This window comes from Somniosus microcephalus, chromosome 4, assembly GCF_052327205.1.
Source record: "Somniosus microcephalus isolate GS21.2 chromosome 4, FLI_Smic_1.0, whole genome shotgun sequence".
Classification (NCBI taxonomy): domain Eukaryota; kingdom Metazoa; phylum Chordata; class Chondrichthyes; order Squaliformes; family Somniosidae; genus Somniosus; species Somniosus microcephalus.
In genome coordinates this window covers 243,644,797-243,716,885 of record NC_140990.1, presented here as the reverse complement: position 1 = coordinate 243,716,885, position 72,089 = coordinate 243,644,797, and positions in this window count along the sequence as shown.

Sequence of the window (72,089 nt, the reverse complement as noted above, 5' to 3'; positions counted from 1 at the left end):
ACAGAACCCTGAAGGTCCTTTCGGGACTTAGTATATTGTGGCCCAGAATTTCCTGGAAGGTTTCGGTGTAACTCTGGTATAAGAGCGGAGTTGCACCATTTGAAATTTGCATGTAGATGACTCTCACCTGTTTTACACCAAAACATCACTACGTGCAAATTAGTGCTGCTCCTGAGTTCCATATGCCAAACCCTAGTTAACTGATTGATATAGCTCCGCCCCCATCTAAAAGATCAAAGAGCACGAGGTTTCTGCATTTCCATCAGTTCTGAATGGGGGTAAATTTAAGGCCAAAATTTAAGGAACTGCACGGCCCGAAGTCACTATTTCTGATGTTTTAAAACTTTTTTTTAAATTTCCCCTTATTGAGACCGGCATTGTATTTTTTTTATATCTTTAAATGCTTTTTTATAGCATCAGAATCTGTTACATTAAAACAAGAAAAGCTTTCACAATTGCATTTTCTTAAATATGCTTTGCTTAAAGTACAATGGTTTGGTGGCTTCAAACTAGGGCTGTTAATTAATTGCAGTTAACTTCTGCGATTAATGCGCTAGATTTTTTGTTGATTCATTTTTAAAACGAGCTTTAATCGCAGAAGTTAACCTCACCCACATCGATTAAAACAAAATCCACCACTTCCATCTTGGTAGCTCGCACAGCCCATGCAAGCCTTTCATGTTTCCAGTCCCCGGGCTGCCCGTTTCTTTGTATCAATTCTCAGAGGCTTCCTTACAATGTAACATGTATTGTCAGGTAACAATCATTATTGGGCCGTATCTTGCGGGGAAAATAACGGCATGTTAATGCGCAACTCGGCCAGCAAATTCAGGGAGTTAAGGGATACGCCGTGAGTTGCAAATCTCCAGAACTTGCTGGTTGATTTACGCCGCTCCAGCATGTTACGCCGCAAAGACTTTTCGAGCTGAATTGTGCAGGAAAGAGTCTAACTAACGGCACGAGCTGCCCTGCTCCAGCAAGATCCGGCCCATTATCTCTCACTACTTCCCCCACCATGGTGATGATGTCGATGATGTTAATGATGACTCGTGGAGTAAGTGCGAGGGAAAAGAGGCTTTAACAGATGAGGCAGGTGCGGGGATCCAGGCTGCCTTGCTGCCCACTCAAGTCACCTGCTCAATTGCCCTTTTTTTTTTTAAAGGCCCTTGGTACACCACCGCGCCCCCCACCACCCATTCTTGCAGAATAGATTCCATCTTCCTCAGAACAGGTGCTAATGCCGCATAAAATGTTAAAACCTTCTTCCTGAAACAATCCCTTTAGCCATATGTTGAGCTCCCTAATCTGCCTATCCTTCCCTATTCTAACACACGGCTTAGGGAGGAATCCAAAGATAACCAACCTTGAAATTCTGCTCCTGAACCTGCTCCCAAATCTCCTAAACTCCTTTTGCAGGACTTCGGGCCTGTCCTTTCCAATATCGTTGGCTCCCACATGGACCACAGTGACTGGCAACTCTCCTTCCCTTTCCATTCTTTCCAAAATGTCCCCTACCCTACGCTTTTAAAAAGTACTTGGATGTGCACTTGGGATGTTCTAACCTGCAGGACCAAGAGCTGGGAAGTGGGATTAGGCTGGATAGCTCTTTGTTGGCCGGTGCGGACACGACAGGCCGAAATGGCCTCCTTCCGTGCTGTAACTTTCTATGATTCTATGATTCACTAGGGAGGAAACAAAACATCCAGAACTCTTGGGCTGGACTGAAAAAGATAGGCCGCGAACTTGCCGGCGCTCAGAGGGCGGGTTTGGAGGTGGGTCAGGAGCAAAAATCCCAATGATTGACGGCGGGTTACGAACACGCCGCCATCCTGCCTCCATGCTACTTTGCCAAATGTCGGGTCTGCAAGTCCCGATCAGACGCGACGCCAAACAGCAGAAGAGGCACTTAAGGCAGCTAACAGCTTGGTAAATGCCTTGCTAATCTTATTTTAACTGCCTGTCCAATTTTTGAGGTTTTTCTGCGTGTTGCTCATCGTCAGACAAACACGCCAGCTGCATTGTGCCGGGGTAAGCAAGGAGCTGAATTGTTGCAGCTGCTGGAGCAGCTTAAAAGCGGTCCTACACCATGGTTGAGTTTGAGATGGCACAAGTTAGTGCTTTGAGGTTTTGGCTAACATTTCGCAGCTCTACTGATCTGGTGAGTGTTCAAGCTGAGATCCATCTGCAGTTTGACCTCCTTGGAATACCCTCTGGCCACTTTGACTGAGCGCTTGCAACCTCTATTGCTCAACTGAGATATCCACCAGTGGAATGCGAACCATTTATATCCACTCATCCTGGTCATTAGATCCGGAGGAAGAGCAGCCGCAGCAGCAGCACAACCAGGCACAACAGCAGGACCAGCACCAGGAGCGCCAACCTTCTCCTCAGCCATATCATGATGCACAGGGCAGAGGGCATCAGCACAGGGCTGCACCTCGCCGCCGGAGATACCCCCAACACAGGGGTTACAGGCCGAGGATGAGCTTCCTCAGCATGAGTGAGCAGCAGTGCCAAAGGAGGCTGAGACTTTAGCGAGAGGTAGTCGCTGACATCTGCGCAATGCTGCAGCAACACCTGGAGCCCAGAGGAACGGGTGGACACTCCTTACCAGTGGCTGTTAATCATCAATTCTTTGCCATCACTTTTGTTTAATAAAATGACAATCAGGATGACAATCGCTACTTTGTTACACAAGAAAACACCCAAGTGACTACCCTTGTGATTATTTGTGTGTTAACTTTCTCTTACGCATGCTTCTATGTGGTGCTTCCCTGTGGCTTCAGCAGATGTAGAGGCAGCTTGCTCACTTTTATGCTGCGCCTGCTTAGATGCCTTTGGCGGGCATTCTCTGGGTTTGGGAGCCTGGGAGGGCTCCTCAACAGTCTGCTCTTCCTGCGGCTGTGCAGAGGCTGAGACGGCCATCTCAGTTGGGTGCGGAATCTGGGGCTCTGACCGAGGGCACCGCAGTGGCATGGTCATGTGAGCGCTTGGAGAGGAGTCCACTCTTCCTTGTTGATGGCCACCAACATCCCTCTCATGTGTTACCCACACTTCATGGGTTACCCACACTTCAGTGCTAGCAAGTGGCTGGAGAGCACCTTGCTGAACATCAGTGGGGCCATGAGGACCTGTCTCTGTACTGACAGTTCTCATAACGGGGACGTCCATGTAGCTCTGGTGTCTCTCCTCAATAGATGCCCATCTATTCTCCATAGCAGACCACCTATTTAGAAGAGTCACCATGCTCTGTTTTGTCTGGCGTGTTATTTCCTCCATAGAGGTTGCCACCCTTTCCATAGCGGTACGTTCATGCGCCATTGCCTCCACCACAGCAGTGTTCATGTTTGAGATGGACTCCATTCTCTGCACACTCGCAGTTACCGTGGAGGCAAACCCTGTCAGAGACTCCTGCACAGGTTCCTGGAGTTCCAGCACTGCTCTCTTTCTGGATGGCCCCAGAGGCACAACGTCTACATGCAGCTGAGCAGAGCTAGGAGAGTCCTGCGACCTCCGACGAGGATTCTCCACTGCTGTCGATGTCTCCACCATCTGTCGATGCTCACTTGTGAGCTGTGATACACCAGGTGACAACACTATATGTTGTGAAGGACCCACCGAGGTGTGCATATCTGCACTGGTGCTGGGTGCGCTGAGTCCTGGTAATGCTGCTCCCTCATAGGCTGCAGGTTCCTCTGAGGAGTCGTCGGCTCTTCCTCCTGGACAGTGGGGAGGGGGGCTCTCAATGGTCCTGTGGGAGAGTAAAGGCATCAGTTAGACATCTGTCTTTTAGGTTGCAGACACATCCTATTGTGCAGATGATCCAAAGTCAATCTCTATGAACATCATTTGCCATTTCAGTCAATCATGAAATCTAAATGAGAGGGTTGAAAATCTATTCTGTCACCAGCTTCCTCTACTGCGCCCGTCTCTCCATCCCCCGTTTCCAGCTCCTCGCCACCTCCCACGATGTCGTGAGCAACCTCCTCAATGCTTGTCAATGTCACCAGGGATGGTGGGCCTCCTCCTGTCATCGCTCTCTCTCTTATTGTGGGCTATCTTTTCCTGCAAGGAGAAACACAAGTGGAGTTTCAGCGAGAGTGGTGGAGTGACTGTGAAGAATCCATAACATAGATGCTTAGAGGGAGACCAAGATGGAGTGAGGTGCCAAGAGGAAGGTGCCTCCCTGTGCATTGTTAGTTGTTGTCATTGCATAACAGTGAGAGTGAGTGTGAGGGGTGCATAGTAGGATGGTGAAGTGATTCAGTACAGAGAGAGTTAGATAGGTAAGTGTGCAAGGGAAGCAAGGGTAAAGTGGGATGTGGAGGAGCAGGCTGACAATGCAGAGTGCTGGTGATGAGAAGAGAAGGGAAGCAGATTGAAAGAAAGTGTGATGTGATACTCACTTTTGATGTGCGCAGAAGATCATTGAACTGTTTTCGACACTGCACCCAGGTGCATGAGCATATGGACCTTGCGCTGACCTCCTCAGCAATTTGCAGCCAGGCTGCCTTTGTTTGCTGAGGGGGCTTCCTCCAGCCATCGGGAGGGAACAGAATCTCCCGGCGCCCTCTTACTCCCTCCACAAGAGCTCGAAGGTGTAAAGTCTGTGGTTGTGCAGTTAATAAATACACAGACTTCAGAAGTAACAAACAAACAGGTCTTTACTATTCGAAGGTCCGGGCGAATCTGCCCCAGAAATCCTGCTACAACACTTATATACTGGTGTGGTCACTATCGGTATTACAGTATACAGAAGCCAAACAAATAGTGCCACACCTAAAGTAGTTCCCTTAAAGGTAGACGGGTACATACACTACAATCCTCCCTTTTTAGCTTATTACTTACAGAGTCCCCGTTAAACATACATATCTTCAACTTCCTATAAAACAAATTACAGCTATAATCTCGGTGGAGTCAATGTCATATAAAACAATTTACAAATATAATCTCGGTGGAAACAGTTCACAGGTTCCGTCTCTGCGGAAACAGTTCATAGATTCAGTCTCTGATCTTGACTCGTTCCGAACAACATTTCTTTGGGGTAGCCAGTTCACCTGGCTAGCGTGACTCCTCCATAGCCTTTTTCTTGACGTAGCAGCTTGAACTTTCGTCCTGTTGAACCAGCAGTGCGGACTTTGACAACCAACTGGCTGTCTTGACATTTACCAGTTTTTCAACTAATTTAGCTCCTTTCGTAATGTCCCACCTGGAATGGTAGAAGTGCTAATATTTTAGACAGTTATTATCTTCTGCTTCTTCTTTTTCTTTTCTGCCTTTTTGAAACTCTCGGAGCTCCTTTCTCGGCTGCCAGCTGTAGCGCCACCAACTCTCTATGTTCCTTAGACCTTAAGTGCTTCATCCGGATTTCAGCACTTTGAGAGTTTTCATCACAAGCTGGGCAGACCACATCCTCATAATATTCAGTGTCACCCAACAGGTCATGGTAATATTCAGGTTCGTCCTGAGTTAGGCCAGCGAGAGAGACTTCTTCTTCCTCCTCACCCGTCTGGACGTTAGCTGACGGTGGTTCCTTCCCTAAACATCTTTCTTGAAAAGCCTTCTTCATGCATTCATATTCATCCCGCTCTTCCTGGGTTATCTGCCATTCCTTCACGACGGACCTCATTTGTGAGTTCAATACCTTCCTTTCCACCGGTAATTGCGTTATCAGGCTATTTAACCCTTCTACTGAAGTAACGGTTTCCACCTTCTTCTGTTCACCTTGACGTGATTCAACGTACTTTTGGCATCCTTGTAAAATTTGTGTTGCCACCTCAGCTATCTCCGTGACTTTTGAGAGCTCCGAACTCGTTCCCCCTGAAGATTGAAGCTCGTGTTCAGATTGTTCCCCTTGTAGAGTCTTGTCCTTCAGCATATGAAGGAGTTGGCCGACCGTTAACTCTTCCCTGGGAACACGGTGGATCAGAGTCTTCTCCATTTCATCCACCTCTTTCTCCAATACTTCCACCTTACGTTCCTCTTGAACTTTGGCTTTCAGCGCTCGGAAAAGTTGCGCCCTGATGCTCTCTAGTTCATGTTCAGGGACCATTCTTACAGTGTCCTGTTCTTCCACTGCAAGGATTCCCAGTTGAATCTGTTCTTCAAGTTGTTGAACCTCAGACATTGCCGCCTCATATTTGTCTTGGGTGTCCTTCAATGTTTTTATAAGTTCTTGGACATCCTGTCTTTCATGCTCTGCCATGATTTTCACCTCTAATTGCTCATCTATGGATGGAGCTTCTATCGATGAGTCTGTCTTGGCCTTGAGCTCATCAAGAATTTCCTGCAGCCTTTGGACTTCTTGCTCATGTTCAACCTTTAGTTGTTCATATGCTTCTACTGAAACTAGCTTTTCGGAGGCTGCCGAGTTAACCCCCTTCTGAATTGTAGCCTGGGCCTGTTCATACTGTTCTTTCAACTTCTCACACTCTGCTTGTAAGGAGTCGTAAAGAAGAACTGGAATAAAATCCTGGCTCCCTGAAGATTCCTCTTCCTTTGGTTCATTCTGTAAATATTCTAGTTCCTGAACAGCATCAGGGGAATGTGATTGGTATTTGACCATGATGGCTCTATGGTCGCTCTCTGCTTGAGCTAGCTGTCTCTGTAGTCTTTCCAGGTTTCCCCATTCGGTGTCCCAGAACTTTTCCATATTTTTCATCTCCTGTACGAGACGATCACTCAACTGTTCTAATTGTTGTCGTACTTTGACATAAGTTTGCGTCCGAGCTCGGTGTTCTTCCGTCATGGATGAATCCTTTGCTTGAACAGGCTCAGAATTCTCTGTCAACCTGGAGTTCTGCTCTGCAGCTTTATTCTTCTTGGTACCATAAGTCCTTCTGCCTGTCTTCGTTTTCGACTTGGTCTTATCATCATCCATTTCAGAATCTGAGCTAATAGCTTGCACCGAGTCCTCCCTCATTATGGCTTTTAGGTAATGCCATTCCATGTCTATTTTCTTAATCCACTCCCGTCCTAGAAGTGGTGGTCCTCCCTCAGGTAATACGTACAAGCTCATTCTTGGGTGTTCTTTACCCCTATCTCTCACCTTGACTCTTATTTTCCCCACGGGGTATACGTTATGCCCCGTGTATGTCTGTAATACGAACTTGGTATTTCTTAAAGGTATGTGAGAGAATAGCCGGTGGTAATCCCTTCGGTTGATGACTGATAGAGCTGATCCAGTGTCCAGCTCCATTCTTATTTGGACTCCAGCTATTTTTAGTATGACCCAGGTGGCCTGTAGATCCGTTTCTTTACCCACATTGTGGATTCTCAGACTACCCAGCTCCTGATTGTTTGGGTCTGAGTCTGAATTCTGTTCGTCTGAACTCTTCTCAGCCACCTTGTGTACCTTGTTGTACTTTTCTGGTGGTGGCTTCCTTTGATTTTTGATCTTTTTCCCGGACCGGCATACCTTCGCGATGTGACCCAGTTTGCCACATTTCCTACACTCTTGGTTCTTAAACCAGCATTGATTCTGGTCATGCGTTGTCTTCCCACAACGGTAGCATTTTGTGGTGCTTGAATTAATTTGGTCCACCCAGAGTGCCGCCGCCTTTAGTTGCATTTCTGCCGTTCCTTTCGCTGCGGCTTCATGCGATGCAGCTATAAGGACAGCCCTGTCCAGTGTGAGGTCATTCTCTTCCAGTAGTCGCTTCTGCGTCCCTTCTTTGGACAATCCGCATACGAACTTGTCCCGCAGCGCTTCTGTCAGATTCCCTCCGAACTGGCAGTATTTCGCTAGCCTACGCAGTTCGACCAAGTATTCCGCATTGCTTTCGTCTTTCTTCTGCGTTCTTGCGTAGAATTTGAATCGTTCAGCCAGCATCAGCGGTGTGGGGTTCAAGTGGTCCTTCAGCACAGCCACAATCTCTTCGAAGGTCTGATCCGCTAGTTTATTTGGTGCTATTAGATGCTTCAAGAGCCCGTATGTTTTTGCCCCCATCGAGTTTAGCAATGTTATCGCCTTGTCGTCTTCCTCTATTTTGTTGGCTTCGCAATAGATCTCTATGCGTTCCACGTACGTGGCCCAGTCTTCTATTTCAGAATTAAAGTCATTAATATTCCCTCGCTTAGGCATCTTTCTTCCCTTGGGAGCAGCCCCAGTATTTCTTATTTATTTATTTGTTTCTAAGATGGCGGTTTTCCCGCGAAATCGGCGGTTTCCCGCTCTTTCCTTCTCTCCCCGCCCACTTCAATGGCGGTATGTCAATCAAGATGGCAGTTTTCCCACGAAAATGGCGGTTTCCCGCTCTTCCTTTCTCGCCCCGCCCACTTCAATGGCGGTTTCCCGCTTCTGGCGTCTTCTCTGCCTAATGGCGGCTTCCCGCGTTTCTTCCCGGTGGAAGGGGTACGCTTCCCCCTCAGCGGACAGGTTCAGCCGCTGGCTGGCTACCGCACAGCTCCCCTTACTCGGCTATGTCTTTTCCTCCCGCCCGCACGGCTCTACCGGCGCTGGGTACACCCCGTTAGCGGAGGACAGTTCAGCCGCTGGACTGGCTCTCGCGCAGTCTCTCTCTCCGTACCCGGCTCTGTCTCTCTCACCCGCACGTTCGATGCTACCGGCCCTGGGTACCCCGTTGGTGGAGAACAGCTCACCGCTGGACTGGCTCTCGCGCAGTCTCTCACCCCGTTTTCGGCTGTGTCTCTCACCCACTCCCGCACGTTCGGTTTTGCCGGCTCTGACTACCCCGTTGGTGGAGAACAGCTCAGCCGCTGGACCGGCTCCTCGCAGTCTCTCTCTCTGCACCCGGCTCTCACCCGCACGGTTCCCGTTCGCCTCCCCAGCCCTCTCGCAGACCGGTGTTTCCCTCCCCGGCTGCGGCTGGGTTTCTCTTCCCGCGCCTACTCGCAGGCTCAGCGCTTCGTGGCTGCGGTCGCTGCCCCGATTGTCCCGCCGATCGCGGTCCGGCTGTCACCCGACGCCGTTGGACCCGACTTTTGGCCGGCACAGCTCCCCCTCGACCGAGGTCGAGTGCTCTGCCCTTATCCTCCGGATGCTTCTACACCTTCCCCTACTCACAGTCTCTTCGGCCGCCTTGTTTCTTGCTGGTCGGCTCACTCCGCACCGTGGCAGAAGGGTAGTCAGTGCCTGTTGCTGATACAGCTTTTGTTGTTAGTCTTCCTGCTTTCTGTTGTTGCAGCCTCGTGTTTTCTTTTGGTAGCACGACGAGGGCGGTTGTCTCTCTTCGACGCTCTTCGTTGCTTATGGTAATCTTGCCGCAGGGTACGATCGGACTCGTCGCCACTGTAAAGTCTGTGGTTGTGCAGTCAATAAATACACAGACTTCAGAAGTAACAAACAAACAGGTCTTTACTATTCGAAGGTCCGGGCGAATCTGCCCCAGAAATCCTGCTACAACACTTATATACTGGTGTGGTCACTATCGGTATTACAGTATACAGAAGCCAAACAAATAGTGCCACACCTAAAGTAGTTCCCTTAAAGGTAGACGGGTACATACACTACAGAAGGGAGTCCTCATCAAAGCGTGGAGCAGCCTTGGCTTTGACAGCAGTCATGGTCACCTGGGCCGATTTCCACAGCAGCACAAACAAAATGAGAAACTAAGGCTACATGGGCCCCTTAAAAGCAACTGAAGAAATCACATCATCAGAGGCGAACTGCAGACCCGCTCCCACTCATTAGGCCGGATAGCGCACACGGCGGGCTTAATGAGCCCACTTAAATTAAAATTGTGAATTGGGAGTGGCTGAAACCGGCAGCGGGACCGAAACCCGCCCACCAGGCAACCCGACTCCAACCCACCTCTTCAAAGAAAATCCACCTCTCTATCAAGTCATTATGCAGCATCCTACATTATTTGACAGTCGCCGCAGAGAATGAGCAGATGGCTATTGGGACACCAGAACTACCCTTTTGTAGCCATGGCTAATGACTCCAATTAGAAACCGCCACATTGCAGCAGAGTGCAGATACAATGGGACCCATGTCACTGCCCGAGTTACTGTCAAGTACATCATGGGGTGCTGAAGCAATGAAACCATTGCTTGGACCACTCAGACAGACAAAGCTTTAAAAGGTCAGCCAAAGTCTCCAAGATCGTTATACACTGTTGCATGCTGCATAATTTTACCATCCAAAGAGGAGTGAGCATGCAGCAGGACAATGAGGAGGGCCATGGGGTTACAGGGCCACAAGAAGAGGATGAGATAGAGGAGAGGTCGATATGGAGGGAACTGAGGTACAGATTTGTTTGGATCTCTGTGATCGGCACCATTTCCAGTAATGGGTAAGTTCTGACATACTAACTTTGTTTCTGCAAAGAGCTCCTCCATGTTGTCATCCCAATAATATGTCACTGATTCCCTCCACTCAAGCTGAACTGCCATCGTTCAGCCTCTCCCTGTATTATCTTTCCATTGCCCTAGATAACAAAATTGTCCATACTAGGGAGAAATAAAAAGATCAATACTTATTTTGGTGCTAGTGTCATGAAAAAGGTGCTCTAATCCCGACTCCTGTGCTTCCCATTGGTGACCGTATAAGATGTGCTTGCTCTACTCTGTAACCTAAGGCTGTGTCTAAGTGTTCCTGAGTGGGAAGCATCTGTGGTGACAGGCTTCTGTTGGGTAGTACAGCCCTGTTGGGATGGTGGCACCTCCATTCGTGAAGATTTCACCTGTGCTTTAACTGGTGGGTGCCTTCATCACCAAAAAGCATCCTTCCACGCACCTCCAGTAGCAAGACACCTAAGGAGTCTATTAAATGTAGGAGTCTCCCCCATTGCTATCATTGCAAATATTTTGCCTAAAATAACAATGTCATCCCTCCTCTTAGCTACAAATTCCTCCCCAGTGCAGAGCTCTCTTTTGCTAGTGAGTTGCAGCTTTTTAAGAACTTTGCATGCACATTGATAATAAGGAACTGAAAAGAAGCAGCTTGTCTAGTAAAATTCAGCAAGGCCAGATTTACCCCCTGCCAGTGTGGGTGTACCTACGCTATGAGTGAGCACAGCCAAAACCTGGACAGCATTCAGTCTTGGGCTGATAGGTGGCATGAATGTTACCTGCCACTTAAGTGCCAGGCAATGACTATCTCCAACAATCGAGAGTCTAACCACGGCCCCTTGACATTCAATGGCATTACCATCACCAAATACCCCACCATCAACATCCTGGGGGTCACCATTGGCCAGAAATTTAACTGGACCAGCTACATAAATACTGTGGCAACAAGAGCAGGTCAGAGGCTAGGGGGGCTAAATTCGATTGATTTGCACCTCCCTAAGAGGGCACTAACGGGGCGCAAAGCAACTAGTGCCTGTGCGCGGCGCCGCTAACGCCTCCCGCGAAATTCAGCGGGAGGTTAGCGGCGTCACTAACCATTAGCGCCATGCAGCACTGCGCCACCGGCAATAACGTCATCTCTGTGTGCAGCGCCTTGGCTGTAATATTGGGTGGCGCCCCCCCCCCCAACTTACCGCCGGATCCTATGTCTGCCGGGGTCAGGGAGGCTTACCTGCGGCCAGGACTGCACTAGTTAAAGGGGAGGTGGTGGGCTGCCATTTTTGTTGCTGGCTGCCTGCCAGCACCTGCCCCCGTTGCCATCCCCGGCTCCCGTGAAGTCCCCCCCGCGGGGTGCCAGCTGCTCTCTGTGAGCCCGGCACTCTTCTTGAGTGCCGGACTCGTTTGCCGGCACTCCCGATCCCTGGTGGCCCAGCTGGGCTCCGGGACATGCTGCACCAGGCCCCTCCCCTTTAATAATATTGTCTCGCAGCACCGCAAGAGGGATGCGGGGCACGTCCAGTAGCGCCCCTCCTCCATCTCAGGGCGCTACCTGGGAAAATAGGCCGTGGGGGCGCTAACTTTTTCGGGGCACTAAAATTAGCGCCCCGGCGAAGGTAGCGCTACCCAATTTTTACCCCTAGATATTCTGCCGTGAGTGTCTCACCTCCTGACTCCCCAAAGCCTTTCCACCATCTACAAGGCACAAGTCAGGAGTGTGATGGAATACTCTCCACTTGCCTGGATGAGTGCAGCTCCAACACTCAAGAAGCTCGACACCATCCAGGACAAAGTAGCCCGCTTGATTGGCACCCCATCCACCACCTTAAACATTCACTCCCTCCACCACCAGCATGAACGAATAAAAAAAAACCTTGACTATGCTGGTCTTGCAAAACTGGATCTTATAAGTAAAGGAAATATCAGACTATTGGCTACCAAACAAAATATTACGATCTCCTTGGTATGTTAGCATGGCCATTGTGGGGAATGGATACACTAAGGAGGAGCATCACAAAGCACACACAGCAAGGTCCCTTTGAAAAGTATTCTAGAATATCTATTGATATCCTTTATAGAGACATACCCCAGGCATTGAGCTACCTAATGCTCTGTTTGCATGCAAAACTTTCATGTAATTGAAACTTGGATTTAATTCTGCCCAGTTTGTAAAAAAGTTTGAATTCTAATATTATTTGTTTTCTAAGAAATAAAGTTAATCAGTTAATGGCCCAGATTTTGCAGTCAGCAAAGAACAGAATTTCTGTGGGCTTTTACATTGGGATTTGAGGTTATTAGAGAGTCAAAGCAGTGTGGCGCCCTCTACAGGGGATCTGGGACTGGGCATGCAAAGTCTAAACCAGGAAGTGTAAGTTAGAATATTTAATTCAATGAAAAATCATGTACAGAAAGCTAAATAAAGAGAGAGAAAGAAAGATGGGATTAAGAGGGGGAGAGATAAAAGAGACAAAGAAAAATTAATTAAACAATGTTTGCATTTTAATTTTTAATTTTTTTAAAAACCTCCAACAATAATTAAAATCTGAAGGAATGAGACTCCACACTTGTAAAAGTAGATTTTCAGTGCCAGAGAGGTTGTTTGGCAATAATTAAGACTTATCACCAACGTTTCCTCTAAGCTGTGTGGCTGCGCATCTGTCTGCTGGTCCCGCTCAGCCTGGGACCAGCTTTACAAATGTGAAATTTCGCGCATGCACGAAACTTTGAATGGGTCGCACAGCCCGTTAAAGGGATCACGCACCCCAAATAAATTAGGGGGAACATTGCTTCTCACGCCTTTTAAAAATCCACTTACACTTGAATGGATAAACCCTAACATTTTCTGGTGTGTTTGGTGGGTCTCTATGGATAAGCACCGCAACTTCACACCCTTCATGTGTTTGAATGCCGAGTCTCTCAGCGAGGTACTGGTATAGCGCAGCTTCTGGAAGAGCAGGACAACTTGGACAGCAACTTCCTGCTTTCCACGTTTAACTGTGCATGTGTGATCGCCAGAAGTTACTGTCCAATTTACTCCTTAATAACGGTGAGCTCTGATAGCCACACCGTTATTCTTACTGCAAAACCCGGGCCTATATGTACATGAATTCTGCTTAAGGTTGGAAATGGGTGCCAGTAATAGTAAGACTAGGGTTAATCCACTAGGATGGGGGAAATGTTGACTGAGTTATTTTCTTCACCAACAAATGGAATCCATTGAAGCTTCACTACTGGTATCTTAATTAAAAGTATGCACTGATGCATGGAAATTGTTATAGATTTAAAATCTCATTATTAGGTTAATTTTAAAATAAATGTTCTGGAACTCCTACACGGAGTGCAGGTGGAATTCATTGGTCACAGTCTGTGATTCATAATTTATAATACAATACATTTACATATTTCATCTTCTACTAGAAAGGACACCATGGCAACCAACCCTCCTTCTACACGATAAGACCTATTATATCTCGTTCAATAATACAATGCAATCCAAACAGGAAAAATGTAAATTAGTGAATTTAACAAGTGGAACAATTGAATAAGCAAAAAGTCATTTGCTACTATTTGCCTTCTATTCCTTTCCAACTGAGCTGTAATTAATTTTTTTAACATGTATTATTGATTAAACACTGCTCCAGATGAAAAGGAGCACTTGTGTGTTTATATGCATAACACTGCCTCCCTCCAGCCCAATCTGTTAAATATCTATTATGTTACATGTGAATTAGCCTAGGGCTGATTTTCATAGGCCCCCTCCACCCAGGCACTAAACAGAAGCAGTACAACCCAGAGGTGATGAGTTCAAATCCCACCAGGGCAACTTAATAAATCTGGTCATTTGTGGGTTGCCAGATTGTTGTAAAAACCCAACTGGTTCACTGAGGGTGGGGTACAGAGTGGCTCATTAGTACCACTACTGACTAAGCTGGATAAATCTTAAGGACATAGCTACCAGACTGGGCCTGCCACTCCTACCTAGCCTGCATGTGCCTGCAACTGCCTTCTGAAGTGGCCTAGCAAGCCAATCAGTTATAAGTGCTAAGTTCAGAATAAAGAAAAAATTAGATGGACCTATTGGCAATGACCCAGGCATTGTGTCGAGACAAGCCTTAGGTAATCTCCCAGTCGGCTTTACAAAGCCTTTATGATTAACATCTGAGGAATGGTGCCCAAGTTAGCAGAGCTGTCCCACAGACTAGTCAACCAATAGCCTGATATAGTCACACTCACAGAGTCATATCGATCTGCCAACATTACAGACCCCCTCCATCACCATCGCTTACTATGAACTATCCCACCAGAAGTTTAGACCCACCAGAGGTGGGGCATAGTGGTATACAGTCAGGTGGGCATGGCCCTGGGAGCATTGATTCCAGACAGCATGAAGTCTCCTGCTGATCACCACCTACTGCCACCTCTCAAATGATGAATGAGTACTCCTCCATGTTGAACATCGCTTGGAGAAAGTTCTGAGGGAAACAAAGCACAGGATGCACTCTGGTCGGGTGCAGAGTGGCTCATTAGTACCACCACTGACTGAACTGGATAAATCCTAAAGGACATAGCTACCAGACTGGGCCTGCATCAGGTGGTGAAGAAATCAACACCGAAGTAACCTTTTTGACCTTATCCTCACAAACCTACTTGTCGCAGACATGTCTGTCCATGATAGCACTGGTAGGAGTAACTAGTTACACAATCTAGTTAAGACAAACAAATGTCTCCACAGTGAGGTCACCCTCCATCATGTAGTGTGGCACTACCTAGCTGCTAAGTGGGACAAACTAAGGGCATTTCAGCAGCACAAAACTGGGTATCCATGAGGTGCTGTAGGTCATCAGCAGCAGAATTGTATAGCATCACAATCTGTTTGCTCATGGCCCGGCACATCCCTCATTCCTCCATCACCATCAATCCAGGAGCCCAATCCTAGTTTAATTGGAAGTATAGAAGGGCATGCTAGAAGCAGCGCCAGGGAAGCCTTAGAATGAGGTATGAACCTAGTGAAGTTGCTACACATGACTACTAACATCAAAAGCAGCAAGCAATAGACAGAGCTAAGCGGTTCCACAAACAATGGATCAGAGCAAAGCTCTGTAGCCAAGCTCTACAGCCCAATCACATCCAGTCGAGAATTGTAGTGGACAACCAGGCAACTAATGGGAGAGGGCTCCCTGAAGCCCAGCACATGAGTGCAAAGACAAGGCTGCAATATTTGCAAGCAAATTCAACCAAAAGCACCGAATGGGCAATCTCAATCGGCCTCCTCCTGAGATTCAGCCAATTTTGATAATTCCATGTGACAATAAGAAGCGACTGAGTGCTATGGGTCCTGACAACATCCCATCTGCAGTGCTGAAGTCCTTCACACCAGAGCTAGCTGCTCCCCTAGCCAATCTATTCCAGTACAGCTACACCACTGGCATCTACCTGACAATGTGGAACTTGTCCAAATATATACTATCCTCAAAAAAATAGGATCATTCTAACCCCATGAATTACCACCCTATCAGAATCCTCCAAACCATCAGTAAAGTGATGGAAGAAAATATCAACACTGCCATCAAGCAACATCTACTCACCAATAACCTGCTCGCTGATGCTCAGTTCGGGTTCCGTCAAAATCACTCGGCTCCAGAGCTCGTCACAACTGTGATCCAGACATGGATGCAAGAGCTGAATGCCAGAGGAGAGGTGAAAGTAGCTGCTCTTGACATTAAGGTAGCAGTTGACCTAGTATGGCACCAATGAGCCCCAGAAAAACTGAGGTCAAAGACAAAACCCTCCAATGGCTGGAGTCATACCCAAGATCAATCATCACAGCCCCAGGATATCACTGCAGGAGTTTTTTTTCATTCATTCATGGGATGTGGCTGTCACTGGCAAGGCCAGCATTTATTGTTCATCCTGAGTTGCCCTTAAGAAGGTGGTGGTGAGCCGCCCTCTTGAAACACTGCAGTCCGTGTGGTGAAGGTACTCCCACAGTGCTGTTAGGGAGGGAGTTCCAGGAATTTGACCCAGTGACGATGAAGGAATGGCAATATACTTCCATGTCAGGATGGTGTGTGACTTGGAGAGGAACTTGGAGGTGGTGGTGTTCCCATGCGCCTGCTGCCCTTGTCCTTCTAGGTGGGAGAGGTCACGGGTTTGTGAGGTGCTGCCGAAGTAGCCTTGGCGAGTTGCTGCAGTGCATCCTGTAGATGGTACACACTGCAGCCACGGTATGCTGGTGGTGGAGGGAGTGAATGCTTAAGGTGGTGGATGGGGTGCCAATCAAGCGGGCTGCTTTGTCTTGGATGGTGTCGAGCTTCTTAAGTGTTGTTGGAGCTGCACTCATCCGGGCAAGTGAAGTGTATTCCATCACACTCCTGACTTGTACCTTGTAGATGGTGAAAAGGCTTTGGGGAGTCAGGAGATTAGACACTCGCCACAGAATACCCAGCCTCTGGCCTGTTCTTGCTGCCACTGTATTTATGCGGCTGGTCCAGTTAAGTTTCTGGTCAATGGTGACCCCCAGGATGTTGATGGTGGGGGATTTGGCGATGGTAATACCGTTAAATGTCAAGAGGCGGTGGTTAGACGCTCGCTTGTTGGAGATAGTCATTGCCTGGCACTTGTCTGCCACTTATCAGCCCAAGCCTGAATGTTATCCAGGTCTTGCTGCATGCGGGCATGGACTGCTTCATTATCTGAGGAGTTGCGAATGGCACTGAACAATGTGCAGTCATCAGCGAACATCCCCACTTCTGACTTTATGATGAAGGGAAGGTCATTGATGAAGCAGCTGAAGATGGTTGGGCCTAGGACACGGCCCTGAGGAATTCCTGCAGTGATGTCCTGGGGCTGTGATGATTGATCTCCAACCACCACAACCATCTTCCTTTGTGCTAGGTATGACTCCAGCCAGTGGAGAGTTTTCCCCCCGATTCCCATTGACTTCAGTTTTACTAGGTCTCCATGATGCCACAGTTGGTCAGATGCTGCCTTGATGTCAAGTGCAGTCACTCTCACCTCACCTCTGGAATTCAGCTCCTTTGTCCATGTTTGAACCAAGGCTGTAATGCAGTCTGGAGCCGAGTGGTCTTGACGGAACCCAAACTGGGCATCAGTGAGCAGGTTATTGGTGAGTAAGTGCTGCTTGATAGCACTGTCGACGACACCTTCCATCACTTTGCTGATGATTGAGAGTAGACTGATGGGGCGGTAATTGGCCAGATTGGATTTGTCCTGCTTTTTGTGGACAGGACATACCTGGGCAGTTTTCCACATTGTTGGATAGATGCCAGTGTTGTAGCTGTACTGGAACAGCTTGGCTAGAGGCGCAGATAGCTCTGCAGCACAAGTCTTCAGCAGGACAGCCGGGATGTTGTCAGGGCCCAAAGCCTTTACCGTATGCAGTGCGCTCAGCCGTTTCTTGATATCACGTGGAGTGAATCGAATTGGCTGAAGACTGGCTTCTATGATGGTGGGGACCTCAGGAGTAGGCCGATATGGATCATCCACTCGGCACTTCTGGCTGAAGATGGTTGCAAACGCTTCAGCTTTGTCTTTTGCACTCACGTGCTGGGCTCCACCATCATTGAGGATGGGGATATTCATGGAACCTCCTCCTCCCGTTAGTTGTTTAATGGTCCACCACCATTCACGATTGGATGTGGCAGGACTGCAGAACTTTGATCTGATCCATTGATTGTGAGATCGCTTAGCTCTGTCTATAGCATGCTACTTCCGCTTTTTAGCATGCATGTAGTCCTGTGTTGCAGATTCCCCAGGTTGGCACCGCATTTTTAGGTATGCCTGGTGCTGCTCCTGGCATGCTCTTCTACACTCCTTATTGAACCAGGGTTGGTCCCCTGGTTCGATGGTAATGGTAGAGTGAGGGATATGCCGGGCCATGAGGTTACAGATTGTGGCAGAATACAATTCTGCTGCTGCTGATGACCCACAGCTCCTCATGGATGCCCAGTTTTGAGCTGCTAGATCTGTTCTGAATCTATCCCATTTAGCACGGTGGTAGTGCCACACAACAAGATGGAGTGTGACTTCGTCTCCAGAATGACTGTGCAGTGGTCACTGCTACCAATGCTGTCATGGACAGATGCATCTACGACAGGTAGATTGGTGAGGACGAATTCAAGCAGGTTTTTCCCTCGTGTTGGTTCTCTCACCATCTGTCGCAGGCCCAGACTGGCAGCTATCTCCTTCAGGACTTGGCCAGCTCGGTCAGTAGTGGTGCTATTGAGCCACTCTTGGTGATGGACACAGAAGACCCCCAACCCAGAGTACATTCTGTGCCCTTTCTACTCTCAGTGCTTCTTCCAAGTGGTGTTCAATATGGAGGAGTAATTATTCATCAGCTGAGGGAGGGCGGTCGGTGATAATCAGCAGGAGGTTTCCTGAGCAACCCATGCCAGCCAACAGCAGAATATGGATAACAACTAGATTTGTGTTGAAAATGGCAGGTAAGTTTCACTTCACCTAAGTATCAGATGATGCCCATCCAAACAAGAGAAAACCCAGCCATCTTCCATGACCTTCAATGACACCACCAGCACCATGTTCCACACCATCAACGTCCTGGAGGGGGGAGGGGGGCGGGGGGGTCACCATCCATCACAAGTTTTACTGGACCAGCCATTTCAACAAAGTGAGTACAAGAACCAGGCAGAGGCTAGGTACTCTGTAATGAGTGGGTCACCTCCTGACTCCTCAAAGCCCTTCCACCATCTACAAGGCTCAAGTCAGGAGTGTGATAACATGCTTACTACTCATTTGTATGAGGCAGCAACACTCTAGAAGCTCAGTACCATCTCGAAAAGAGCAGTCCAGTTGATTAGCGTTCCTGCCACTGAAATCAATATCCACCCCCTCCATCACTGGCGTACTGTGGTTGTAGTCTGTATGATTTACAAGCTGCACTGTAGCAATTCATCAAGGTTACTTTGAGAGCAGTCTGCTCCCCTGCGATCTCTACCACCGAGAAGGACAAGATCAGCAATGTTGTAGGAACACCATCACCTCCAAGTTCCTCTCCAAGCCACACAGCATCCTGACTTGGATATATAGAGATGTTCCTTTATCATCGCTGAGTCAATATCATGGAATTCCTTACCTAACACCATTATGGGTGCACCATGACAACAAAGACTGCAGCAGTTCTTACAGAAGGCCCACCACCAACTTCTTAGGGCAACTAGGATGGGCAATAAATTGGGCCTTGCCTGCATTACCTACATCCCACAAACAAATTTAGAAAAACCTGTCCAGACCTGGGATCATCCCGAGTACTTGTGTGCTCCCAGCAGTCAGAAGGTCCTAATTGAAGTAAGGTAAAAGCTACTGGGGAGGCAAAAATAAAAATTGTGGTCTACCTGCAAATCTCAGGACTCTGTGGTCAATGGGAGTTCGGGTGCAGGTCATAGCACCAACTTTATCTTGGCATCCCCACACTTGGGCATCCAGCAAGTGTTCCGAGAACAACCTCTACCACCTCATTTATATCACTCCATTCAAGTATTGGGATTGGATCATTAACCTCACCAGTTGTCATGCTAATTGATGCTTTTCAATCAAAAAATGTATCAAAAATGAATGAAACCAGTAGGACTCTGAGGAGAAGAAGAGTTGTTTATTGAGAGCTGCAAGAGATTTAACACATGATGAGTGCCTGATCTATAAATTAAATTCTCAGCACCACCTAGAGAAATAATATGATTTTGTATCTCTCCAAGGTCACATACAGTCTCTCTCCCAATTTGCATTCAAAGCATTGAATATGTAACTTACTGACTTTTCCAGGATTTCATGTCTTGAAGTAAAAGTCCAGAGTAGTCATCAAGAAAATAAGGTTTTAATAGTTGTTCTCAACTATGGAACTGGGAAGAGGCACAGAATCCCTCTAACCTTCCCCACAACTCAATAATCAGAGGTTCTCAACCTTGAACTGTTAAACTCTTACACTTGACATGCCTTATATGGCAGGAGAATCCTTGGGCTCGATTTTCCAAGCCCTGAGGAGGCGGGCATGGGGGCGGGACAGCACGTAAAATTGGAGATGGGTGGTAAACCCGCCCCCATCCCGCCTCCGTGCCCTTTTGCCAGGAGGCGGGAAGATGTGCAACTTCGGGTCCCGTCTCCTGGAGGCGGGAAAGGCTTTTAATCCTTTTAACTGCCTGTTAACAGGTAGTTAACTGGCAGAAAAAGGGATTAGTGCCATTTTACCTTCACAGGTGAAGGCTTCCTGACCTCGGAGAACCCCGCCGGGTTGGAGGAGACGTAGAGGAGGTCTGCGGTGGTCGGAGGCACCTGGAAGTAAGGTGTAGAGGTGAGTGATGGGTGCAAGTGTGGAGTGGTAAGTATGCAAGGTGAGTGACACATTTTAAAAAGCGTTCACTTACCTTTTTTTACTTCTGAAGCCTTTAGCCGTGCTGGATCGGGAGAGCGGACATTCACCTTGTCAATTTCAGGTAATGTACTTTTTTACAATGTTTTTTCAGTCCTCACCACAGAAACGAATCAAACTCAAGAGAATGTCAGTGTTTGACAGCTTCACAGAGCTGTCAAACACTGTCATTTCTTCTTTTAAGAAGTCTTGACACATAGCACGTCTGACGTTGACGTGATCTGTCACTGACTTCTTCCCTAATTGGCTGGCGGAGCCCGCCGGGCGGGCTTCACAAGCTCAATCAGGGGAAAATCCCTCTGAATGGTCAGGCGAGGATGGAGGCGGGACATTGACATGAAAAGCAGCAGTCCCGCCTCCATTGACAAAATCCAGCCCCTTATCTGAGCTACGCATTAAACACTAAATAATTTCTTCTGAAGGTTGGTGAAACCTGCTAACTAATTAAATTTATGATTGATTTATTTAAAAAAGGAGACAAGCTTAAAAATACAACTTAATTTTCTTGAGGGGCCGATAAAGAAAAGGTAGTGCGTTGAGTTGAGATTACGTATACTGTATAATAGATAAGGACAAGCAATTCAGATTTTAATTTTTAGATGTTTCTTTTCAGTTTGCACTGAAAATGTGTTCAAGAAAATGTTAAATGCCAGTGTTATACTCAGTTTAAATTGCATAATGTTAAGAAAAATGTAATTTTATGTAGATTTTTGAGTTCTAAATTTACCTCCTAATTTTCATGTCATCTATCTATGTGCCTGTTGTGTCTGTGTATAATAAGACACAGACTGCGGAGAACGGTACAACAGGTGTTTACTCAACGTGGCTCACACTGAACTGATCTGTACAGATTACTAGTCAGTGGTCACTGCCGGTACTGCAGTATACAGGAGCTGTAAAAGATAGTTCCCCCCTTAAAGGTATATACATTACAATTCCTTCCCTTTTAGATTAACAGTACCATAACACTCATTTAACAATTAAATATCAAACTAATTACAATTAACACTTTTAACATGCAACATTAGCTGAAAATAGTCTATTTATATATTCAGTCTTTGGGGAGGCTTCCTGATCCTTTCTGGATAGTGCCTTTCCCGAGTGTCTTGCTCTTGGTGCGGAGGCTATTCTGGCCCCCTGTCGTCGGTTGGTTCATCAGCTTCCGATGCTACTGTTTCTGAGGTAGATGCGATCTGTACGTCGGGTTCATCCCCAGGTAAGTATGGGCGAGGTATGGGGTTGACTTGTTCCTGTGACTCTAGGATCTGGTCAGCATGGCGTCTCACGATGCTCTCCCCAACGTCCACTGTGTACATTAGTGGGCCCTGCCGTGTGCATATCGTTCCTGGTTGCCATTTTTCTGTTCGGTAGTCGCGGGCCAAGACTGGTTGCCCTACATTGAAGCTCCTTGTTGGCTTCTCATGGATGTGCTGGAATTGCTTACACTCAACATCTCTTCGTACGTTTGGTCTGAGCAAATCCAGGCGAGGTCTTAACCTTCGGTTAAAGAACATCATGGCTGGGGCCTGGTTGGTGACTGCATGTGTCGCATTCCGGTAGGTGAACAGGAAATTGTCCACCTTGTGCTGCAGTGGAATGTTGTCATTGTACATAGCCTTTATTGCCTTCTTAAAGGTTTGTACGAACCTCTCAGCCAATCCATTTGTGGCTGGATGATACGGGGCGGATGTGTAATGCCTTACCCCATTCTTTTTCAAGAACCTCCGGAACTCTTCAGACAGAAACTGTGGTCCGTTGTCGGAGCAAATCTGTTCTGGCAAGCCATTCCTGGCAAAAATGGTCCGTAGGACTGCAATAGTTTTCTCCATGGTGGTGGAGGACATTGTGATGACCTCAGGCCATTTCGAGTGCGCATCCACGGCTATTAAAAACATTTTGAATGGACCAGCAAAATCAATATGCACTCGTTGCCATGGAGATGAGGGCCACTCCCATGGGTGTAGAGGGGCCTGTGGTGGTGCATTTTGGACTTTCTGGCATCCTGAGCAGCTCTTGGTCAGGTCCTCGATTTGTTTATCGATTCCCGGCCACCACACATAAGCCCTGGCTAGGCTTTTCATTTTTACCCCTCCCAGATGACCCTCATGAAGCTCTTTGAGCACTCTATCCCTTAACTTGGGTGGAATTGCCACTCGGGATCCACACATCAAGGTCCCCCGGCACACTGACAGCTGTTCTCTCCTTGTCGAGAATGCTGGCAACAGTGAGTCGCCATGTGCTGGCCATCCCTTCACCATCAAATCATATACCCGAGACAGTGTCGGGTCATTTCGGGTTTCCTTTTCGATACAAGCGTTAGTTACCGGTAGGTATTCAACTATAGTCGAATGGAATATTTCGACAGGATCCACTGCTGGTGCTTCCTCCGCAGTAGGCAGTGGCAGGCGTGATAGCCCATCAGCATTTCCATGCTGTTTCGTGCCCTTATATTCAATCTCATAGTGGTGCGCCCCGAGAAAAAGTGACCATCTTTGTAGTCATTGCGCAGTCATCACCGGAACGCCTTTCTTCGGATTAAAAATGGAGACAAGAGGCTGGTGATCAGTCAGCAAGGTGAATTTCTGCCCGTGCAGATAGTGATTGAACTTTTTCACTCCCCACACTAGGCTGAGGGCCTCCCTGTCAATCTGGGCGTAGTTACGCTCGGCTGAGGTTAGTGATCGTGACGCAAAGGCTATTGGCCTCTCTGAGCCGTCCGAGAATTTGTGCGACAGCACCGCTCCAATGCCGTAGGGTGACGCATCACATGCCAACCGAATTGGTAATGCTGGGTTGTAATGGGCCAATACCTCTTTCGATGTGATTAGTGTTTTGCTCTTCTAGAAAGCTCGTCTACATTCGTCACTCCACTTCCATGGCACCCCAGTTTGCAGTAGGGTGTTCAGTGGGTGTAGTATTGTAGACAAATTTGGCAAGAACTTATGGTAGTAGTTTACCAGCCCGAGGAACGACCTCAGTTGTGACACATTTTCCGGTGCTGGAGCTTTGACTACTGCCTCAATCTTCTCTGGGGACTTATGTAACCCCTCTTTATTGATAACATGGCCACAATACGAGATCTGTTTTCTAAAAAACTCGCATTTGGGGCGGTTAGCTCGGAGCCCATATTCCTGCAATCTAGTGAGCACCTGCTCCAGGTTGGCAAGGTGATCACTGTCATTTTCGCCCGTGATCAGGATGTCGTCCAAATAACACTGGGTCCCTGGGATCCCTTACAGGACTTGTTCCATTGCCCTCTACCAAATAGCCAGAGCTTATGCTACCCCGAATACCAGCCGGATGTATTGGTAGAGACCTTTATGGGTGTTGATTGTGAGGTATTTTTTTGATGCTTCTTCTACCTCCATTTGCAGATACGCCTGGGCCAGATCAATCTTAGTGAAGCGTTTCCCTCCAGATAGCGAGGCGAAAATATCTTCAATCCGCGGAAGTGGATATTGTACGGTGTGAAGGACCGGGTTCACTGTTACCTTAAAGTCCCCACAGATGCGAACCTTCCTTGGTTCCCCAGGCGTGCTGCTTGTTACATCCGTGAATAATTGAGACACGGACAGCAGGAGTGAACAAAATAAGTCTTTACTGGTGGAAGTCAATAGTGAAACTAAAAACACAGAGGCTCACTAGCGCCTTTTATACAGGGGTGGTCACTGCCGGTATTGCAGTCTGAGACCAGTTATTCTCTTAAAGGTGCATACACAACAATTCCTCCCCTTTTAGATAAACAGTACATAACATTCATTTAACAACTAAATGATAACTAATTACAATCACAATTACGGTTGCTAGATACATTGGTTAAGTTTAAGCAATTATAAGTTCAGTCTTTGAGGAGGCTTCCTGATTCTGTCTGGATAACGCCTCTTTGGGGTCTCAGGTTCTTCTGGCAATGTTGAGTCGAGATCAATGTCGTTGTTTGGTTCATCTGCTTCCAATATCACCGATTCTGCGGTAGCTGCAATTGGTACGTCGATTTCATTGCCAGGTGTATCAGATCGTGGTGTGGAGTTGACGTTTTCCAGTGACTCTAGAATCTGGTCAGCATGGCATCTTACAATGCTCTCTCCAATGTCCACGGTATACATGAGAGGTCCTTGCCGTGTACAAATCGTTCCTGGCTGCCATTTCTCAGTGCGGTAGTCCCGGGCCAAAACTGGTTGACCTATCTTAAAACTCCTGGTCGGCCTTTCATTCATATTCTGAAACTGCCTGTTCTCCACATCTCTTCGGACGTTTGGCTTAACCAAATCCAAGCGGCATCGTAGTCTTCGATTGAAGAACATCATGGCTGGGGTTTGGTTGGTAACCGCATGTGTCGCATTCCGGTAGGCAAACAAGAAGTTGTCCACCTTGTATTGTAGGGGTATATCTTCATTACACATTGCCCTGATAGCCTTCTTGAATGTTTGGACAAACCTCTCGGCCAATCCATTAGTGGCTGGATGATATGGGGCAGATGTGTAGTGCTTAACACCATTGTTCTTTAAGAACCTCCGGAACTCTTCAGACACAAACTGTGGTCCATTGTCAGAGCAAATCTGTTCAGGCAGCCCATTCCTGGCGAATATGGTTCGTAAAACTGTGATAGTTTTTTCCGTGGTGGTTGAGGACATTTTTATTACCTCTGGCCACTTTGAATGTGCATCCACCGCAATTAAAAACATCGTGTCCATGAAGGGACGAGCAAAATCAATGTGCACCCTTTGCCATGGAGATGAGGGCCACTCCCATGGATGCAGAGGAGCTTGTGGTGGGGCATTTTGGACCTTCTGGCATCCTGCACAGCTCTTGGTCATCTCTTCGATTTCTCTATCAATTCCCAGCCACCACACAAACGCTCTGGCTAAGTTCTTCATTTTTACCCCACCCAGATGACCCTCATGAAGCTCATTGAGCACTCTATCCGTCAACTTAGGTGGAATTACTACTCTGGATCCACACATCAAGGTTCCTCTGCACACTGACAGCTGTTCTCTTCTCGGCGAGAATGCTGGCAGCAGTGGTTCGCCATGTGCTGGCCATCCCTTCACCGTTAAATCATAGACCCGTGATAGTGTCGGGTCATTCCGTGTTTCCTTTTCTATGTTTGCATTCGTCACAGGGAGCCATTCGACTATGGTCAAGTGGAATAGCTCCATTGGATCCACTGCAAGGTCTTCTTCTTCCACCGTCGGCAACGGTAGGCGTGACAATCCATCACCATTTCTATGCTGTTTAGTTCCTTTGTACTCGATGTCATATTGGTGTGCCCCTAGGAAAAGGGACCATCTCTGCAGCCGTTGCGCTGTCATTATCGGTACGCCCTTCTGAGGGTTGAAAATGGAGACAAGAGGTTGATGATCGGTTAGTAGAGTAAATTTTTGACCGTGCAGGTAGTGATTGAACTTCTTCACCCCCCACACTAGGCGGAAGGCCTCTCTGTCAATCTGAGCGTAGTTACGCTCGGCAGAAGTTAACGTGCGTGACGCAAAAGCTATCGGCCTCTCTAAACCATCAAGGAATTTATGTGACAGTACCGCCCCAATGCCGTAGGGAGACGCATCACACGCCAGTCTGATCGGCAGTGCTGGGTTGTAGTGAGCCAATACTTCCCTTGAAGTGATTAAGTCCTTACTCTTCTGAAAAGCACGCTTACAATCATCGCTCCATTTCCATGCTACTCCCGTTCGTAGTAGGGCGTTCAGTGGGTGCAAAATTGTCGACAAATTCGGCAAAAACGTATGATAGTAATTCACCAATCTGAGGAATGACCTCAGTTGCGACACATTTTCAGGCGCTGGGGCCTTAAGAACCGCTTCAATTTTGTCAGGGGACTTATGTAACCCCTCTTCATCAATCACGTGGCCACAATACGATATCTGTTTCTTAAAAAATTCGCACTTGGGGCGGTTGGCTCGCAGCCCATGTTCCCGTAGTCTAGTGAGCACCTGTTCTAGGTTGTTAAGGTGTTCACTGTCATCTTCACCTGTCACAAGGATGTCGTCCAAGTAACACCGAGTCCACGGAATTCCTTGCAGGACTTGTTCCATCGCTCTTTGCCATATCGCCGGAGCCGATGCTACTCCGAATACCAATCGATGATACTGATAAAGACCTTTGTGAGTGTTTATGGTGAGATACTTCCTAGAGGACTCTTCAACCTCCATCTGCAAATATGCTTGTGCTAGGTCAATTTTTGTAAAACGCTTCCCTCCAGACAGTGAGGCGAAGATGTCTTCTATCCTTGGAAGAGGATATTGCACTGTGTGAAGGACTGGGTTCACCGTCACCTTGAAATCCCCACAGATGCGAATCTTCCTTGGCTCCCCGGACTTATTGCTTAACGTTTTCTTCATGACAGGAACGATGGGTGTCGCCCACTCGCTCCAGTCGACCTTAGACAACACGCCCGCCTTCTCCAGATTCTCCAGCTCTGCCTCGACGGCTGGGCGAATTGCATATGGTACCGGTCTTGCTTTGAAAAACTTGGGAACTGCATTCTCTTCTATTTTTATCGAGGCGGTTACGCCTTTAAGCGTGCCCAGTTCTTGTTGAAATACCTCTTTGGCGTTAGCTAAGATTGTTGACAATCGTCCAGGAGTGACGTCTTCATCTTTTTTACCGTCCACCGTCATTGCATGAATGGAATGCCAATCTAAGTTTATCTTCCTGATCCATTCCCGTCCCAATAACGGTGGTCCACCATTTGGCAGTATGTAGAGATACAATTTCCGTATTTTCTTGCCATTGTATTCGACGGGCACCCTTATTTTTCCTCTGGGGTATACTTTTTGCCCCGTATACATCGTCAAGACCATGGATGTCTCTCTCAAGGGTATGTGTGAAAATAGCCGCTCGTAGTCTCGTCGATTCATGACGGTTAGCGCTGATCCTGTATCCAATTCCATTTTAACTTGGGACCCTGCTATCGTGAGGGTGACCCAAATGGTTCGGTGATCCTCTTTTGCGATTACATTGTGAAGTTTGAGACAGCTTAGTCTCCTGTTCCCGGATTCACTATCGCTCATCTGGTCTTCGGAACTACTGCCCGTCATCTTTTGTACTTTCTTGTACGGTTCCTTAGTAGCCTTTTTGTTGTCGCTGGTCTTCTTCCCAGACCTGCAAACTCGTGCAATGTGTCCCATCTTCCCGCATTGCCTGCATATTTTGTCCTTGGACCAGCAGTCCTTCTGGTCATGGTTAGTTCTGCCGCAGCGATAACATTTTGCAAATCCCCGTGTCATTTCGTGGGTGCCGTATTCCTGTGGTTTTTGTTGAATTTCTGCAGCTCCCCTGGCTGCTGCTTCATACGATATTGCCATGCTGAAAGCCTTATCTAGCGTCAGCTCTTTCTCTCAGAGTAACTTCTTCTGTGTTCCTTCACTCAGGAGTCCACAGACAAATTTGTCCCATAGGGTATCTGCCAGTCCTGCTCCGAACTGGCAGTGCTTTGATAGCTTGCGTAGTTCCGTAAGATAATCAGCATTGCTCTCATCCTTGTGCTGAGTTCTCCTGTGGAATTTAAATCTTTCTGCTATCAACAGCAGTGCAGGGTTTAAGTGTTCCTGTAGGCCAGCAACAATTTCGTTAAAACTCTTCGCCTTCGGTTTGGCTGGAGTAATCAGGTCCCGCAATAGGCCGTACATTCTAGCGCCCATTAAGTTTAGCAATATCGATGCCTTTTTCCCCTCCGCTATTTCGTTTGCCTCAAATTATACCTCGACTCTTTCCACATACGTGGTCCAGTCCGCTATTGTATTATCAAAAGCAGTGATACAGCCAGCCTTCGGCATCTTGCAAATCTAAAATGGTGCCTCCCGCGCTTTGCCTTCTTCCCCGATTTAACAAAATGGCGCCTCCCGCGCTTTGCCTTCTTCCCCGCTGTTGTTAGCGCTGCTTTCCACGGTTTCTTGCGCGTTTAATATTGATTTTTTTTTCTTTTATTATTTTCCCGTCGTGGAGCGGACCCTCTGGGACACTTCCCTCCCTCTTCTTAGGTCCGACGCTGCCCGGCTTCAAAGCACCGGCTGCGCCCTGTGTGCTCCACCCTCTCTCTCTCTCTTTGCTTCCCGACTCGCTGCCCGGCCCCGTTGAAAAGCCACCCGATCGAGCTCTAGCCCGCCGCAGCCCAGGAAGGATCAGTGCACTACCTGCCACCAGCCCGATTAGCTGGGAAACCACAGACCGAGGAACCAAGCCTGGCTCTGGACAGTCTCTCCTGCAAGTTTTCAATCCAACGATTTGGAGGGTGGTTGCCCACGGTCGACGCCCGTTTCTCGAGTTTCTTTGGATTTTATTTATTTTAATTTTTTTCTTTTTTTCTTTCTTCTGGCTTCGACCTTCAATAACGTCGTCTGAGGTGCTGCCGAGTTGCAGGTAAGTTTGTTTTTTACTCGTCGCCAGTGTTACGTCCGTGAATAATTGAGACACGGACAGCAGGAGTGAACAAAATAAGTCTTTACTGGTGGAAGTCAATAGTGAAACTAAAAACACAGAGGCTCACTAGCGCCTTTTATACAGGGGTGGTCACTGCCGGTATTGCAGTCTGAGACCAGTTATTCTCTTAAAGGTGCATACACAACACTGCTCAACGACTTTTTCATCACAGGGACGATGGGTGTAGCCCACTCGCTTCAGTCTACCTTGGACAGTACACCTGAACATTCCAGACTCTCCAGCTCTGCTTCGATGGCTGGGCGGATCGCATAAGGTACCGGTCTGGCCTTAAAAAATTTTGGGCTTGCGTTTTCTTCAATTTTAATCGTCGCTGTCATGCCTTTTAGTGTTCCGAGTCCTTGCTGGAACACTTCTTTCATGTCAGTTAGGTACTTTGACAGTCGTCCAGGTGTGACGTCATCATCCTTTTTGTCAGCCACAGTCAGTGCCTGTATGGAATGCCAATCCAGTTGTATTTTCTGGATCCATTCACGTCCCAGTAATGGTGGTCCTCCATCTTGCAATACATACAGGTCTAGTTTTGGTGTTTCCTTACCGTTATATATAACGGTCATCCTTATTTTTCCTTTGGGGTAGACTTTTTGCCCCGTGTACGTCTTCAAAATAATTTTTGTGTCTCTCAAGGGTATGTGTGAGAATAGCTGCTCGTAGTCCCGTCGGTTTATGACTGTTAGGGCTGATCCTGTGTCCAATTCCATCTTTACCTGGACTCCTGCTATCTTGAGAGTGACCCAAATGGTTCGGTGATCCTCCGTTGTGATCACATTATGTAGTTTCAGACAACTCAGTTCCCTGCTTTCGGAGTCGTTATCACTCTTTTGTTCGTCTAAACTATTCTCCATCATCTTATGTACCTTCTTGTACTTTTCTTTGGTAGGTTTCTTATTGCTGGTTTTCTTTCCCGACCTGCAGACTCGTGCTATGTGTCCTACTTTCCACACTGTCTGCACACTTTGTCTTTGAACCAGCAATCATTCTGGTCGTGTGTTGTTCTGCCGCAGCGATAGCACTTCTCTGTTCTTTCTGACATTTCGTTTGTGCCATATTCTTGCGGTCTCTGTTGTATCTCTGCAGCGCCCCATGCTGCTGCTTCATATGATACCGCAATGCTGAAAGCCTTTTCCAGCGTAAGGTCCTTTTCAGATAAAAGCCATTTCTGGGTTCCTTCACTTTGAAGCCCACACACAAACTTGTCCCTTAAGGTATCTGCCAGTCCCGCTCCAAACTGGCAGTGTTTCGATAGTTTGCGCAGTTCTGTTAAATAATCAGCATTACTTTCATCCTTATGCTGGTTCCGTTTGTGAAACTTGAATCTTTCTGCTATCAGCAGCGGTGTGGGGTTTAAATGTTCCTGTAGTATCGTTACTATGTCTTCAAAACTCTTTTCCATTGGCTTCGTTGGGGTTACCAGATTTCGTAATAAACCATACGTCTTTGCACCCATTAAATTTAACAATACCGATGCTTTCTTGTCATCTGACACCTCATTTGCCTTGCAGTATACGTCTATTCGTTCGACATATGTAGTCCAATCTTCGACTTCATTGTCAAATGCGGTGATACTGCCACTCTTCGGCTCCATTTGTCGTGGTCCATGTTGGTACAAACGACGTAGATAGGACAAGGAAGATGTTCTGTTAAAGGAGTATGAGCAGCTAGGGGTCAAATTAAAAAACAGAACCTCAAGGGTAATAATCTCTGGGTTATTACCTGAGCCACGAGCGAATATGGCTAGGATAAATAAAATTAAAGAGTTAAATGCGTGGCTCAAAGACTGGTGTGGGAGAAATGGGTTTTGCTTCTTGGGACACTGGCACCAATGCTGGGACAGGAGAGAGCTGTTCCGTTGGGACGGACTCCACTTGGCCAGTGCTGGGACTAGAGTCCTGGTGAATCATATAACTAGGGCTGTAGAGAGGGCTTTAAACTAATTAGTGGGGGGGAGGTTTCTAGAGAGCAAATAATAGAAATGACAACAGAGAAGGTCATAGACTTAGGTAGCAGTGGGGGAATTAAAAAACAGAATGTGTCAGGAAGGGACAGAAGGTATGGAGTAAAAAGTAAAGTACTAAAAAGGGAAAAAACAGGAACTAAGTGTTACAAAACATATTTGAAAGTTCTTTATCTGAATGCACGTAGCATTCGTAACAAAATGAATGAGTTAACGGCACAAATAACGACATATGGGTATGATCTTGTGGCCATTACAGAAACATGGCTGCAGGGTGACCATGACTGGGAATTAAACATACCAGGTTATTTAACAATCAGGAAGGGCAGGCAGGAAGGGAGAGGAGGTGGGGTGGCTATGTTAATAAAGGAAGGAATCACTATAATACAGAGAAATGATATTGGGTCAAAGGAGCAGGATAGTGAAACAGTTTGGGTGGAGATAAGGAATAATAAGGGGAAAAAAACACTAGTGGGTGTAGTCTATAGGCCTCCGAACAGTTGCAACTCTGTTGGACGGAGTATTAATCAGGAAATAGTTGAGGCTTGTAATAAGGGAACAGCTATAATTATGGGGGATTTTAATTATCATATTAACTGGACAAATCAAATTGGGCAGAGCAGCCTTGAGGATGAGTTAATTGAGTGTATTAGGGATGGGTTTCTTGAGCAGTATGTAACTGAACAGACCAGGGGGCAAGCAACCTTAGATTTGGTCCTGTGTAATGAGACAGGATTAATTAAAAATGTCCTAGTAAAGGATCCCCTTGGAATGAGTGACCATAACATGGTTGAGTTCCATATTCAATTAGAGGGTGAGAAGGTTGGATCTCAAACAAGCGTGCTGAGCTTGAATAAAGGAGACTATGAAGGTATGAGAGCGGAATTGATTAGAGTGGACTGGGAAAATAGATTAAAGAGTAAGACGGTACATGATCAGTGGTGTACATTTAAGGAGTTATTTTACAACTTCCAAAAAAAATATATTCCACTGAGGGAAAAAAGGGTGTAAAAGAAAAGATAGCCATCCGTGGCTAAGTAAAGTAATTAAGGATAGTATCCAACTAAAAACAAGGGCATATAAGGTAGCCAAATCTAGTGGGAGGATGGAAGATTGGGAAGTCTTTAAAAGACAGCAAAAAATAACAAAAAGATTGATTAAGAAAGGGAAGATAGATTATGAAAGTAAATTAGCAAAAAATATAAAAACAGACAGTAAAAGTTTCTAGTTATATAAAAAGAAAAAGGGTGGCTAAAGTAAATGTTGGTCCCTTAGAGGATGAGACCAGGAAATTAATGGTGGGAAACATGGAGATGGCAAAAACACTGAACAATTATTTTGTATCAGTCTTTACAGTAGAGGACATTAAGAATATCCCAACACTGGACAAACAGGGGGCTCTAGGGGGGGAGGAACTAAATACGATTAAAATCGCTAAGGAAGTGGTACTTGGTAAAATAATGGGACTCAAGGCGGATAAATCCCCTGGACCTGATGGCTTGCATCCTAGGGTCTTGAGGGAAGTAGCGGTAGGGATTGTGGATGCATTGGTAATAATTTTCCAAAACTCACTGGACTCAGCAAAAGTCCCGGCAGATTGGAAAACTGCTAATGTAACACCCTTATTTAAAAAGGGTAGTAGGCAGAAGGCTGGAAACTATAGACCTGTTAGCCTAACATCTGTGGTTGGTAAAATGTTAGAGTCCATTATTAAGGAGACAGTAACGGGACATTTGGATAAACATAATTTAATAGGACAAACTCAGCATGGTTTCATGAAGGGGAAGTCATGTTTGACAAATTTGCTGGAGTTTTTTGAGGAAGTAACATACAGGGTGGATAAAGGGGAACCAGTGGACGTAGTGTATTTAGACTTCCAAAAGGCATTTGACAAGGTGCCACACAAAAGATTATTGCTCAAGATAAAAAATCACGGGATTGGGGGTAATATTCTGGCGTGGGTGGAGGATTGGCTCTCTAACAGAAGGCAGAGAGTTGGGATAAATGGTTCATTCTCAGACTGGCAATCAGTAACTAGTGGTGTTCCGCAGGGGTCAGTGCTGGGTCCCCAACTCTTTACAATCTATATTAACGATTTGGAGGAGGGGACCGAGTGTAACATATCAAAGTTTGCAGATGATACAAAGATGGGACGGAAAGTAGTGAGTGAGGAGGACATAAAAAACCTGCAAAGGGACATAGACAGGCTAAGTAAGTGGGCAGAGATTTGGCAGATGGAATACAATACTGGAAAGTGTGAGGTTTTGCACTTTGGCAGGAAAAATCATAGAGCAAGTTATTATCTTAATGGCAAGAAACTGGAAAGTACTGTAGTACAAAGGGATCTGGGGGTCCTGGTGCACGAAACTCAAAAAGTTAGTATGCAGGTGCAGCAAGTGATCAAGAAGGCCAATGGAATGTTGGCTTTTATTGCTAGGGGGATAGAATATAAAAACAGGGAGGTATTGCTGCAGTTGTACAAGGTATTGGTGAGACCGCACCTGGAATACTGCATACAGTTTTGGTGTCCATACTTAAGAAAAGACATACTTGCTCTCGAGTCAGTACAAAGAAGGTTCACTCGGTTAATCCCGGGGATGAGGGGGTGGTCATATGAGGAGAGGTTGAGTAGATTGGGACTCTACTCATTGGAGTTCAGAAGAATGAGAGGCGATCTTATTGAAACATATAAGATTGTGAAGGGGCTTGATCGGGTGGATGCGGTGAGGATGTTCCCAATGATGGGTGAAACTAGAACTAGGGGGCATAATCTTAAAATAAGGGGCTGCTCTTTCAAAACTGAGATGAGGAGAAACTTCTTCACTCAGAGGGTGGTAGGTTTGTGGAATTTGCTGCCCCAGAAAGCTGTGGAAGCTACATCATTAAATAAATTTAAAACAGAAATAGATAGTTTCCTAGAAGTAAAGGGAATTAAGGGTTACGGGGAGCGGGCAGGAAATTGGACATGAGTCTAGGTTCGGAATGGTCATGGCCCTGTGGGTAGTGGAGTGGGCCCAGGGGCCGTGTAGCCTGGTTCTGCTACTACTGTGTTCTAATTCTGTGTTAGATTTCAGGAGATGGTTTTATTCCTGTTCCTGGCTGGGGTGGAGATCGCCTTTACAGAAGGTAAGTACTGTAGAAAATATAGGGACAGAGTGATCTCCTGGAAGAATTTAGATCGCCTAGATGGGTCGGAGAGGAATTTCCCAGATTTTTTTCTCCCAAATTGGCCATTGGGTCTTTATCTGGTTTTTCGCCTCTCCCGGGAGATCACATGGGTTCGGGTGGATGCAGAGTGATAGAAGATTTGAGGTTAGGATCAGATCAGCCATGATCTTATTGAATGGTGGAGCAGGCTCGAGGGGCCGATTGGCCTACTCCTGCTCCTATTTCTTATGTTCTTTTGGGTGTGGTATAAAATGGCGTCTCCCAATGGCTTAAAATGGCGTCTCCCGCACTTTCCTTCCTCCCCCGCTGCTGCCAACGCCGCTCCCGACGGTTCTCGTGGAAATGGCGGCGCCCTGTTGTTTTCGCGCACTTCTCCTGCGCTGCTACCAACGCCGCTCTCGGCGGTCCTCATGGCAATGGCGGCGCCTCGCGGGTTTCTGCACGTCTCTCTCTCCCTCTCTTCCACACTGCTCAGCCCCTGAACACCGGCTGCGCCCTGTGCGCTCTGCCCTTTCTCTCTCTCCCCCGTCGACGCTGCTCGGCCCTTTGCTGTGCTGCTCGGTCGGGCTCTAGCCCGCCGCTGTCCGTGAAGGGTCTGCGCACTACCTGTTGCCAGCCCGTTTCGCTGGACCACCTCGACTGGAAAGCCAAGCCTGGCTCTCGACAGCCTCCCCCGCAATTCTCGAGTCTCTGCTGGATGACTGGGCGGTTGCCCGTGGTCGATGCCCGAGTCTCTGGCCTTAACCTCCAAACCACTGATCTCCAGGAACGAATCCCCGGGAGGTGATGCAGAGTTGCAGGTAGGTTCGAACTTGCCTTGTCGCCAATGTTGTGTCTGTGTATAATAAGACACAGACTGCAGGAGAACGGTACAACAGGTGTTTACTCAACGTGGCTCACACTGAACTGATCTGTACAGATTACTACTCAGTGCTATATACAGGTGTGGTCACTGCTGGTTCTGCAGTATACATGAGCTGTAAAAGATAGTTCCCCCTTAAAGGTATATACATTACAGTGCCTGTACTTTAAAATAGCTGCATCTAGCATGTGTGCATTTCCATCGTACTTCAGGTGTCACATTTGCACATTTTTGTGTCTCATTTAAAAAATATATTAAAAAGAGAAAGTCATTGTGGAGATTTGCTAAGACTGATTGGCCACTAATTGACCTGAACATTGTACATAAAAAATCAGCAATTGACTTAAGGGCGTCTAAATTCCTTCACCATGCCTCCCTCACCCCCCACCGCCCCCTTCACCCCCCCCAATTTGCATGAGCCATGGAGAGCGCATCAGAAAAATGTAGCACCTGCCCAGTCCGCCATGCCCCAAAATTTGGTGTCCCAAGGCCATGAGTATGGCCTGGTGCACCCCAAGCACAGGCTCATCTCTTGGGAGGGCCTTACGATGTGAACTGGAGGCAGAATCAATGGCCCTGCTGCAGAACAGCAGCCTGGAGGTGCATGTCCCAAAGATCTGATGGCCACCCAAACAGGAAATTTTAGGGTCTTCTTTGCCTTGCTGCTTTAATTTTCCATCCCACTCCCACTCTGACCTCTCTGCCCTTGGCCTCCTACATTGTTCCAATGAAGCTCAACACAAGATCGAGGAACAGCACCTGATCATCGATTAGTCACTTTACAACCTTCTGGCCTTAACATTGAGTTCAACAACTTCAGATCATAACCACTGCTCCCACTTTCTCGGACAGCAGGTGCTGGTAATGGTTCTGCTGTTGCCATTTACACCTCCTCTGGACCCATCTTACATTTCTTTATTATTCCATTACCACCTCCTTTTCCCTTGCACCATCATCCCTTTTGCCAATTAATCACTCCTGCCCTCCACCCTATCACAGACCTTTCCTTATGTTCTTTACTCCCCACCACCCCGCCCCCACCACCGCCCCCCACACTTTCTTACAATGGCTCTGTGCTTGCTTATAAACTGTTAAATTTCAAACAGTTCTGATGAAAGGTCATTGAGTTGAAATATTGATCCTGATATTTATGGGCATGCAGGAGGGAGCAGGGGTGGGGTGGGGTGGTCATAGCAGCTGGGAAACCTGGAAATGCGGGAAATACAGGACTTCATTTGAATTTTTTCTTCTCCATAACTTGGCCAGCAGCTGGCTCGATTGACAGGCTTGCAGGCTGTCAGGCTGAATGGATAATTACAAGTCCTAGCCCTTCTCGGGCTACCCCAGATCAGGCGTATTCCCCAGACATTCACCAGAGATAGCCAAATTCCATAAGACGCTTATATGGGTCTAAACGTTTAGGCTATCTCTCCCTAAAGGAAAGGAATGACTGAAGATGTTACCATCCTCCAGATAGCACTTTTAATAAGTTTAACTAGACTGTAACCTTCCAGATATTATGAGGGTCCGGAATACCCCCAGAATTCTGCAACTCCTTACAAAAGAGTGTACAGTAATTGGGTTCATGAATTTATACAGAAATACTCTTTGAGACAATTCTAAAAATATATAGTTTTATTTAAGAGCCGACATTCATTTAATAGCTGTTGAATCAGTCGCAACATTAACAATTCAAAATACAAATAGCTCACATTTCTTATTTCTCAGAGATCCTTATTCTCAAATCTTTACTTCATTACATTTCTACATTTCTTACTTATTTCTAAATCCAGAACATCCACCAAAATCAATTACTTTGATTACCCGAGACTCAAAGTTAAAAACTTACAGAGCGTACCTGTGAAGTTGAGAAATGCTTGCCCGTTCAGTGAGTTCTGAATTTCTGTTTGAAAAGCTCTTATTTTTATACCCTTTTTGCAGTGGTTTATTCTTTGAAGTTCTCTGCTGATGTAAGCTAATTGTCTTTATTGATACCTCTGTTGAATGCTTTCTATCTTACTGTCTATTATGTCCGTGTATGATTGAGACACGGACAGCAGGAGTTGAACAAAACATGTCTTTACTAAAAGGAGTCAATTGGGAAACTGAAACTACAGAGGCTTACTAGCGCCTTTTATACAGGGGTGGTCACTGCCGGTACTGCAGTCTGAGACCAGTTATTCTCTTAAAGGTACATACACAACAATTCCTCCCCTTTTCAGATGAACAGTACATAACATTCATTTAACAACTAAATGATAACTAATTACAATCACAATTACGGTTGCTAGATACATTGGTTAAGTTTAAGCAATTATAAGTTCAGTCTTTGAGGAGGCTTCCTGATTCTGTCTGGATAACGCCTCTTTGGGGTATTAGGTTCCTCTGGCAAGGTTGAGTCGAGATCAATGTCGTTGTTTGGTTCATCTGCTTCCAATATCACCGATTCTGCGGTAGCTGCAATTGGTACGTCGATTTCATTACCAGGTGTATCAGATCGTGGTGTGGAGTTGACGTTTTCCAGTGACTCTTGAATCTGGTCAGCATGGCGTCTTACAATGCTCCCTCCAACGTCCACGGTATACATGAGAGGTCCTTGCCGTGTACAAATCATTCCTGGCTGCCATTTCTCAGTGCGGTAGTCCCGGACCTATCTTAAAACTCCTGGTCGGCCTTTCATTCATATTCTGAAACTGCCTGTTCTCCACATCTCTTCGGACGTTTGGCTTAACCAAATCCAAGCGGCATCGTAGTCTTCGATTGAAGAACATCATGGCTGGGGTTTGGTTGGTAACCGCATGTGTCGCATTCCGGTAGGCAAACAAGAAGTTGTCCACCTTGTATTGTAGGGGTATATCTTCATTACACATTGCCCTGATAGCCTTCTTGAATGTTTGGACAAACCTCTCGGCCAATCCATTAGTGGCTGGATGATATGGGGCAGATGTGTAGTGCTTAACACCATTGTTCTTTAAGAACCTCCGGAACTCTTCAGACACAAACTGTGGTCCATTGTCAGAGCAAATCTGTTCAGGCAGCCCATTCCTGGCGAATATGGTTCGTAAAACTGTGATAGTTTTTTCCGTGGTGGTTGAGGACATTTTTATTACCTCTGGCCACTTTGAATGTGCATCCACCGCAATTAAAAACATCGTGTCCATGAAGGGACGAGCAAAATCAATGTGCACCCTTTGCCATGGAGATGAGGGCCACTCCCATGGATGCAGAGGAGCTTGTGGTGGGGCATTTTGGACCTTCTGGCATCCTGCACAGCTCTTGGTCATCTCTTCGATTTCTCTATCAATTCCCAGCCACCACACAAACGCTCTGGCTAAGTTCTTCATTTTTACCCCACCCAGATGACCCTCATGAAGCTCATTGAGCACTCTATCCGTCAACTTAGGTGGAATTACTACTCTGGATCCACACATCAAGGTTCCTCTGCACACTGACAGCTGTTCTCTTCTCGGCGAGAATGCTGGCAGCAGTGGTTCGCCATGTGCTGGCCATCCCTTCACCGTTAAATCATAGACCCGTGATAGTGTCGGGTCATTCCGTGTTTCCTTTTCTATGTTTGCATTCGTCACAGGGAGCCATTCGACTATGGTCAAGTGGAATAGCTCCATTGGATCCACTGCAAGGTCTTCTTCTTCCACCGTCGGCAACGGTAGGCGTGACAATCCATCACCATTTCTATGCTGTTTAGTTCCTTTGTACTCGATGTCATATTGGTGTGCCCCTAGGAAAAGGGACCATCTCTGCAGCCGTTGCGCTGTCATTATCAGTACGCCCTTCTGAGGGTTGAAAATGGAGACAAGAGGTTGATGATCGGTTAGTAGAGTAAATTTTTGACCGTGCAGGTAGTGATTGAACTTCTTCACCCCCCACACTAGGCGGAAGGCCTCTCTGTCAATCTGAGCGTAGTTACGCTCGGCAGAAGTTAACGTGCGTGACGCAAAAGCTATCGGCCTCTCTAAACCATCAAGGAATTTATGTGACAGTACCGCCCCAATGCCGTAGGGAGACGCATCACACGCCAGTCTGATCGGCAGTGCTGGGTTGTAGTGAGCCAATACTTCCCTTGAAGTGATTAAGTCCTTACTCTTCTGAAAAGCACGCTTACAATCATCGCTCCATTTCCATGCTACTCCCGTTCGTAGTAGGGCGTTCAGTGGGTGCAAAATTGTCGACAAATTCGGCAAAAACGTATGATAGTAATTCACCAATCTGAGGAATGACCTCAGTTGCGACACATTTTCAGGCGCTGGGGCCTTAAGAACCGCTTCAATTTTGTCAGGGGACTTATGTAACCCCTCTTCATCAATCACGTGGCCACAATACGATATCTGTTTCTTAAAAAATTCGCACTTGGGGCGGTTGGCTCGCAGCCCATGTTCCCGTAGTCTAGTGAGCACCTGTTCTAGGTTGTTAAGGTGTTCACTGTCATCTTCACCTGTCACAAGGATGTCGTCCAAGTAACACCGAGTCCACGGAATTCCTTGCAGGACTTGTTCCATCGCTCTTTGCCATATCGCCGGAGCCGATGCTACTCCGAATACCAATCGATGATACTGATAAAGACCTTTGTGAGTGTTTATGGTGAGATACTTCCTAGAGGACTCTTCAACCTCCATCTGCAAATATGCTTGTGCTAGGTCAATTTTTGTAAAACGCTTCCCTCCAGACAGTGAGGCGAAGATGTCTTCTATCCTTGGAAGAGGATATTGCACTGTGTGAAGGACTGGGTTCACCGTCACCTTGAAATCCCCACAGATGCGAATCTTCCTTGGCTCCCCGGACTTATTGCTTAACGTTTTCTTCATGACAGGAACGATGGGTGTCGCCCACTCGCTCCAGTCGACCTTAGACAACACGCCCGCCTTCTCCAGATTCTCCAGCTCTGCCTCGACGGCTGGGCGAATTGCATATGGTACCGGTCTTGCTTTGAAAAACTTGGGAACTGCATTCTCTTCTATTTTTATCGAGGCGGTTACGCCTTTAAGCGTGCCCAGTTCTTGTTGAAATACCTCTTTGGCGTTAGCTAAGATTGTTGACAATCGTCCAGGAGTGACGTCTTCATCTTTTTTACCGTCCACCGTCATTGCATGAATGGAATGCCAATCTAAGTTTATCTTCCTGATCCATTCCCGTCCCAATAACGGTGGTCCACCATTTGGCAGTATGTAGAGATACAATTTCCGTATTTTCTTGCCATTGTATTCGACGGGCACCCTTATTTTTCCTCTGGGGTATACTTTTTGCCCCGTATACATCGTCAAGACCATGGATGTCTCTCTCAAGGGTATGTGTGAAAATAGCCGCTCGTAGTCTCGTCGATTCATGACGGTTAGCGCTGATCCTGTATCCAATTCCATTTTAACTTGGGACCCTGCTATCGTGAGGGTGACCCAAATGGTTCGGTGATCCTCTTTTGCGATTACATTGTGAAGTTTGAGACAGCTTAGTCTCCTGTTCCCGGATTCACTATCGCTCATCTGGTCTTCGGAACTACTGCCCGTCATCTTTTGTACTTTCTTGTACGGTTCCTTAGTAGCCTTTTTGTTGTCGCTGGTCTTCTTCCCAGACCTGCAAACTCGTGCAATGTGTCCCATCTTCCCGCATTGCCTGCATATTTTGTCCTTGGACCAGCAGTCCTTCTGGTCATGGTTAGTTCTGCCGCAGCGATAACATTTTGCAAATCCCCGTGTCATTTCGTGGGTGCCGTATTCCTGTGGTTTTTGTTGAATTTCTGCAGCTCCCCTGGCTGCTGCTTCATACGATATTGCCATGCTGAAAGCCTTATCTAGCGTCAGCTCTTTCTCTCAGAGTAACTTCTTCTGTGTTCCTTCACTCAGGAGTCCACAGACAAATTTGTCCCATAGGGTATCTGCCAGTCCTGCTCCGAACTGGCAGTGCTTTGATAGCTTGCGTAGTTCCGTAAGATAATCAGCATTGCTCTCATCCTTGTGCTGAGTTCTCCTGTGGAATTTAAATCTTTCTGCTATCAACAGCAGTGCAGGGTTTAAGTGTTCCTGTAGGCCAGCAACAATTTCGTTAAAACTCTTCGCCTTCGGTTTGGCTGGAGTAATCAGGTCCCGCAATAGGCCGTACATTCTAGCGCCCATTAAGTTTAGCAATATCGATGCCTTTTTCCCCTCCGCTATTTCGTTTGCCTCAAATTATACCTCGACTCTTTCCACATACGTGGTCCAGTCCGCTATTGTATTATCAAAAGCAGTGATACAGCCAGCCTTCGGCATCTTGCAAATCTAAAATGGTGCCTCCCGCGCTTTGCCTTCTTCCCCGATTTAACAAAATGGCGCCTCCCGCGCTTTGCCTTCTTCCCCGCTGTTGTTAGCGCTGCTTTCCACGGTTTCTTGCGCGTTTAATATTGATTTTTTTTTCTTTTATTATTTTCCCGTCGTGGAGCGGACCCTCTGGGACACTTCCCTCCCTCTTCTTAGGTCCGACGCTGCCCGGCTTCAAAGCACCGGCTGCGCCCTGTGTGCTCCACCCTCTCTCTCTCTCTTTGCTTCCCGACTCGCTGCCCGGCCCCGTTGAAAAGCCACCCGATCGAGCTCTAGCCCGCCGCAGCCCAGGAAGGATCAGTGCACTACCTGCCACCAGCCCGATTAGCTGGGAAACCACAGACCGAGGAACCAAGCCTGGCTCTGGACAGTCTCTCCTGCAAGTTTTCAATCCAACGATTTGGAGGGTGGTTGCCCACGGTCGACGCCCGTTTCTCGAGTTTCTTTGGATTTTATTTATTTTAATTTTTTTCTTTTTTTCTTTCTTCTGGCTTCGACCTTCAATAACGTCGTCTGAGGTGCTGCCGAGTTGCAGGTAAGTTTGTTTTTTACTCGTCGCCAGTGTTACGTCCGTGAATAATTGAGACACGGACAGCAGGAGTGAACAAAATAAGTCTTTACTGGTGGAAGTCAATAGTGAAACTAAAAACACAGAGGCTCACTAGCGCCTTTTATACAGGGGTGGTCACTGCCGGTATTGCAGTCTGAGACCAGTTATTCTCTTAAAGGTGCATACACAACACTGCTCAACGACTTTTTCATCACAGGGACGATGGGTGTAGCCCACTCGCTTCAGTCTACCTTGGACAGTACACCTGAACATTCCAGACTCTCCAGCTCTGCTTCGATGGCTGGGCGGATCGCATAAGGTACCGGTCTGGCCTTAAAAAATTTTGGGCTTGCGTTTTCTTCAATTTTAATCGTCGCTGTCATGCCTTTTAGTGTTCCGAGTCCTTGCTGGAACACTTCTTTCATGTCAGTTAGGTACTTTGACAGTCGTCCAGGTGTGACGTCATCATCCTTTTTGTCAGCCACAGTCAGTGCCTGTATGGAATGCCAATCCAGTTGTATTTTCTGGATCCATTCACGTCCCAGTAATGGTGGTCCTCCATCTTGCAATACATACAGGTCTAGTTTTGGTGTTTCCTTACCGTTATATATAACGGTCATCCTTATTTTTCCTTTGGGGTAGACTTTTTGCCCCGTGTACGTCTTCAAAATAATTTTTGTGTCTCTCAAGGGTATGTGTGAGAATAGCTGCTCGTAGTCCCGTCGGTTTATGACTGTTAGGGCTGATCCTGTGTCCAATTCCATCTTTACCTGGACTCCTGCTATCTTGAGAGTGACCCAAATGGTTCGGTGATCCTCCGTTGTGATCACATTATGTAGTTTCAGACAACTCAGTTCCCTGCTTTCGGAGTCGTTATCACTCTTTTGTTCGTCTAAACTATTCTCCATCATCTTATGTACCTTCTTGTACTTTTCTTTGGTAGGTTTCTTATTGCTGGTTTTCTTTCCCGACCTGCAGACTCGTGCTATGTGTCCTACTTTCCACACTGTCTGCACACTTTGTCTTTGAACCAGCAATCATTCTGGTCGTGTGTTGTTCTGCCGCAGCGATAGCACTTCTCTGTTCTTTCTGACATTTCGTTTGTGCCATATTCTTGCGGTCTCTGTTGTATCTCTGCAGCGCCCCATGCTGCTGCTTCATATGATACCGCAATGCTGAAAGCCTTTTCCAGCGTAAGGTCCTTTTCAGATAAAAGCCATTTCTGGGTTCCTTCACTTTGAAGCCCACACACAAACTTGTCCCTTAAGGTATCTGCCAGTCCCGCTCCAAACTGGCAGTGTTTCGATAGTTTGCGCAGTTCTGTTAAATAATCAGCATTACTTTCATCCTTATGCTGGTTCCGTTTGTGAAACTTGAATCTTTCTGCTATCAGCAGCGGTGTGGGGTTTAAATGTTCCTGTAGTATCGTTACTATGTCTTCAAAACTCTTTTCCATTGGCTTCGTTGGGGTTACCAGATTTCGTAATAAACCATACGTCTTTGCACCCATTAAATTTAACAATACCGATGCTTTCTTGTCATCTGACACCTCATTTGCCTTGCAGTATACGTCTATTCGTTCGACATATGTAGTCCAATCTTCGACTTCATTGTCAAATGCGGTGATACTGCCACTCTTCGGCTCCATTTGTCGTGGTCCATGTTGGTACAAACGACGTAGATAGGACAAGGAAGATGTTCTGTTAAAGGAGTATGAGCAGCTAGGGGTCAAATTAAAAAACAGAACCTCAAGGGTAATAATCTCTGGGTTATTACCTGAGCCACGAGCGAATATGGCTAGGATAAATAAAATTAAAGAGTTAAATGCGTGGCTCAAAGACTGGTGTGGGAGAAATGGGTTTTGCTTCTTGGGACACTGGCACCAATGCTGGGACAGGAGAGAGCTGTTCCGTTGGGACGGACTCCACTTGGCCAGTGCTGGGACTAGAGTCCTGGTGAATCATATAACTAGGGCTGTAGAGAGGGCTTTAAACTAATTAGTGGGGGGGAGGTTTCTAGAGAGCAAATAATAGAAATGACAACAGAGAAGGTCATAGACTTAGGTAGCAGTGGGGGAATTAAAAAACAGAATGTGTCAGGAAGGGACAGAAGGTATGGAGTAAAAAGTAAAGTACTAAAAAGGGAAAAAACAGGAACTAAGTGTTACAAAACATATTTGAAAGTTCTTTATCTGAATGCACGTAGCATTCGTAACAAAATGAATGAGTTAACGGCACAAATAACGACATATGGGTATGATCTTGTGGCCATTACAGAAACATGGCTGCAGGGTGACCATGACTGGGAATTAAACATACCAGGTTATTTAACAATCAGGAAGGGCAGGCAGGAAGGGAGAGGAGGTGGGGTGGCTATGTTAATAAAGGAAGGAATCACTATAATACAGAGAAATGATATTGGGTCAAAGGAGCAGGATAGTGAAACAGTTTGGGTGGAGATAAGGAATAATAAGGGGAAAAAAACACTAGTGGGTGTAGTCTATAGGCCTCCGAACAGTTGCAACTCTGTTGGACGGAGTATTAATCAGGAAATAGTTGAGGCTTGTAATAAGGGAACAGCTATAATTATGGGGGATTTTAATTATCATATTAACTGGACAAATCAAATTGGGCAGAGCAGCCTTGAGGATGAGTTAATTGAGTGTATTAGGGATGGGTTTCTTGAGCAGTATGTAACTGAACAGACCAGGGGGCAAGCAACCTTAGATTTGGTCCTGTGTAATGAGACAGGATTAATTAAAAATGTCCTAGTAAAGGATCCCCTTGGAATGAGTGACCATAACATGGTTGAGTTCCATATTCAATTAGAGGGTGAGAAGGTTGGATCTCAAACAAGCGTGCTGAGCTTGAATAAAGGAGACTATGAAGGTATGAGAGCGGAATTGATTAGAGTGGACTGGGAAAATAGATTAAAGAGTAAGACGGTACATGATCAGTGGTGTACATTTAAGGAGTTATTTTACAACTTCCAAAAAAAATATATTCCACTGAGGGAAAAAAGGGTGTAAAAGAAAAGATAGCCATCCGTGGCTAAGTAAAGTAATTAAGGATAGTATCCAACTAAAAACAAGGGCATATAAGGTAGCCAAATCTAGTGGGAGGATGGAAGATTGGGAAGTCTTTAAAAGACAGCAAAAAATAACAAAAAGATTGATTAAGAAAGGGAAGATAGATTATGAAAGTAAATTAGCAAAAAATATAAAAACAGACAGTAAAAGTTTCTAGTTATATAAAAAGAAAAAGGGTGGCTAAAGTAAATGTTGGTCCCTTAGAGGATGAGACCAGGAAATTAATGGTGGGAAACATGGAGATGGCAAAAACACTGAACAATTATTTTGTATCAGTCTTTACAGTAGAGGACATTAAGAATATCCCAACACTGGACAAACAGGGGGCTCTAGGGGGGGAGGAACTAAATACGATTAAAATCGCTAAGGAAGTGGTACTTGGTAAAATAATGGGACTCAAGGCGGATAAATCCCCTGGACCTGATGGCTTGCATCCTAGGGTCTTGAGGGAAGTAGCGGTAGGGATTGTGGATGCATTGGTAATAATTTTCCAAAACTCACTGGACTCAGCAAAAGTCCCGGCAGATTGGAAAACTGCTAATGTAACACCCTTATTTAAAAAGGGTAGTAGGCAGAAGGCTGGAAACTATAGACCTGTTAGCCTAACATCTGTGGTTGGTAAAATGTTAGAGTCCATTATTAAGGAGACAGTAACGGGACATTTGGATAAACATAATTTAATAGGACAAACTCAGCATGGTTTCATGAAGGGGAAGTCATGTTTGACAAATTTGCTGGAGTTTTTTGAGGAAGTAACATACAGGGTGGATAAAGGGGAACCAGTGGACGTAGTGTATTTAGACTTCCAAAAGGCATTTGACAAGGTGCCACACAAAAGATTATTGCTCAAGATAAAAAATCACGGGATTGGGGGTAATATTCTGGCGTGGGTGGAGGATTGGCTCTCTAACAGAAGGCAGAGAGTTGGGATAAATGGTTCATTCTCAGACTGGCAATCAGTAACTAGTGGTGTTCCGCAGGGGTCAGTGCTGGGTCCCCAACTCTTTACAATCTATATTAACGATTTGGAGGAGGGGACCGAGTGTAACATATCAAAGTTTGCAGATGATACAAAGATGGGACGGAAAGTAGTGAGTGAGGAGGACATAAAAAACCTGCAAAGGGACATAGACAGGCTAAGTAAGTGGGCAGAGATTTGGCAGATGGAATACAATACTGGAAAGTGTGAGGTTTTGCACTTTGGCAGGAAAAATCATAGAGCAAGTTATTATCTTAATGGCAAGAAACTGGAAAGTACTGTAGTACAAAGGGATCTGGGGGTCCTGGTGCACGAAACTCAAAAAGTTAGTATGCAGGTGCAGCAAGTGATCAAGAAGGCCAATGGAATGTTGGCTTTTATTGCTAGGGGGATAGAATATAAAAACAGGGAGGTATTGCTGCAGTTGTACAAGGTATTGGTGAGACCGCACCTGGAATACTGCATACAGTTTTGGTGTCCATACTTAAGAAAAGACATACTTGCTCTCGAGTCAGTACAAAGAAGGTTCACTCGGTTAATCCCGGGGATGAGGGGGTGGTCATATGAGGAGAGGTTGAGTAGATTGGGACTCTACTCATTGGAGTTCAGAAGAATGAGAGGCGATCTTATTGAAACATATAAGATTGTGAAGGGGCTTGATCGGGTGGATGCGGTGAGGATGTTCCCAATGATGGGTGAAACTAGAACTAGGGGGCATAATCTTAAAATAAGGGGCTGCTCTTTCAAAACTGAGATGAGGAGAAACTTCTTCACTCAGAGGGTGGTAGGTTTGTGGAATTTGCTGCCCCAGAAAGCTGTGGAAGCTACATCATTAAATAAATTTAAAACAGAAATAGATAGTTTCCTAGAAGTAAAGGGAATTAAGGGTTACGGGGAGCGGGCAGGAAATTGGACATGAGTCTAGGTTCGGAATGGTCATGGCCCTGTGGGTAGTGGAGTGGGCCCAGGGGCCGTGTAGCCTGGTTCTGCTACTACTGTGTTCTAATTCTGTGTTAGATTTCAGGAGATGGTTTTATTCCTGTTCCTGGCTGGGGTGGAGATCGCCTTTACAGAAGGTAAGTACTGTAGAAAATATAGGGACAGAGTGATCTCCTGGAAGAATTTAGATCGCCTAGATGGGTCGGAGAGGAATTTCCCAGATTTTTTTCTCCCAAATTGGCCATTGGGTCTTTATCTGGTTTTTCGCCTCTCCCGGGAGATCACATGGGTTCGGGTGGATGCAGAGTGATAGAAGATTTGAGGTTAGGATCAGATCAGCCATGATCTTATTGAATGGTGGAGCAGGCTCGAGGGGCCGATTGGCCTACTCCTGCTCCTATTTCTTATGTTCTTTTGGGTGTGGTATAAAATGGCGTCTCCCAATGGCTTAAAATGGCGTCTCCCGCACTTTCCTTCCTCCCCCGCTGCTGCCAACGCCGCTCCCGACGGTTCTCGTGGAAATGGCGGCGCCCTGTTGTTTTCGTGCACTTCTCCTGCGCTGCTACCAACGCCGCTCTCGGCGGTCCTCATGGCAATGGCGGCGCCTCGCGGGTTTCTGCACGTCTCTCTCTCCCTCTCTTCCACACTGCTCAGCCCCTGAACACCGGCTGCGCCCTGTGCGCTCTGCCCTTTCTCTCTCTCCCCCGTCGACGCTGCTCGGCCCTTTGCTGTGCTGCTCGGTCGGGCTCTAGCCCGCCGCTGTCCGTGAAGGGTCTGCGCACTACCTGTTGCCAGCCCGTTTCGCTGGACCACCTCGACTGGAAAGCCAAGCCTGGCTCTCGACAGCCTCCCCCGCAATTCTCGAGTCTCTGCTGGATGACTGGGCGGTTGCCCGTGGTCGATGCCCGAGTCTCTGGCCTTAACCTCCAAACCACTGATCTCCAGGAACGAATCCCCGGGAGGTGATGCAGAGTTGCAGGTAGGTTCGAACTTGCCTTGTCGCCAATGTTGTGTCTGTGTATAATAAGACACAGACTGCAGGAGAACGGTACAACAGGTGTTTACTCAACGTGGCTCACACTGAACTGATCTGTACAGATTACTACTCAGTGCTATATACAGGTGTGGTCACTGCTGGTTCTGCAGTATACATGAGCTGTAAAAGATAGTTCCCCCTTAAAGGTATATACATTACAGTGCCTGTACTTTAAAATAGCTGCATCTAGCATGTGTGCATTTCCATCGTACTTCAGGTGTCACATTTGCACATTTTTGTGTCTCATTTAAAAAATATATTAAAAAGAGAAAGTCATTGTGGAGATTTGCTAAGACTGATTGGCCACTAATTGACCTGAACATTGTACATAAAAAATCAGCAATTGACTTAAGGGCGTCTAAATTCCTTCACCATGCCTCCCTCACCCCCCACCGCCCCCTTCACCCCCCCCAATTTGCATGAGCCATGGAGAGCGCATCAGAAAAATGTAGCACCTGCCCAGTCCGCCATGCCCCAAAATTTGGTGTCCCAAGGCCATGAGTATGGCCTGGTGCACCCCAAGCACAGGCTCATCTCTTGGGAGGGCCTTACGATGTGAACTGGAGGCAGAATCAATGGCCCTGCTGCAGAACAGCAGCCTGGAGGTGCATGTCCCAAAGATCTGATGGCCACCCAAACAGGAAATTTTAGGGTCTTCTTTGCCTTGCTGCTTTAATTTTCCATCCCACTCCCACTCTGACCTCTCTGCCCTTGGCCTCCTACATTGTTCCAATGAAGCTCAACACAAGATCGAGGAACAGCACCTGATCATCGATTAGTCACTTTACAACCTTCTGGCCTTAACATTGAGTTCAACAACTTCAGATCATAACCACTGCTCCCACTTTCTCGGACAGCAGGTGCTGGTAATGGTTCTGCTGTTGCCATTTACACCTCCTCTGGACCCATCTTACATTTCTTTATTATTCCATTACCACCTCCTTTTCCCTTGCACCATCATCCCTTTTGCCAATTAATCACTCCTGCCCTCCACCCTATCACAGACCTTTCCTTATGTTCTTTACTCCCCACCACCCCGCCCCCACCACCGCCCCCCACACTTTCTTACAATGGCTCTGTGCTTGCTTATAAACTGTTAAATTTCAAACAGTTCTGATGAAAGGTCATTGAGTTGAAATATTGATCCTGATATTTATGGGCATGCAGGAGGGAGCAGGGGTGGGGTGGGGTGGTCATAGCAGCTGGGAAACCTGGAAATGCGGGAAATACAGGACTTCATTTGAATTTTTTCTTCTCCATAACTTGGCCAGCAGCTGGCTCGATTGACAGGCTTGCAGGCTGTCAGGCTGAATGGATAATTACAAGTCCTAGCCCTTCTCGGGCTACCCCAGATCAGGCGTATTCCCCAGACATTCACCAGAGATAGCCAAATTCCATAAGACGCTTATATGGGTCTAAACGTTTAGGCTATCTCTCCCTAAAGGAAAGGAATGACTGAAGATGTTACCATCCTCCAGATAGCACTTTTAATAAGTTTAACTAGACTGTAACCTTCCAGATATTATGAGGGTCCGGAATACCCCCAGAATTCTGCAACTCCTTACAAAAGAGTGTACAGTAATTGGGTTCATGAATTTATACAGAAATACTCTTTGAGACAATTCTAAAAATATATAGTTTTATTTAAGAGCCGACATTCATTTAATAGCTGTTGAATCAGTCGCAACATTAACAATTCAAAATACAAATAGCTCACATTTCTTATTTCTCAGAGATCCTTATTCTCAAATCTTTACTTCATTACATTTCTACATTTCTTACTTATTTCTAAATCCAGAACATCCACCAAAATCAATTACTTTGATTACCCGAGACTCAAAGTTAAAAACTTACAGAGCGTACCTGTGAAGTTGAGAAATGCTTGCCCGTTCAGTGAGTTCTGAATTTCTGTTTGAAAAGCTCTTATTTTTATACCCTTTTTGCAGTGGTTTATTCTTTGAAGTTCTCTGCTGATGTAAGCTAATTGTCTTTATTGATACCTCTGTTGAATGCTTTCTATCTTACTGTCTATTATGTCCGTGTATGATTGAGACACGGACAGCAGGAGTTGAACAAAACATGTCTTTACTAAAAGGAGTCAATTGGGAAACTGAAACTACAGAGGCTTACTAGCGCCTTTTATACAGGGGTGGTCACTGCCGGTACTGCAGTCTGAGACCAGTTATTCTCTTAAAGGTACATACACAACAATTCCTCCCCTTTTCAGATGAACAGTACATAACATTCATTTAACAACTAAATGATAACTAATTACAATCACAATTACGGTTGCTAGATACATTGGTTAAGTTTAAGCAATTATAAGTTCAGTCTTTGAGGAGGCTTCCTGATTCTGTCTGGATAACGCCTCTTTGGGGTATTAGGTTCCTCTGGCAAGGTTGAGTCGAGATCAATGTCGTTGTTTGGTTCATCTGCTTCCAATATCACCGATTCTGCGGTAGCTGCAATTGGTACGTCGATTTCATTACCAGGTGTATCAGATCGTGGTGTGGAGTTGACGTTTTCCAGTGACTCTTGAATCTGGTCAGCATGGCGTCTTACAATGCTCCCTCCAACGTCCACGGTATACATGAGAGGTCCTTGCCGTGTACAAATCATTCCTGGCTGCCATTTCTCAGTGCGGTAGTCCCGGACCTATCTTAAAACTCCTGGTCGGCCTTTCATTCATATTCTGAAACTGCCTGTTCTCCACATCTCTTCGGACGTTTGGCTTAACCAAATCCAAGCGGCATCGTAGTCTTCGATTGAAGAACATCATGGCTGGGGTTTGGTTGGTAACCGCATGTGTCGCATTCCGGTAGGCAAACAAGAAGTTGTCCACCTTGTGTTGTAGGGGTATATCTTCATTACACATTGCCTTGATAGCCTTCTTGAATGTTTGAACAAACCTCTCGGCCAATCCATTAGTGGCTGGATGATATGGGGCAGAAGTGTAATGTTTAACACCATTGTTCTTTAAGAACCTCCGGAACTCTTCAGACACAAACTGTGGTCCATTGTCAGAGCAAATCTGTTCAGGCAGCCCATTCCTGGCGAATATGGTTCGTAAAACTGTGATAGTTTTTTCCGTGGTGGTTGAGGACATTTTTATTACCTCTGGCCACTTTGAATGTGCATCCACCGCAATTAAAAACATCGAGTCCATGAAGGGACCAGCAAAATCAATGTGCACCCTTTGCCATGGAGATGAGGGCCACTCCCATGGATGTAGAGGAGCTTGTGGTGGGGCGTTTTGGACCTTCTGGCATCCTGCACAGCTCTTGGTCATCTCTTCGATTTCTCTATCGATTCCCGGCCACCACACAAACGCTCTGGCTAAGTTCTTCATTTTTACCCCATCCAGATGACCCTCATGAAGCTCATTGAGCACTCTATCCGTCAACTTAGGTGGAATTACTACTCTGGATCCACACATCAAGGTTCCTCTGCACACTGACAGCTGTTCTCTTCTCGGCGAGAATGCTGGCAGCAGTGGTTCACCATGTGCTGGCCATCCCTTCACCGTTAAATCATAGACCCGCGATAGTGTTGGGTCATTCCGTGTTTCCTTTTCTATGTTTGCATTCGTCACAGGGAGACATTCGACTATGGTCAAGTGGAATAACTCCATTGGATCCACTGCAAGGTCTTCTTCTTCCACCGTCGGCAATGGTAGGCGTGACAATCCATCAGCATTCCCATGCTGTTTAGTTCCTTTGTACTCGATGTCATATTGGTGTGTCCCTAGGAAAAGGGACCATCTCTGCAGCCGTTGTGCTGCCATTATCGGTACGCCCTTCTGAGGGTTGAAAATGGAGACAAGAGGTTGATGATCGGTTAGTAGAGTAAATTTTTGACCGTGCAGGTAGTGATTGAATTTCTTCACCCCCCACACCAGGCTGAGGGCCTCTCTGTCAATCTGGGCGTAGTTACGCTCGGCAGAAGTTAACGAGCGTGACGCAAAAGCTATCGGCCTCTCTAAACCATCAAGGAATTTATGTGACAGTACCGCCCCAATGCCGTAGGGAGACGCATCACATGCCAGTCTGATCGGCAGTGCTGGGTTGTAGTGAGCCAATACTTCTCTTGAAGTGATTAAGTCCTTACTCTTCTGAAAGGCCCGCTTACAGTCATTGCTCCATTTCCATGCTACTCCCGTTCATAGCAGGGCGTTCAGTGGGTGCAGGATTGTCGACAAATTCGGCAAAAACTTATGGTAGTAATTCACCAATCCGAGGAATGACCTCAGTTGCGACACATTTTCAGGCGCTGGGGCCTTAACAACCGCTTCAATTTTGTCAGGGGACTTATGTAACCCCTCTTCATCAATCACGTGGCCACAATACGATATCTGTTTTTTTAAAAACTCGCACTTGGGGCGGTTGGCTCGTAGCCCATGTTCCCGTGGTCTAGTGAGCACCTGTTCTAGGTTGTTAAGGTGTTCACTGTCATCTTCACCTGTCACAAGGATGTCATCCAAGTAACACTGAGTCCCCGGAATCCCTTGCAGGACTTGTTCCATCGCTCTTTGCCATATCGCCGGAGCCGATGCTACTCCGAATACCAATCGATGATACTGGTAAAGACCTTCGTGAGTGTTTATCGTGAGATACTTCCTAGAGGATTCTTCAACCTCCATCTGCAAATATGCTTGTGCCATGTCAATTTTTGTAAAATGCTTCCCTCCAGACAGTGAGGCGAAGATGTCTTCTATCCTTGGAAGAGGATATTGTACTGTGTGAAGGACTGGGTTCACCGTCACCTTGAAATCCCCACAGATGCGAACCTTCCTTGGCTCCTCAGACTTATTGCTTAATGTTTTCTTCATGACAGGAACGATGGGTGTCGCCCACTCGCTCCAGTCGACCTTAGACAACACGCCTGCCTTCTCCAGATTCTCCAGCTCTGCCTCGACGGCTGGGCGAATTGCATATGGTACCGGTCTTGCTTTCAAAAACTTGGGAATTGCATTCTCTTCTATTTTTATCGAGGCGGTTACGCCTTTAAGAGTGCCCAGTTCTTGTCGAAATACCTCTTTGGCGTTAGCTAAGATTGTTGACAATCGTCCAGGAGTGACGTCTTCATCTTTTTTACCATCCACCGTCATTGCATGAATGGAGTGCCAATCTAAGCTTATCTTCCTGATCCATTCACGTCCCAATAATGGTGGTCCACCATTTTGCAGTATGTAGAGATACAATTTCCGTATTTTCTTGCCGTTGTATTCGACAGGCACCCTTATTTTTCCTCTGGGGTATACTTTTTGCCCCGTATACGTCGTCAAGACGATGGATGTCTCTCTCAAGCGTATGTGTGAGAATAGCCGCTCGTAGTCTCGTCGATTCATGACGGTTAGCGCTGATCCTGTATCCAATTCCATTTTAACTTGGGACCCTGCTATCGTGAGGGTGACCCAAATGGTTCAGTGATCCTCTTTTGCGATTACATTGTGAAGTTTGAGACAGCTTAGTCTCCTGTTCCCGGATTCACTATCGCTCATCTGGCCTTCGGAACTACTGTCCGTCATCTTTTGTACTTTCTTGTACGGTTCCTTAGTAGCCTTTTTGTTGTCGCTGGTCTTCTTCCCAGACCTGCAAACTCGTGCAATGTGTCCCATCTTTCTGCATTGCCTGCATATTTTGTCCTTGGACCAGCAGTCCTTCTGGTCATGGTTAGTTCTGCCGCAGCGATAACATTTTGCAAATCCCCGTGTCATTTCGTGGGTGCCGTATTCCTGTGGCTTTTGTTGAATTTCCGCAGCTCCCCTGGCTGCTGCTTCGTACGATACTGCCACGCTGAAAGCCTTATCTAGCGTCAGCTCTTTCTCTGAGAGTAACTTCTTCTGTGTTCCTTCACTCAGGAGTCTACAGACAAATTTGTCCCGTAGTGTATCTGCCAGTCCTGCTCCGAACTGGCAGTGCTTTGATAGCTTGCGTAGTTCCGTAAGGTACTCAGCATTGCTCTCATCTTTATGCTGAGTTCTCCTGTGGAATTTAAATCTTTCGGCTATCAACAGCGGTGCAGGGTTTAGGTGTTCCTGTAGGACAGCAACAATTTCGTTAAAACTCTTCGCCTTCGGTTTGGCTGGAGTAATCAGGTCCCGCAATAGGCCGTACGTTCTAACGCCCATTAAGTTTAGCAATACCGATGCCTTTTTCTCATCGGCTATTTCGTTTGCCTCGCAATATACCTCGACTCTTTCCACATACGTGGTCCAGTCCTCTATTGTATTATCAAAGGCAGTGATACAGCCAGTCTTCGGCATCTTGAAAATCTAAAATGGCGCCTCCCGCGCTTTGCCTTCTTCCCCGATTTAACAAAATGGTGCCTCCCGCGCTTTGCCTTCTTCCCCGCTGATTAAGATGGCGCCTCCCGCGCTTTTGCCTTCTTCCCCGCTGTTGCTAGCGCTGCTTTCTGCGGTTTCCGTTGCAACCTGCAGCTCCTCGCGGTTTCCTGCGCGTTTAATATTTTTTTTTTTTTCCCGTCGTGGAACAACCCTGTGGGACTCTTGCCTCCCTCTTCTCGGGTCTATACGCAGCCCGGCTTTGTAGCACCGGCCGCGCCCTGTGTGCTCCACCCTCTCTCCTCTTCCTGACAACGCTGCTCGGCCCCGTTGCAAGCCACCCGCTCGAGTTCGCGACCGCCGCAGCCCAGGAAGGATCAGTGTACTTCCTGCCACCAGCCCGATTAGCTGAAGCACCGTTGACAGGAACCAGGCCCCGCTTTCGACAGCTTCTCCAGCAATCTTCAACTCCGCTAACACAGGGGCGGATGCCCACGGTCGACGCCCGTTTCTACTGCTTCTTTCTTCCTTCTGGCCTCGACCTCTGCTCACTTCACTGCAGGAATGGATCCCAGGAGGTGGTGCAGACTGTAGGTAAGTTCGTATCTGCTCGTCGCCAGTATTATGTCCGTGTATGATTGAGACACGGACAGCAGGAGTTGAACAAAACAAGTCTTTACTGAAAGGAGTCAATTGGGAAACTGAAACTACAGAGACTTACTAGCGCCTTTTATACAGGGGTGGTCACTGCCGGTACTGCAGTGTGAGACCAGTTATTCTCTTAAAGGTACATGCACAACACTGTCAATTCAACTATTGCATGCATAATTATGTCTCTATCTTTAGGTGTTTCAAAAACCATCATAAAAACAATATGACAGCAATGGTTTCTGTTTGATGCCGTTCTTATCGAAGATTCTTCATTCAATTCTTAATATTGGCTTAACTGGATTTTAGCAGACATTGGGCAGGATTTTCATTGGGCCGTGGAGGCAGGATTGGAGGCGTGTGGGGTGTTAAAATCTCAAAATTGGGGGGCACGAAAGCTTTTGACAGATGAAATGTCAATCTGTGACGTCACCTGTTGCCGGGTGGCCCTTAATTGGCCTGCTGAGCCCGCTGGGCGGTTTCAACAAGGTCAATCAAGTGAAAATCGCATGGGTTGGCCACAACTCGATGGAGGTGGGACTACAACCCCGAAAGTTGTAGGCCCGCCTCCTACACGCCTCCTCAATCAAAATCCAGCCCATTGAGTCTCCTAACTGCTCCAAATTCAATACAAACACAATGTAATTGCTTGGTGTATCTATTGAAGTCATATCTTCAAAGTGTTCCTGTTGGTATCATATTTACAATGTATAAATTAAAGACACTTCAACTAGGGTGGTTCATGCATTTCTAGCTATCTCAATTGTTGCATATTTAATCTTATGTTTCCTGTCTTCCAAGTTTAACATAAAAACTATTTGACCAGCAGGTGTTTCTTTTACTTGATGTCATCTTTTCAAAGGCACATGCCTCTTTTAATGTTTGTGTTTCTGTTCAACGTGTAAGCTTATAACACCTTAAACTGGGTCTTCCATTGTGTTATTCCCAAACTCCAGACCCTCTGGAATCGCCAAACTGCCATTTTAATAGGGTCATTGTTTTAGTATATTTAACTAATTCCCATTTCAAAGCTTGTTTGGTTCTTACAACTTTGTTATCAAACCATCCCATCTCAGAAGCCTGTATTTCTGTTCACAGCTTGTGTCTCCGAGGCTTTAGATTTTTAAACCCACTGGCCTAGAAATTCAGTCTGGACACTTTTGGGGCGCTAAAGTCGGGCGTTCGCTAAAGTTAGCGCCCGCCGGAAAGTGTAGGCCACATCGCCGAAATTCAGTAGAGTTGGCCAAGAGTTTGGCCGAGCGCTGAAACTGGCGTTGCAATGCTCTCTTCAGGCGCTAAGCCGGCGATGCGGCCTGATAACGCCGAGGCCGGGCGCAGCGCAGGTGCGGTCATGTTTTGATTGACAGCAGACACCCTGACGCCGGCCAGCTCTTAAAGGGGGAAGGGTCGACTTTGACTGCTGCCACGCCCTGCATACTGGAGCCCTGCAGCTAGGCCTCAACACTGCTGGTGGGCCAAAATAGCGCCTGGAGCCATGGAGAGGGCCCGTGAACGAGCGCAGCGCTTCTCAGAGCATGCTCTGAGGGTGCTGATTAATGGTGTCGAAAACAAAAGAGAGATCTTGTGCCCGGACAGTGGCAAGAAGGCTCCCAGGAGCCAGTACAGGAAAGCCTGGAGGAAAATCGCCCGCAGGGTGTCATCCACCTGCGATGTCCCCAGGAGTGCGGACCAATGCCGCAAGAAGTACAACGACCTCACTCGGATGGTGAAGGTGAGTACCCTTTCCAGTGTCCTCCTCATCCTTGCATGTGCACCTCACATTATGGGCAAAGCGACCTCAAAGGACTAATGGGCAGCCCTCCTCCCGCAGCAATGGCACTGGCATGATCATCAATAGCACTTTCTGCATTTAACACACTGGCCAAGCTATTCGACCATGGGAGGCAGTGCACACAGCAACAGGGCACCACACTGGCCAAGCTATTCGACCATGGGAGGCAGTGCACACAGCAACAGGGCACCACACTGGCCAAGCTATTTGACCATGGGAGGCAGTGCACACAGCAACAGGGCACCACACTGGCCAAGCTATTCGACCATGGGAGGCAGTGCACACAGCAACAGGGCACCACACTGTACTTAGAGGCCGTCCTTTCTCTTGCAGGCCAAGCTGGCGTGGAATTTGAGGAGCCAGTCTGCCACCGGGGGAGGCCGTCCCCAGTACCAGGCGCTCAGTGAGCTGGAGGAGAGCGTGGCTCGACTCATGCGTGGCCGGGTGACTGGCCCTGTTGCCATCGGAGATGCGGACCCTGTACTGGGACCCACTGGTAAGGACATGACCGGTTGGACCTCTGTCGTTGCCCTTGCGCTTCAGATCTACATCCTTTCGCACTGACCGACAAATGCGCATAATGCCACCACTCAGGCCTCCCTCGCTGACGCCCTGTCCTCACTCTAAAACTACTCTTGTGCCTTCCTGCTTTCAGCTGGTGAGGAGGAGGTGGTCCCTGAAGCTCAGAGTGCCAGGCCCTTGGAGGAGGAGGACGACGAGGACCAGGAGGAAGGCGGCACATCGGGGGAACCCTCATCCGCGCCAGGGGATGACAATGGAGGGGAGACGTCTGGCCTGCAGGAGAGCCAGGGGGAAGTGTTGCAGGGGAGGGCAGATCCTGGGCCCAGTGGGCTCGAGGCACGCGGGAAGGGTCGGCCAGCTCGGCAGCCTTCTCCCCAGAGGGAGAGTCCGCCCTCCAGTCCGGAGACGGTCCTCGCCCAGGAGGTGCGCCTCCTCGATGAGATGTCGGCGGCGTCTGAGCGGCGCCACCAGGAGTTCATGGGGGTTGTGCAACAGATGCCTCAGGCCATTGAGTCCCTGGCTCGTAGTGTGGTCGCTTTCGGGATATCACAGGCCAGGGGGGTCGAACAACTCGCGGCAGCGCACGACAGGGGTGTCCAGCAACTCGCGGCAGCCCAGGATGCGACTCGCGAGATGAGTGGTGCCGTCCAGACACTGGCAGAGCTGATGCGGGCACATACCAGGGCAGTTCGGGCACTCACTTCTGCCACACTCGCTGTGGCACGGAAGCATCGCCAGGGCACCCGCCGCCCTGCTGCAGCACAGCGGTCTGGCCTCCACCAGATTGCTGCGCTTGCTGCACTGCCAGCCCGGCTGAGTGCCAGTGTCTCTGGCGAGCAGCGCGCGCCTGCCATCAGCCAGCTTGCCCCCATTGGTGCAGCCGACACTGCCACTCCCCCAGCCAAGGTGCGACGAGCTGCTGCTGAGACTGATGCTGGCCAGCCACAGCTGCAGCAGTCAGCAGCCGGCCCCTCCCGGGCCGGGCCTCGTCTAGGCCGACCCCCAAGGGCATCTGCCGACACGCATTGTGGCCCTCATGAGCCTTCCCCCAGCCTTGCCACACCCGCAGGGCCCAGGTTGAGGCGGAGCCGCAGGTCGGGCAGGGGCCAGAGAAGCCTGTCTAAGGACTCGCCCTCTCGGCACACCCATTAGAGTGTGGTGATAGCGGTTTTTTTTATATTGGGGGGCTTGTGTTCTGGGGGGGCATTATTTTGGTAAGGCCAAGGATCAAGGCATTTTTTGTTTTTATGGGGGTGTTTGTGTTGTGGAGGGGGGGGGCTTATTTTTGTAAGGCCGATGATGAAGGCCATTTGGATGGGCAAGTTTTGTTAGTCCTCCCCAGGTTTTGGGAGTGACAGATGTTTTTGACTGTTTTTTGGGGGTCTTGTCTGTTTTTCTGTTTCATGCCCTGAGTTTGTGAAATAAAGCTTTTTATTTATTCAGCATGTCCACGTCTCAGGTTTCAAGTGGTTGTTGCGTTAACCGGCTGAGGGCTTGCGGTGCGGCTGCCTTCAGGTGCGTTCATTGCCACAGCCCATTCCCTGACAGGGGGGCCTAGAAGTGTCGATCAATAAGCCCCCGGCGGACGGCCCTTGGACCTTGTGGCTCCCTCCTAGGCTGGTACTCCTCCTCCTCCTCCTCATGGTCCTCCTGCTCGTCCTCCTGAGGTGGTGGTGCAATGTCAGGTGGCAGTGCCTGAGTCCTGCGGATAGCCAGGTTGTGCAGCATGCAGCACACGACGACGGACTGGGAGACTCTATCCGGCGAATACTGTAGAGATCCGCCGGAACGATCCAGGCAGCGGAACCGTTGCTTGAGGACGCCTATCGTTTGCTCTATGATGTTCCTTGTGGCTTGATGGCTTTCGTTGTATGCCTCCTCCGCTGGGGTCCTGGGCGCGCGGAGCGGGGTCATGAGCCATGTACACAAAGGGTAGCCCTTGTCCCCGATAAGCCATCCCCTTGGTGGGGGCTGTGCCTCGAACATGTCAGCCACAGTAGTCTGGCGCAGGATAAATGCATCGTGGCTGCTTCCTGGGAAGCGGGCATTGACAGCTAGGATGCGCTGCCTGTGGTCACACACCAGCTGTACATTTAGGGAATGGTAGCCCTTCCGGTTGCGGTAATCCTCGGCATTGTGGATAGGTGCCCGCATAGCCACATGCGTGCAGTCAATGGCGCCCTGCACCATGGGGAAGCGCGCGATCCTGGCAAATCCGACTGCACGCTGCTCCTGCCTCTGTCGGCACTTGGGGAAGGAGATGAATTGGTGTCTCCTCGCGAAAAGTGCATCGGTGACCTGCCGGATGCAGCGATGCGCGGCGAACTGGGAGATGTTCGCTATGTCCCCAGCAGCGGCTTGGAAGGAGCCGCTTGCATAAAAGTTCAGAGCCACCGTGACCTTCACTTCCACCGAGAGAGACGTCCTGCACATCAGCTGTGGACGCAGATCTCTGTGAAGCAGCTGGCAGATCTCTGCAACCACCTCCCTTCTGAAGCGCAGCCTCTTAACACAATGTGCCGCAGTCATGGTGAGATAGGACACCTGCTGCCGGTATTGCCTGAGTGGGTAAGGCCTACGTTGCCGACGCCTGATGGCCCCTCTGCGTCTAGGCATGGCTGGCCCTCTCTCACAGCGTCTGCGAGCCCTTCGCACATAATGCTGCAACTGAGGGTTGGACCCCCATACAGCCCCCATAATAAAGTTGAAAACAGTGAAATCAAATGAATCAAATGTCAAAGCATTGGCCAGAAGCCAAAAATACCTCTCCTATGTTGTCCCAAATCAGTAAGCTCTGTCCCTTGGTCTCTGTCCAGATATCCAAAGCAGTAAAGTCATTGCAGCAAAATGGCTGGGCTTTATAGGTCAGTGTAAGTGCCCTTTAATTAGCGCTCCCCGAGGCCCACAGGGCCTCTGTTGCATTCCACTTCACAGTTCTTAGCAGCGCCACGCCCACATTGGGCGGGCGCCACTGAATTTCCGGTTTGGGGCGCACAAACAGCGTTGCACGACGAGATGACGTCATAAGCTGCGCGCGCAGCTGAGCGGGCGCAAACACTTTGCGCCGGCGCTAAATGTCAACTGAATTTGGGCGTTGGCGCAGATCGGTCTGCGCCCGGGCGCTAAGTGCCTAGCGCTGGAAATATACCCCTCTTATGGCATTACCGGCTGGCGCAACCAACTGAATTTCTAGGCCAGTATATCATGTATTAATAAATATCAGAATCCTGTTCATATTATGGTGTATCTTTCTGAAATATGGCTTATTCCATCACAGGGCGGGAAGGCCTACGCTGGAAGGCTGCAGCCGGGGAGCGGAGAGGAGGGAGGAAGGGAGGGAGAGATTGAGGAGTGAGCACAGGTCGGAGTGGGGGGAGATCGTGAGTCGGGGGGGAGATTGTGGATCTGGGGGGAGATTGGAATGTGGGTCGGGAAGCAGGCTTGCTTGAGAGGCCCAGGGGAAGCACACACCTCCAAGTTTGGTGTCATCAGCAAATTTTGCAATTTTACTCTGTATTCCAATATCCAAGTCATTTATATATATATCAATAAAGCAGTGGTCCTAGCACTGACCCTTGGGGAACACCACTATCTATCATCTTCCTGTCTGAAAAACAACCATTTACCACAACTCGCTGTTTTCTGTCCTTAAGCCAATTCTTTATCCAAGCTGCCACTGACCCACCTATTCCACGAGCCTCAATTTTGTTAACCAGCCTTCTATGTCAAATGCCTTCCTAAAGTCCATGTAGACAACATCCATTGCATTCCCTTCATCAATCCTCCCTGTTATTTCATCAAAAAATTCAATTAGATTAGTCAAACATGATCTGCCTTTTACAAATCCGTGTTGGCTCCCCTTAATTAGCTTAAACTTCTCCAAGTGCCCGTTAATTTTTTCCTTGATTATTGTTTCTAAAACTTTACCCACCACTGATGTTAAACTGACCGGCCTGTAGTTACTAGGATTGTCTCTATACCCTTTCTTGAACAATGGTGTCACATTTGCCACTTTCCAATCCTCAGGCACCTCCCCCGCATCTAGGGAAGATTGGAAAATTATGGCAAGCCCTTCAGCTATCTCCTCCCCCAATTCCCTTAGCAACCTGGGATGCAAGCCATCTGGACCAGATGACGTATCCACACTAAGCATACCCAGCCTTTCTAGTACATCCTGTCTATCAATTTTCACCCCTTGCATTGCTTCTACCTTTTCCACTTCCACCGATATTTTGTCAGCATCCACCTCCTTAGTAAACACCGATACAAAGTACTCATTGAGAATTCTAGCCTTGCCCTGCACCTCTAAGCATATATCACCTTCTTTGTCTCTAATAGGCCCCACCCCACCTCGCACTACCCGCTTACTGTTTACATGATTTTTTGGTTCCCTTTTATGTTAACTGCCATACTACTTGATGTGCCTCAATAATCCCGAGACTCGATGTTAGCGAAACAAAACAAGGCTTTTATTAACTTAGAAGATAACACGCAGTGGAGAGAGGTACCTTCCCTGGAGGTCTGCAGTACTGGCTGTGAGGCCAGACTGAGCTGGCTTACATAGAGGCCAGGTATGGGCGGAGCCCTACACACAACACATTCCATACATTCCAATACACAATACAATGGTGAGGAGAAACCTGAAACCAACCACAGTCACAGGCAATACAATGGTAAGGGGGAACCTGAAACCAACCACAGTCACAGGCAGTGATGAATGGAATATTTCATCACATTCACCCCTTCTATAGATTTAGTCTGTTCGGGGGTTTGGTAGTCCCCTGCGACCGACGTGGCTGTTGTGGTGTCGCGGGTGTCGGCTGGGTGTCCCCGGTGGCCTCCTGGGTCTCTGCCGGGGGTGCCGCCAGGGTTGTTGAAGGGGTAGTTGGTGGGGGTGCCGTTGGTCGATGTTCTTCCGGGGGTGATGAAAGAGTAGTGGGTGGGTAAGAGTTGCTGTGGTCGTTGTTGCTGCTATTGCCGTGGTTGTTGTCGTTACCGGCTGGGGCGACGTCTTTTATTGACACGGTGTCCTCCCTTCCGTCGGCGTGCCGGACATACGCGTATTGGGGGTTGGCGTGGAGTAGGTGCACTGGCTCCACGAGAGGGTCCGTCTTATGGCCCCTCACATGCCTTCGCACGAATACCGGACCCGGGGTGGAGAGCCATGACGGCATGGATACGCCTGAGGTGGATTTCCGGGGGAAGCTAAACATTCGTTCATGAGGCGTGGCATTAGTGGCAGTACACAATAGTGACCGTATCAAATGGAGCACATCTGAGAGGACTTCCTGCCAGCGGGAGATAGGGAGGCCCTTGGTCCTTAGAGCTAGAGTGACTGCTTTCCATACTGTCCCGTTCTCTCGCTCCACTTGACCGTTACCCCGGGGGTTGTAGCTGGTGGTACGGCTTGTGGCGATACCCCTGGACAGCATGTACTGGCATAGCTCTTCACTCATGAAGGACGCCCCCCTATCCGTGTGGATGTAGCTCGGCATGCAGAACAGGCTGTTGAGGCATTTAATGACCGTGGCGCTGGTCATGTCTGGGCAGGGGAAGGCGAATGGGAACCGGGAGTATTCGTCCACAATGTTCAGGAAGTAAACATTGCGGTCGACGGACGGGAGGGGGCCCTTGAAATCTAAGCTGAGCCGCTCAAAGGGCCGTGTAGCTTTGATTAAGTGGGCTCTATCAGGGCGGTAGAACCGAGGCTTGCACTCAGCGCAAGTGCGGCAGTTCCTGGTCAGAGACCGAACTTCCTCAATCGAGTAGGGTAAGTTGCGGGACTTTATGAAGTGGAACAGCCGCGTGACCCCTGGGTGGCAGAGGTCGTTGTGGAGAGTCTGTAGCCGATCCCCGGTGGCGCTGGCACACATCCCTCGTGAGAGGGCATCTGGGGATTCGTTAAGGGCCCCTGGCCGGTAAATGATGTCATACTCGAAGGTGGAGAGCTCGATCCGCCACCTAAGAATCTTATCAATTTTGATCTTCCCCCTCTGTTTATTATTGAACATAAACGCTACCGACCGTTGGTCAGTAAGTAGGGTGAAGCGTTTGCCGGCTAGGTAGTGGCGCCAGTGGCGCACTGCCTCCACGATGGCTTGGGCCTCCTTTTCCACGGAGGAGTGTCTGATCTCGGGCCCTTGGAGGGTCCTCGAGAAGAAAGCTACGGGCCGCCCCGCCTGGTTGAGGGTGGCCGCCAAGGCAAAGTCAGACGCATCACTTTCCACTTGAAATGGAGTGTTCTCGTCCACTGCCTGTAGCGTGGCCCGCTCAATATCCTGCTTAATGCTTTTGAAGGCGGCGTGGGCCTCAGCAGAGAGCGGAAAAGAGGATGCTTTCAAGAGGGGGCGGGCTTTGTCGGAGTAGTTGGGGACCCATTGGGAATAATAAGAAAATAACCCCAGGCACCTTTTCAGGGCTTTGGGAGTGTTGGGCAGGGGCAGCTCCCGTAGGGGGCGCAATCGGTCGGGGTCTGGTCCGATTTCCCCATTCTCCACCACGCTGCCTAGTATGCAGAGGCGCGTGGTGTTGAAAACGCACTTGTCCTCGTTGTAGGTGAGGTTGAGTTTTTGTGCGGTTTTCAGGAACCTCTCGAGGTTCGAGTCGTGATCCTGCTGGTTGTGACCGCAGATGGTGACGTTGTCGAGGTAGGGGAAGGTTGCCTGCAAGTGGTGGTCATCGACCATGCGATCCATCTCCCTCTGGAAGACCGAGACCCCATTCGTCACCCCAAAGGGGACTCTGAGGAATTGGTAGAGGCGTCCGTTCGCCTCGAAGGCGGTGTACGGGCGGTCCTCTGGTCTGATAGGGAGCTGGTGGTACGCTGACTTGAGGTCGATGGTGGAGAACACCCGGTATTGGGCGATTTGGTTCACCATTTCTGATATGCGGGGTAGCGGGTAGGCGTCTAGTTGGGTGTACCTGTTGATCGTTTGGCTATAGTCGATCACCATCCGTTTCTTCTCGCTACCCCTTACCACCACCACTTGGGCGCGCCATGGGCTATTGCTGCATTCAATAATGCGCTCTTTCAGGAGCCTGTCTACCTCGGTTGCGATAAACCGCCTGTCCTCCCAGCTGTACCTCCTGCTTTTGGTCGCTATTGGCCGGCAGTTAGGGGTAAGGTTCGCGAATAGCGAAGGCGGCTTTACCTTCAGGGTAGCCAGGCCGCACACTGTGAGGGGCGGCTGGGACCCACCGTACTTGAGCGTGATGCTTTGGTGGTTGCACTGGAAATCCAGGCCCAAGATCACGCTCGCGCATAGATTCTTCATGATTAATACTTTAAAATTATCGTATACAGTCCCGTTAACGGACAATTGTACCGTGCAGTAACCCAGAATGGTCGATGTCTGGGTTTTATCAGCCATAGAGATGGTACCCCAAGTAGGGACCACCTTTAGGGAGAGTTGTCGTGCCAGTTCCAGGTGGATAAAACTCTCCATGCTTCCACTGTCAATTAAACATTTAACCCCGCACCCGTTTACCTCGATGTCCACCATTGATTTGGATAGCGGGTGGGGCCTGGTCTGGTCCACTGTGACCGATGCCACTGTAGGGCCCTGATCGAGACAAGATGGCGTCCGCGCTGTCTGCTCACAAGATGGCGGACCCCACGAGGTCGGGCAAGATGGCGTCCAAGATGGCCGCTCGCACGGCGCACACGCGGCGGTGGCGGGTTTTGGTTTTCCAGCGGGGTTCCCTCTGCACACCTTCCCAAAGTGCCCCTTCTTACCGCACTTAAAGCAGGTGGTGCCTTTCGCCGGGCACAGGTTTCTGGTGTGCTTTGGCTGCCCGCAGAAGTAGCAGTTGGGTCCCCGACGCGTCGCGGCTGTCGTAGGGCTTCTGGGGGGAGAGCGGGGCCCCGACGGTGTCGGGCTGCCGGGCGGGGAAGATGCCTTCCAAGATGGCGGCGCCCTTGGTGCACACGTGGCGGCGTGGACGGCGCAGGCTGAAGAGTAGGCGTCCGAGTTTCTCTGGGCCACATCCAGGGATCGCGCGGTGTCCGCAGCCTGTTTCAGGTCCAGTCCCGTTTTTTCCAGCAGTCTTTGCCGGATGTAAGTGGAGCTGAGGCCTGTGATAAAGGCATCACGAACAAGCTCGTCGGTGTACACTGCGGCTTTTACATCTCGGCACTTGCAGTCTTTGCCAAGCATTTTCAGGGTGCCTAGGAACTCCTCCACCGATTCCCCAGGTCGCTGTGCGCGAGTGGCGAGCAGATGCCTAGCATACACCTCATTCGTAGGCTGCTGGTAATGCGCCTTTAAGATGTCGCAGGCGGCCAGGTACGTGTCGGCGTCTTGGATGAGGGGGTAAACCCGGTGGCTTACCCAATTCCGCAGAATTTCGAGTTTCATACTCGCAGCGTCCGTAGCGTCTTTGACGGCTGCGGAATTGTCCAGGAAGAATTCCATACACATAAACCAGTGTCCGAAGCGTGCTGATGCGTCCGGAGCATGCTGATCCAAATCCAAACGTTCGGGTTTCAGGAGTTGATCCATTGTGTTGAAAAATAAGTTAATAAAATTGATGTGCCTCAATAATCCCAAGACTCGATGTTAGCGAAACAAAACAAGGCTTTTATTAACTTAGAAGATAACACGCAGTGGAGAGAGGTATCTTCCCTGGAGGTCTGCAGTACTGGCTGTGAGGCCAGACTGAGCTGGCTTACATAGAGGCCAGGTATGGGCGGAGCCCTACACACAACACATTCCATACATTCCAATACACAATACAATGGTGAGGAGAAACCTGAAACCAACCACAGTCACAGGCAATACAATGGTAAGGGGGAACCTGAAACCAACCACAGTCAGAGGCAGTGATGAATGGAATATTTCATCACACTACTCTCATATTCTCTCTTTGCCAATCTTATTTTCATCTTCACTTCCCTTCTCAACTTATTGTATTTGGTCTGGTTCTCCCCTGAAGAATTCACCTGACATGCATCATACACTCTCTTTTTTTGTTTCATCATCTTCTCTAACTCCCTCGTCATCCAAGGAGCCTTTGCTTTGGTTCCCTTACCATTCCCTCTTGTTGGAATGTACCTAGCCTGTACTTGGAACATCTCTTCCTTAAAGATTACCAATTGTTCCATTACAGTTTTTCCTGTCAGTCTTTGGTTCCATTTTACCCTGGCTAGACCCTTTCACATCCCAGCGAAGTTAGCCCTATTCCAGTTTAGAAGTTCCACTCTAGATTGTTCCTTGCTCCTCTCCATTGCTAATCTAAACCTTATGATACGATGATCACTTGTACCCAAGTGTTCTCCCACAGACACTTGGTCGACCTGGCCCAGCTCATTCCCCAGCACCAGATTCAGCAATGCCTCCTTCCTAGTTGGGCCAAGAACTTACTAGTCAAGGAAATTCTCCTGAACACATTTCAGAAATTCCTCCCCCTCCTTTCCCTTTACCCTAGCATTATCCCAATTGATATTTGGGTAATTCAAGTCCCCCAATATCACCACTCTATAGCTCTTGCATGTCTCTATGATTTCCCTGCAGATTTGCTCCTCTACCTCCCTCTCACTATTTGGAGGCCTGTAGAATACCCCCAATAGCGTGATCATACCCTTTTTGCTCCTCAACTCTAACCAAATGGATTCTGTCCTTGTCCCCACAAGAACATCCTCCCTTTCTGACACTACAATATCTTCCTTAATCAGCACTGCCACCCCACCTCCCTTTTTTCCTTCCCTATCTTTTCTGAACACCTTGTACCCTTGAATATTAAGTGCCCGGTGATGTAATCAAAAGACTCACACATCAAGGAACTTTAAAGTAAGTTTTAAACAACTTATAATTAAACTATATACAAGAGCGGTCTTCACCATGCCTCTAGGTGAAGCCCTTTTACAATACTGAGCAGTTCAGTATTTATACTAGTCCAAACACAGGAAGTGACGTATGCACAGGAAGTGATGTATGCACAGAGTTCACAGTTCACAGTTCACGGGAAGTGATGTGCACATAACTTCCCGGAAGTTATTATTATTACCACATTCTTCCCTCCTGCGAGATTAGAAGGCTGTGGTCTTCCTTTTGTTCCGCAGCCGCCGAACGAGGAAGAGTCGCACCCGTTTGGGTTCCCGTCGTAGAGGGTCGCTGGTCCGCTTACACGCTGTTGGCCATTGGTCAGAGTCTGTGTGGCCTGGATTACCCTGTGAAGGGTCGGGGAGATCATGGCTTCATGTACGAGTCCCAATAGGTGCAGAGTCGGTCTGTCTCTGTTCAGAGGGAGGTGCAGAGCTGGTCTGTGGCGGATCAGTACTTTGGTGCGCGATACTGGGAGGGTCGCAACTTTGAGTATGGGGTTCTACCGGTACCAAGCTAGTTGGTGTCAGATCAGGATCCTGGAGAGGGGTACCTGGTAGGTTCCCAGAGGCTCCTGGTAAAATACCATCACTCGATGCCCCACTAGGTCCTGGTGGGCAGGGAGCCAGATCCCGTAATGATACGGTAGATTCTCGGCCATCGGGATATCGTATGTATGCATAGGTGGGGTTGGCATCGGTTAGTTCGACCTCGTTCACGAGAGGGTCATTTTTAGACGTCCGAACATATCTTCGGAGTAGTACAGGTCCAGGAGTAGTTAGCCATGATGGGAGGGATGCCCCATAAGATGAGCGACGCTGGAATCCAAAGAACCGCTCATGAGGTGTAGTATTTGTGGCTGTAGAAAGAAGGGACCGTATAGAGTGCAATGCATCCGGAAGCACTGTTTCCCATTGCTGGTTTGGTAGGCCCCGAGATCTTAAAGCAAGATGTACGGAATTCCAGATGATACCGTTATACCTCTCTACCTGCCCATTTCCGATGGGATGATATGGCGTCGTTTTGCTTGTAGCAATTCCCCGTTCTGAGAGGTAGTCCTTGAGTTCCCTTGACATAAAGGATGGACCCCGATCCGAGTGAATGTAAGCCGGCATGCCACAGAGAGAAAATACCTGCTCAAGGCAGCAGATTACTGTGGACGCCAGCATATTGGAGCAGGGGAAGGCAAACGGAAAACGTGAATATTCATCAATCATGGTGAGCAAATATGTGTTCCGAGTTGAAGAGGGCACTGGGCCCTTAAAATCGATGCTAAGTCGTTGCATCGGTTGGGTTGCGTGTATGAGCATACCATCTGAGGGGCGGAAGAACTGAGGTTTTAATTCTGCACAAAGCCGGCATTCTGAGCACATTTTCTTTACATCTCCAGTAGAAAAAGGGAGATTCCGTGATCGTACGAAATGTAGCATGCGCGTAACGCCAGGATGACACAATCCATTATGGACATCTATGAGAGTAGAGGACGACATAGTGGAGCAGAATGCTCGTGTGAGGGTATCCGGGGCCACATTCTCCTTGCCAGGTTGATAGTGAATGGTGTAACCAAAAGAGGCCAGTTCCATCCTCCAAAGCTGTATTTTATTATTCTTAATTTTGGTTCGTTTTCGATTATCGAGCATGAAGGTGACTGATCGCTGGTCCGTGATTAATGTAAAGTGCTGGTGAGCTAGGAAATGGTTCCACTTCCGTACCGCCTCTATGATGGCTGTGGCTTCCTTCTCAACCAGAGGATAATGTAGCTCGGCACCTTGTAAGGTCCTGGACATAAATGCTACAGGACGACCTTCCTGATTTAGAGTAGCCGAGATCGCCACCTCCGAGGCATCACATTCGACTATGAAAGTGAGAGTCTCATCGATGGAGTGAAGAGCCGCTTTCTCCAACTGTTTTTTGAGAAGGTTAAAGGCTGCAACAGCCGCTGTTTCCAATGGAAATGATCTAGCATGCAGCAAGGGTTGGATTTTGTCTGAAAAATGAGGAATCCATTTAGCGTAGTATGCAAACAGACCGAGAGCCCGACGTAAAGAAGCCGGATTCTTAGGTGACGGGAGCTCTTGGAGCGGGCGAAGTCTTTCTGGGTCTGGCTTAATGATACCGTTGCCTACGCAGTAGCCAAGGATGTTGATGGTCGGTTGCGACTCAACAGATTTAGATTCATTCAAAGTTAAGTTACGGTGATGGAGAGCATCCCGAAATTTTTGGAGGTTGGTGTCGTGTTCCTGTTGATCGTGACCTGCAATAGTAATGTTATCAAGATAGGGAAAAGTGTCCCTTAAGTTTTCCTGCTTAACCAGGCCATCCATTGCCCGTTGGAAGACAGCCACTCCATTAGTAACCCCGAATGGAAGGCGACGAAATTGGTACAGCCGTCCATTAGCCTCAAAGGCCGTGTACTGCTTATCTGAGACCTTCAAGGGTACCTGATGATAGGCACTTTTTAAATCGTAAGTTGAGAACACTTTGTATTCGGCCAGTTTATTAACCATATCATCAATGCGTGGCAATGGGTAGGCGTCCAAGTCAGTATATTGATTGATGGTTTGCGAATAATCAATGCATAGTCATTGTCTGTGAGGTTTTAGAGGGTTCTTGACGATGACGATTTGAGCCCGCCAGGGCGACGAACATGGTTCGATGATATCCTCTGCTAAAAGTCGAGAGATTTCAGCCTCAATAAAAGATTGGTCTTCCTGACTAAAGCGCCGCGATTTCGTTATTATTGGTTTGCATCGAGGAGGAATACTGGCAAATAATGAGGGTTCATCAAGTGAAGCTGCTGATAATGCACAAAACGGTAATTTAGACAGTATATTAGAAATAGTAAGTCCAGGTTTGGATCCGCCGAACTCAATGGTGAGTTTCTTATGCTGTTTTTGAAAATCCAGCCCTAAGATGAGATCACTACATAAGTCCTTGAGCACCGAAAGTCGGGTGGAGGGATACATGCGACCATTAAGTGTCATATCAATAATACAAAAGCCGGAGATTCTGGTATTAAGTGATGACTGAGCCATCGCAATTGCCTGGTCCGATGGGAAGATATGTAGTTTCAATTTCGCAACAATCTGTTCTCTAATGAAACTATCAGTACTTCCTGAGTCAATTAAGGCATCTAAGGTATGCCCATTAATTGAAACTTTTGTAGCTGCGTGAAACAGGTTCTGTGGGCAAGCAGCTGTAATTGACGTGGTTGCACAGAGAGAGGCTGAAACTCTAGGTGTGCTTCTTCGGGAGAGAGCTCGAGAGGAAGCTTGATAGGTCCTAGCCGGAGCATCTTGATAGGCCCTAATTGGGGCAGTTCGGTAGGCCTTAGCTGGATAGGCCCTCGTAGAGGCTCTTGATTGGCAAACTTTTGCAAAGTGTCCCTTTTTATCGCAATGACTGCAGATCGCATTGCGAGCAGGGCAGAATTTCCTAGGGTGAAAAGAATCTCCACAAAAGAAGCATTCCTTCCTAGATTGCCAAGAGGCTGCTAAAGTGGGGTCATCCTCCTCTTCTTCATCAGAATTATCATCAGGATTAGATTCCTCCATGATAGAGTTCACCTGAGGCCACTTGAATCGTCTGGTTGCAGTTACAGCAGCAGATCGAGATCTGGGCAGCTGATAGAGGTCTGCATTTTTCTTTGCCAAATCCAGAGAACAAGCCCGGTCAAAAGCCTTTTGTAGCTCAAGTGTTTTACTTTCTAGCAGACGCTGGCGTATAAATGGAGAGGCAATCCCGCAGATGAAAGCATCACGAATCATTTCTTCGCGGCACAGCTCAGCCGAGGCTGCCTGAAAGTTACAATCTACGCTGAGCCTGCGAAGTTCCTGGAGGAATTCGTTAATCGATTCCCCTGGCCCTTGTCGGGCTGTGGCCAGTAGATGTCTAGCATAGACCTCATTTGCGGTCTTGGCATATAGTTTTTTAAGTGCCCGGATCACCTCATCGTAATTATCCCATTCATCAACATATTCAAACACTGTTGGGGTCCCATAGTTGATAAGTATCCTCAGTTTAGTAGGAGCATCCGCTTTACATTCATCAAGAAAATTCTCAAAAGTACGGTACCAATGCTTCCATACCCTGCCAGCTGCTGGTGCGTTTGGGTCCAAGTCCAGACGAGTAGGTTTAAGGATGTTTTCCATGATGGGTGGTTCCCTGGATCCTTAACTCCGAGTTTGTCCGAAGGTCTAGTATTTGTGATTGTAAATACTAAGTTGTTTAAATTGATGTAATAAAAAGACTCACACATCAAGGAACTTTAAAGTAAGCTTTAAACAACTTATAATTAAACTATATACAAGAGCGGTCTTCACCATGCCTCTAGGTGAAGCCCTTTTACAATACTGAGCAGTTCAGTATTTATACTAGTCCAAACACAGGAAGTGACGTATGCACAGGAAGTGATGTATGCACAGAGTTCACAGTTCACAGGAAGTGATGTGCACATAACTTCCCGGAAGTTATTATTATTATCACACCCGGTCCTCACTGTTTTTAAGCCATGTTTCTGTTATTGCCACAACATCATATTGCCACCCGGCTAACTGTGCTTGCAGCTCCCCAATCATATTCACCACACTTTGTGCATTTACGTACATGCATTCTAAACCCATTTTTGAATTTTTCGTAGTCTTTCTTAGTCTGCTTCTATCTAATATGGTACTGCTGCCTCTGCAAGATCCTGCAAATTCATTGGCAGGATAGGCGCACCAACATCAGTGTTCTCACTCAGGCCAACATCCCCAGCATCGAAGCTTTGACCACACTCGATCAGCTCCGATGGATGGGTCACATCGTCTGCATGCCTGATATGAGACTCCCAAAACAAGCGCTCTACTCGGAGCTCCGGCATGGCAAGAGAGCCCCAGGTGGGCAGAGGAAACGCTTCAAGGACACCCTCAAAGCCTCCTTGAAAAAGTGCAACATCTCCACTGACACCTGGGAATCCCTGGCCCAAGACCACACAAAGTGGAGAAGAAGCACCCGAGAAGGCGCCGAACACCTCGAGTCTCTTCGCCGGGAG